General features: G+C 48.5%; 2 protein-coding genes across 6 annotated transcripts in view; one reads left to right on the top strand and one right to left on the bottom strand.

Moving 5' to 3' along the window:
• KEAP1 (kelch like ECH associated protein 1) overlaps window positions 1–1,220 on the top strand; it is a 5,864-nt gene extending 4,644 nt beyond the window's left edge. The window contains exons 5-6 of one of the 2 annotated variants that reach the window (XM_036734720.1): window positions 1–27; window positions 481–1,220. The exon at window positions 1–27 is cut by the window's left edge and continues 150 nt beyond it. In XM_036734720.1, coding sequence (XP_036590615.1) covers window positions 1–27; window positions 481–647 — 194 coding nt within the window. In that variant the 3' untranslated portion in view covers window positions 648–1,220. The remainder of the gene's footprint in view (window positions 28–480) is intronic. The other variant, XM_036734710.1, reaches the window with a different exon arrangement.
• A 17,762-nt stretch (window positions 1,221–18,982) lies between these two features.
• On the bottom strand, window positions 18,983–40,729 carry PDE4A (phosphodiesterase 4A). 4 transcript variants are annotated; one of them, XM_036763976.1, is made up of 15 exons: window positions 40,437–40,729; window positions 33,547–33,738; window positions 33,246–33,279; window positions 32,985–33,058; window positions 32,857–32,906; window positions 32,333–32,445; window positions 27,523–27,616; window positions 26,377–26,567; window positions 25,232–25,330; window positions 24,875–25,039; window positions 23,839–23,938; window positions 23,242–23,396; window positions 20,938–21,060; window positions 20,204–20,386; window positions 18,983–19,836 (listed from the first exon to the last, which is right to left on the bottom strand). In XM_036763976.1, exons 1-15 carry the CDS (start codon window positions 40,676–40,678, stop codon window positions 19,258–19,260), a joined length of 2,394 nt encoding a protein of 797 aa, XP_036619871.1. In that variant the 5' UTR covers window positions 40,679–40,729; the 3' UTR covers window positions 18,983–19,257. The 4 variants fall into 4 exon arrangements, with proteins under 4 accessions (XP_036619871.1, XP_036619885.1, XP_036619879.1 ...); XM_036763996.1 differs by lacking the exon at window positions 40,437–40,729 and adding an exon at window positions 38,748–38,865 and having other exon boundaries at window positions 19,148–19,836; XM_036763990.1 differs by lacking the exons at window positions 33,246–33,279; window positions 33,547–33,738; window positions 40,437–40,729 and having other exon boundaries at window positions 32,857–32,902; window positions 32,985–33,052.
• Window positions 40,730–70,734: the final 30,005 nt, after the last annotated feature.

Genomic DNA, 70,734 nt, shown 5'->3' on the forward strand with positions numbered 1-70,734 from the left:
TGCATCAGGGAAAAATCTATGTCCTTGGTAAAGTGGCTGGATTCTTAACCCTGAGGGGAGAGATACCTCACATATCTGATATACATAGTCCCCTAAGAGTCATTAGGGAATAGCACAGCCTTTCCTTCCTGTGAAGACCCCTCCCCATCTGCTTTTTTTTTTCTTCTCTTCCTTTTTTTTTTTTTTTGCAGGGGGGAAGGCAGGGCAATTGGGATTAAGTAACTTGCCCAAGGTCACACAACTAGTAAGTGTGTCAAGTGTCTAAGGCCAGACCTAACTCCAGGACCAGTGCTCTACTCACTGTGCCACCTAACTGCCCCCTTCTGCTTCTTTTTAACTTGTAGCTCAGTAGGACTGGGCAGGGAGGGAGGATTGGGGGGAAGAGAAAGAAAGCAAAAAGGTGATTTAATATGCCAGTCCCTCTCCCTCCCCCTTCCCTAGCTTGATGTGTAGATATGTGCTATATTGTCCCCTTTGCAGGTGGTTATGATGGACACACATTTCTGGACAGTGTGGAATGCTATGACCCAGCCACAGACACATGGAGTGAGGTGACACACATGACCTCTGGCCGCAGTGGGGTGGGGGTAGCTGTAACTATGGAGCCTTGTCGAAAGCAGATTGACCAACAGAACTGCACCTGTTAAAAGATTTTTATCTCTTTGGCAAAATTGTCAGGTTGGGTTTTTTGTATGAAAATGAAAAACAAAGCAAAAAATTCATTTCCAAGACCACAGGCTAGAATAACAAGTCAGTGTTAAAATAACAAAGCAGAAGAAGCCATCACAGGAACCTTTGATTTTGCCACTTTTGGCCCTGAAAACATTAGAAAAATGTGTTGCCAGGGCCCACTGGCTTAGGAGGAGTTTGGCAAGGGGAGGATTCTTAGGAGTGGGGCACTGGCATCCAGTGCACCTATAAGAGGGCCTGCCTGCTGAAGGGAACTGCTTCTAGGAGGGAGGCCAGCATCAGCTATTACTCCCCCTTGGAGGTGGGAGTAGGACCCAGACCACAGCCACAGAATCCAGCTCTTCATTCCTGAAGCTCCTGTGCTGAGCAAGAAGGGTTTGGTACCAGGATGCTGGCATGAACACTGGGGGTGGGTGGGCTTGTACACAGAAGTCCTGGGCTAGATTTTCTCCAGGCTCTCTACAGTTATTATGGTAAGTTCCCTTGTAATGTTCAAACTGAAATAAAGATGAGACTAACTAGTGTTTTCAGGGAAGTTCCCCTGCTCTTCGGAAGTGGGTCTGGGACCTAGAAATAACCCCATGTCAGAAGCATGACCATTAGAATAAAAATCTGAGGTTCTTAAGTCATTCCTGCTTCCCCTTCTCCCCACATTTCTAATTACTTGGAAGCTTAGCAACCAGGCTAACTCCCATTAAGATGCCATCGCTTGATCCCCCATTTCACTATCAAAGGGCAAAGAGATTATGGTTAAATGCAGAGGGAAATGATTTTAGTCAAAGGGCCCAAGTCTCTGGCCTGTTTCCTGCTTATGCTTAGGGCAGTTATTTAGAAGGTCTTGCTCTTTCTGGCCAGGATGAAGCACTTCACTGGGAGTACATTTAGCACTAGGGTTCCTGTCCCTGCCAATTAACACTCCAAAGATTTATTGAATGCCTACTCTGTTCATCCCTATACTTAGCACTGTGGGAAACACAGGGGAAGAATATGTTTCTGCTACAAGCTGTAGTAGAGGATTCTTTGGTAAGGGAGCCAGATTGAGTCCTGTTTATGGAGCTAATTCAGAGCTAACACAGTTGGTGGATTCAGTGTAGCAGAAGCTCCCCCTGCCCCAATTCTTGGGAAGCAGAATGCCACAAAATGCCTTGGGTGGGTCTCCTGAAGGAACTGGTGAAGATAAAGTCAGCCACTAGGCTAGAAGATGTCTTCACAAGGAACAGTGCCTGGGTAAGTCAAGGAGAGCAGCAGCATGGGACGTAACTCCAGAAAGGGGTGTCTCCCCACATATGTGGGTGGGGCAAATGCCTACCCACAAAAGATCAAAGTGCATGAACTCCAAAATGAAGCCACTGGAAAGTATTTGTTGGTGGATCAATACCAAAGGGGTGGAGTTAAGGTAACTCAGGAGTCAAGATGATACAGCACCTTCAAAACCATTTCCTCTAATTGCCCCAGCCTGGTCCAATACAGCAGCAACTGCTTCCCAGGAAGGCAACAGGGACCCAGCCCCTGGGCTTCATTTAAACCTTCCTGGAATGGAGATCCCAGGTTTAAGTTCCAACAAGAACCACACAGGGCAACCAGCACACTTGTAAAACACAAGGTGTATTATATGTAACTGTAATGTGGGCCTTGGCTTTTAGGTATAGACTCAGGAAAAGGAACATAGTAAAGATAGATAAATTGTGCTTGTTCTCTTTGAAATCAGCAGCAGCAGCAGCAGCAAGCACTTATTAAACATTTACTATGTGCTTGGCACAGTTAAGCTAAGGATACAAAGACAAAAACATGGTCCTTTGCCCTGAAGGAGATCTTATTCTAAGGGGCAGATAGCATGTAAATATCTAAGTACATACAAGATACAGAGGAGATAGATGTAACCTCAGAGGCATGGCACTAGCAAATCTCTTGCACAAAGTGCAGTTTGAACTTAAGGAAGCCAAAGCACAGAGGGGGAGAGGAAGAGTATTGCAAAAATGGGAGAAATCTAGTAAAAAGCCAAGATGTATCAAGTTAGAAAAAGCAATTATGCCAGTGCAGAAGGACTTTAATGTGGAAAGGGGTGATTTTATATTTGGTGGAAAAAGGTATTTTTATATTTGATTCTAGAGATAAGGAGCCACTGGAGTTTATTGAATGGGTGCATGTGAGAGAGACAGAGATAAAAACTTTAACTTAAGGAAAATCACTATGGCATTTGAGTGCAGGATGGACTATATTGGGGACTAGTGTGGCAGAGAGACCAACCAGTAGTCTTACTAGCCCAGGTAGTGAGATGATGAGGGCCTGTAATAGGGTAGAGGCTGTGTGCATAGTGAGAAGGGGATACATAGGAGAAATGTTGTGGAGGTAGAAAGGATAAGACTTGGCAATAGATTTAAAAAGTAAGTAAAAAATGTAGAGTCAAGGATGAATCCTAGGTTGTAAGCCCGGGTGATTAAGAGGTTGTTGAACAGTAAGTAATAAGGAAGTTGAAAAGGCGGGAATGTTGGGGCAGAGGGGAATGATGAGTTCAATTTTGGACATGTTGAATTTCAGATGTCTTTTTTAGAAGACAGTTGGGGTTAAGTGACTTGTCCAGGGTTACACAGCTAGTAAATTGTGTGAGTTTGGATTTGAACTCAGGTCTTCTTCCCGGGCTGGTACTCCATCCACTGCACCACCTAGCTGCCACTGAGTTTAAGATGTCTAGAAAACATCCAGTTTAAGGTGTCTTAAAGGAAGTGGGTAATGAGAGAGACTGATGGTCAGGAGAAAGGTTAGAGCTGAATAAATTTGAGAGTCATCTGTGTGGAGATAATAATTGAGTCCATGGGGGCTGACAAGATCACAAGATGAAATATGCCTATACGGAGGGAAAAGGGAATAGCTAAGGACAGACCCTTGGGGACACCCATGGTTACTGGGCATGACCTGGAAGAAGATCCAATAGCAGAAACTGAAAAGTAGACATCTGAAGGGTTGGAGGAGAATCAGGAGAGAGGAGTATCACAAAAATCCAGAGAGGAGAAAGTATCCAAGAGAAGAGGATGTAGAGCAGTGTCAAATGCTACAGAGGTCAAGAAGAATAAGGCCTGAGAAAAGGTAAGAGATCATTGGTAACTGTCATATAAAACAATTATAATTGAATGATAAGGTTAAAACCCAGACCTCAGAGCTTAGAAGAGAATTTGAGGAGAGGAATACAGAGATCAACTAACCGTACATGGCTTTCTTAAGAAGTTTAGCTACAGCAGGAAGGAGGGATGGAGAAATGATAACAGGGGAATTGGGATCAACTAAGTTTTTTTTTTTTAAAGGACAGGACATGTTTGTAGGTAACAGAGAAGGAGCCTATAGATAGAGTGGGGATGATGAAGGGGGCAATCTGAGAGGGAAGGCTCACAGGCGCTTGGAAATAGGTTTGCCTTGGCAAGAAGGACCATCTCTTCATGTGAAACAGGTGAGGGAGGAGACATCAGGGGCATGTGAAATGAGGGGAAGAGAGGGGGATCTCATCAAAAGCCTTGATTTCTTCAGTAAAGTGTAAGGCAAGGCCTTCAGCTTGGAAGGTTGGGGGAGAGATTGCATGGAAGACCTGAGGAAGGATGGAAAACTTATAAGAGCCACTGTGGTAAGGGAGACTGAATTGATTAGGGATGTGTAAGCAGCTTCTTTATTGCAATGAGGGCCCACTTCAGATTATATAATGCTAATCTATAGTCATGATTTTCTCCAGCTTCATTCAGGGAGTGAATAGGAACAAAAGCAGCAGAAGGTGAGAGTGATCCAAGGTTGGAGCTTGATCCATCAATGTAGAAGACAGTGTAGAACTAAGCTGATTTCACTAATCAGCTGAGAAGGAAGGAAGGAGATAAGCTAGAGCAGGAGTGATGGCCTGGGAAAGATGAGGGATTGGAAGTTCGGGTGAAGGACAAGGCCAAATGAAATAACATTTGTAAATTGCTTAACACAGTGCCTGGCAGGTAGTAGGCACTATCTAAATCCTTATTCCCTTTCCCCATAGGGGTTATCAGGCAAAGAGAAAGATGATAAAAAAGGAAAAGAATGACAAAAGATTATGATCACGTAACAACTTTGTAGTTCATGAACATGGAAGTAGAACATTTGTGAGTGATGACAAGATTAAGGATGTGACCATCTGTGTTTAGCTGAGGTGGAGTGAAGTGGGTTATGGGAAGTAAGCTGAGGAACTGGAAGGTTAGGATATTTGAAAAAGTTGTCCATATGTATGTGGAAGTCTGCTAGTGTGATGGCAGGAGTCGGGGTGGGAAGACTGAGCCAGGTGCTGAACCCATTAAGAAAGGAAGAAGAGTATCCCAGGGATTGGTAGATAATAGCTACCAGAATCTTGAACGGGTAATACATTTTAACTGAATTAACCTTACTGAGTAATTGTGGTAGAGCCTAGAAATGGTAATGAAGTGCAAGGGGTATTTGGATGCCCCCACCACAACCAGTGAGTAGAGGAGCATTAGTACGCATGCAAGTAGTGCAGGAAGGAGTGGCCAGGGATGTAGTGTTCTCAGGAGGGAGATGAATTCTGGCCTCACCTGAATCACGTACATTGAAGGGTTGGATCAAACACCAGCCAGATGAGTGGGACAACAATGCAGCTCACACTTTAAGTTAAATTCAAGACATTTATTAAGGCTTAACAAGACAGAAAATAAAATGAATTCTCTCCATGCTTAGGGTTCCGTCTTGAGGAGGAAGGGTGGTATGGTGGACTGAATGCTGGACTTTGAATAGGGGATACTTGGGTTCAAATCCAGCTTGTGAGAGTTATTAGCTATGTAACTGTAGGTAAATGAATGGGGGTCTCAGCTTCAGGTTCCTTACCTCACAGGGTTATAAGGCTCAGATGAAATATGTAAAGTGCTTTGTGAACCTTAGAGTGCTACAAAAATGCCAACTGTTGGAATTCAGAATCCAGTCAGAGGATATGACTCACAAAATAATTCACACTATGCCTAGTGCAAGGTCAAAGGGGAACTGTTTCTCTTTGGAACTGCAACCCTGAGGGTCTTCCCCTCTCAGCTTGATTTTTTTTTCTTTCTCATTAAAGGGGCCATCCCTTGACTCACTTCTTAAAGAGGCCTGTTCACTGAATAGGCATTACCTCACTCCAAGTGAGTACATGAAAAGGCCTGAGCCTGTAAGGGCCAGTGTCTCCCAATGCATCCTGGGCCATCTCCAGTAGCCCTGGTGAATATCAGGCTATTGGACCCAGATGGCTCTGGAGGAGAAGGTGAAGCTGGTGACCTTGCACAGCCCTCCCCCACTCAAATCAAAGTCAATTGCAAGTCATATCATCACTTCCCTGATGTCATAGCCCTCTTCGAGAATGAAGGACAAACACAACACTGAGGATAGGGAAGGCATTGCCTCCTAGGTACTTGATGCCAGCGTTTGCTCATGAAGTCTTTACAGGAAGCGGTACGGCGGACCACACTTTCAAAGTCACAAGTATCAGAGATGCTGTAATGCATGCAAGATTTCACTGAGTTTTTTGTTGATTATAAAAATGCCCTGGACTTCACAGAACAAAACCTAGGCTTACAGGCTTTTATCCCCGAAACAAAAGTGTGAGATTCTTTGCTGCAACCACAGACATTATGTTCTTTATTGATTGTCTGAGTATCAGTATCGGGGAAGGCACAAAATGAAGATGTATAATTGCCAAAGGTACATGCCAGGGAGGGAACCCAGTATAAAGACCAAACCAGTTATTCTCCAGATGCTCCTGTTAGAGGTGTCATTATGCTAACTCTATTGAAGCCTGGGAACTGATGTCCCCTTGATTAGATTCATGGTCACCAAAATTAATCTAGCCACACAGGAAAATCATGTACAATAAAACATATCGCCCAGACTATTGATATGCCGTTAGATGGGCAGTCCATTGATAGCAGGTGACAGACTGCTGGGCCTAGAGTCAGGAAGACCTGAGTTCAAATCGAGCCTCAGATACACTTAATAGTTGTTAGACCCTCTGCAAGTAACTTAACCTCAGACTGCCTCAGTTTCTTTGTCTGTAAAATGGGAATTATAATAGTACCTACTTCCCAGGGTCACTGTGATGAGAATGAGCTTGTAAAGCATTTTGTAAACTGTAAAGTACCATAGAAATGCTATTATTGAATTTATAGATTAGTATGTACATCTTGGACAGATATTGCAGATGAACAGCCAACTAGACCCAGAACTGAAGAGGTAAGTGGAGTGGATCAGATTTAGGAGATAAATACTTTCAGTGATTCCAAACGGCTCCTTTTACCAAAGACCATGTTTTCACACCAGTATTCTGGCAATATGTTATAGCTGCAAATTATGGAAAACTGCAGTCTTAGAAGAATAGAAATTGTAGGTCACCCAAAAGGCAAAGAAAAGACAAACAGTGGGAACACATCATATTGTTAATAATGATTTATGAGCCAGAAATGAGACATTGAGGACATATATTATCAGAAAAGGGGATAAGCTAATCATTTAGTAAGGACAAGGGATAATAGATGGATACCGATAACATAAGGTATAACAAACAAACAAACTTAGAGGAGGCTTCTCTAGCATGTTGAATGGATCCCCTAAGGATGGGGATTGAGGACATGGATTTGCATCCCAGCTCTGGCACTTCCCACCTATATGACCCTGTAACATGTGAAGGAGGTTGGACTAGACCTCTAAGATACCCATGATTTATGGAAGGACATGAGAACAACTTCTTAGCAAAAGGAACTGATGCTTGCATCAGTGAGATTATAGATAGATATACTGAAGTATATTTTCCATACCTAGGGTGGTTAAGAACCATGAGGCGCTACCACCTCCACATACCCACCCACCCTTTCTGTGCAAGTGACAACAGAGGGCATAAATGTCTATTCAACACCACTAGTTGGGAGATGGACAACAGGGAGAACAGGAACCTCTGCCAGGCCTGTTCTCCTGCTAGAAAGCATAACGTTCAGAACACAAACCATCACTCAGTAACCATACTGCCTTTGAGGTTTTGTTGTTCAGTCTTGTTGAACTCTGATCCCGTGGACCATTCTGTCCATGGAGTCTTCTTGGCAAACATACTGGAGTGGTTTGCTATTTCCTTCTCAAGTGAATTAAGGCAAACAGAAATTAAGTGACTTGCCCAGGGTCACACAGCTAATATGTGTCTGAGGTCGAATTTGAACTCAGGTCTTTGTAACTCCAGGCCCAGCGCTCTATCCACTGAGCCATCTGCCCTTTGAGAGCAATATCCATATCTACCATATCTACCACCCATATATCAAAATTCTGGTAGCTATTGTCTACCAACTATAGGACCCTCCCCTTCTCTCCTCAGTGATCACAATCTATTGTCATTCCACCTTTCCCTCTACCTTATAACACCAAACCCAGTTCTTTATTCTTATAGTGATCTCCAATCACTGGATCCTTTAATTCTTCAGTAAGCACATGCAACATTCTCCTCCCTTCCTCATCTGGATCCCTTGGTCAGACAGTTCATCACTACAATGTCCTCTTCTCTTGAGGTCCTCGCCCCCTTATTCTCAACCTTGGATTATCAGCTGTCTTCACTCCTTGGCTCTTATTTGACACTGAACAAAGCTAGAGAATATCGTGAAATGGTGCTGGATCCACTATAAATTTATGTTAAGCAATGTCAACTAGGTCTTCACTGCAACAAGATGAATTTTTTCACATCTCCCTAACTGATCCACTATTCCACTTTTCCAAACACTTTCATCCTTCCTCAAAATCTCCCATAGTTCCCCTCTCCCACCCTCTCAGCTAAAAGCCTCGCTTCATTTCCCTGAAAGAACTGAGGTCACTTGATGAAATCTTCCTCTTCTCATCTCACATCACTCACAAGCCTTTTGCCACTATCTCTGCCTTCATCCCCTAACTCATGAAGTTGGGGCCCCTTTTCTGGCCAAGGCTCACCCCTCTACATGTGAAAATGATCCCATTCCATTATCCCCATTCTCTCATCCTCAATCTCTCCCTGTACACTGACTGCTTTCCTACTACTTACAAACATTCCCATGTCTCCCCCATGCACAAAACTCTCATTTGATCCATTCATCCCCAATAGCTATCATCCCACATCTCCTTTTTTGTGGCTAAACTCCTTGAAAAGATCATCTAAAATTAATGCCTTCATTTCTTTTCCTCTCACTCTCTTCTTAATTCTGTACAGTCTGGCTTCTGACCAATTGAAACTGCTCTTTCCAGAATTACCATTAATTTCTTTTTCGCAAAATCTAAAGCTTTTTCATTAAACCTCATCCTTCTTGACCTCTGTGACATTGCCAATCATCATCTCCTTAACATTCCTTTTTTTTCTAGTTTTTTTGTAAAGCTTCTCTCTTCTGTTCTCCTCCTACCAATCTGACTGCTACTTCTAAGTTTCCTTTGTTGGATCTTCCTCCAAGTCATGGCATTAATCAAAGATAACTCCCAAGGGTGTGTCCTCTTCTCCCTCTATACTATTTCATTTGGTGATTCTAATCAGCTTCCATAGGCTCAGTTTTCCTCTCTATGTAGATGATTTTCTAATTTACTTATTTAGCCCTAACCTGTCTGCTGACCTACTGTCTAGAATCTCCAACTGTCTATTGAATATCTAGAAATGGATGTCTTGTAGACGTCTTAAGCTCTACATGTCCAAAATTGAACTCATTATCTTCTCCCAAACCCTCCCCTTTTCCTAATTTCCCTATTGTCAAAGGTACCACCATCCTTCTAGTCACCTAGGCCCAAAATTTAGATGTCATTCTGGATGCCTCATTCTCTTTCATCCCTCACACCCAATTTGTTGCCAAGATCTGAAAATGATTTTTACCTTTTTAACATCTCTCCTATATGCACCCTTCTCCCCTCTGACACTGCCACCAATTCAAACCCTTCTCTCTTCCTAACTTTCCTATTATCATCAAGGATACCAACATCCTCCCAGTCACCCAGGTTCAAAACTTAGATATCACCCTGGTTGCCTCATTCTCTTTCATCCCCCTATTCAATCCTGCTGCCAGGACCTGTAAATAAATTTACCTTTCTAACATTTCTTATATATGCACCCTTCTCTCCTCTGACACTGCCACCGTCCTGGTGGCAAACCATCACCACTTGGACTATTGAAAACAGACTGCTGGTTGACCCCCCTGCCACAAGTCTCTCCTCACTACAGTCCCTCTTCCACTCAGCTGTCAAACTGATCTTCCCAAAGACCATGACCATGTCATGCCCCTATTCATTCAACTCCATTGGCACCCTATTGTCCTCAGGATCAACTACAAAATCCTCTGAAGGGCATCCAAAGCCCTTCATAATCTGCCTCCCTCCATCTTGTCAGTCCTCTAACTCCGCTCCATGTACTCTGACCCAGTAACTACAACTCTATTCTCTATCCATCTCCAGACTAAGGGCATCTTCACTGACCATCCCCTGGAATTCTTTTCCTCCTCATCTCCACCTCCTGGCTTCCCTGGCTTCCTTCAAGCCCCAGCCAAAACCTCACCTTTTCCAATCCCTCTTAATGCTAGTATTTTCCCTCTGAGATTATCTCCATTTTATCCTGTATATAACTTGTTCACACATAGTTGGTTTCATGTTGTCTCCCCTATTAGACTGTGAGCTCCTTGAGAGTAGGGACTGTTTTGGTTTTTTTTTTTTGCCTCTCTTTGTATCCCCAGTGCTTGGCACATAGTAGGCAGTTAATAAATGTTTATTGACTGAATGACAATTAGATGTTAATATGATTAAATGTTTCTTCCAGTCATCCTTCCTCCCCTGATAGTGGGGTGCAGATTAAAATATAAATGTGAGTAAGGATGCTTTAGAAGGTAACAGTTTGGCATGAAGAGTACAGATGCCACTGTGCTTCCAGGAAGATAAATGATGTCAGACCCAAAAGGCTGCCTCAGATTCCCAATGAGGATGGGGAACTGGGAGCAAGGAAGTATGGCAAAAATGAGAGATATTGCAGACAGATGGAAGAAAAGCCATGTTAGGCTGAAATGCTTAAGAGAGGGAGAGAGCTGGCCAGATAAAAAGGACAGTATAAAAGAAAGTACTGGAAACTGGATAAATGCTGATAAAAGTTCACATTTCCTCCCCAATTCTTTAGTGGTCTGTGGAAAATAAGTTCCTTCATTTTATTCATGCATATGAAGATTCTGTAGGTGGAGAAAAGAGCCCTGAGGTCAAGATGCTGGAAAAAGGACCATCTCCCCAGACAAATGCTCACAACCAAAAGTTCTAAGATTTAACCAGAGCTGCAATATAGAAATGGGAAGAGCACCCTCTAGTGGCCCTCTGGGAGGTAACAAGAACCTCAATTTATCAGAGTATAACATCAAAGAGCCCTAAGATATGATAGATTTGGGAATTCCAACTCTTTGAAAACTGGTGTTCTTCAACAGCTGTGCTCAAACGCTATAAATCAAATTAGACAGTAGCTGTGTTGAGAAATCTCACTATTTGAAATTGCCCTGGGAGCACAGCCTTTGGTAATGTGAATAATTTCTCCATTACGTGCCCCCCTCCCTTTTACTGGTTTTGTAAATCTGAATTTTCATAAAGGGGAGTTTACTTTAAGAACTCCTTAGGTTTTGTTACATGCTATTTTAGGGCAGCAAATTAGCCAATTCTCTTAGGTCCCTGGCCAACTGAGACCTCCATTACGAGTCAAATGGAGTGACTCCAAGGATACTCTGGTTCTCAGTAGCAGGCCTTCTTTCTCTGCCTGAGCAGAAGAGGTCCTGGGCCCACAAACAATCTAACTTAAAGCCCTTACATTCAAGAGGCATCCTTACCTGGACTGTTCCTTCCGGCTGCTCCCTTCCCTCTGAAATGGCTCCTCTTTTTGTTAAGTTATTAAGGGTCTTTGCCAGGCTCCTTTGTTTATCAATTCAATCCAAACCTTTATTAAGCATCTACAAAATGCAAGGCCTCTTGAAAGAGAGTGCAGCAGGACTGGGTGTTCCGAACAAAGCAGGAAAGGGAGTAGTTACACATTCTGGGGAAAAGAATGCACATGGGAAGGTAGTCAGAGATGGACAAGCAGGGTGCAAGGCTGAGAATGGGTAGCAGTTCAGATAAGGGAAAGCTAAATTATGTGAGGGGTGGGCAAGTCACAGGGATCGTAGGCAATAGGGGAAGCAGAGGGGGAAATGGGCAGTTAGGAAAGGGAAAAGAGGGTGCAAGAGCCGATGGTAGAGAAGGAGGCGACAAGCGCCGGGCCTGTCTGGGGAAGAAGGAGACAAGCCGGCCGTGTCTAGAGGACAAACGGGACATGGGTGGGGTGGAGATGGGGAGGGGGAGGCGACAAGCGGAGCCCCGTGAGGGACGGAAGGCACAACAGGGTCTGAGTCTGGAGGCGAAGCCCGAGACAAGCGGGCCGCGTCTAGAGGAGGGGGGGAGGAGAGGTGACGGGGGCGAGGGGGGTGACAAATGGGGGCAGGTGCGGGGCACAAGAGGGGCTGAGTCTGGAGAGGTAGCCGGAGACTAGCGAGCCGTGTCTAGAGGACAAGGGAGACCGAAGAGCAGACCACAAGCAGAGTTGGGTCAGGGGAAAGGGACAAACAGGGGCGGGGAGAGGGGGGCATAAGAAGGGCCGAGTCTGGGGAAGAAGCAGGAGACCAGCAGGCAAGATCTAGAGGACAAGCAGAACTGGGTGGGGAAGGATGGGAGGTGACAAGATGGGAGGTTCAGGGAAGAGGTGACAATCGGTGTCGGGTCTGGGGGGAGGAAAAGGCGACAAGCGGGCGCCGTTAGGACAAGAAAGCCACAAGCTGAGCGGGGGAGGAGGGACAATAAAAAGGCAACAAGCAGGGCTGGGGTGGTGGGGACGACCACAAAGAGGTGATGACAAGCGGGGCCAGGTTTCCCCTCTGCAAGGCCGGGGTCCACAAGTGTAGAGGGAGCACCTCGGAGCTCCAGCGGCTTGTCAGCCAATCCGCTGAAAGGTCTCCGCCCCTTTCCGGACGAAAGAGCTGGGAAGTCCTCCCTATTGGCCACACCCCTGCCCGATCGACAGCAGCTCCGACCAATAGAAGTGTGCTATTTTTTCTCCTTTAATCTAGCAGCTTCACTTCTCATATTGCGCATGTCCGGCTCGATTGAGCGCAGAGATTCCTTCCCAACCCCCCTTCCCCTCCACCCCTCTTCCCTTGCAACCCCCACGCTCGCGTGCGTCATTCTCTGCCAAGGCGCTGCGGTTCCTAAGTGGATTTCTAGAAAGAAGGCTAATGTTTTGGCTATCTCTTTTGTCTCGTGGGTCCCCTTGAAAGCAAAACAAACAAAAAAATTGGTTGTCCGGTTAGCAAGCTTTGGGTGAAGCCAAGACCACTGCCAAGATAGAGGTCTCTTGGGTGAGCTTTGATGCGTCCCCCTTCTTTATCCCCAAATCCAGTTTCTCAGCAAGTCCTGGAACGAGGTCGCAGCCGGGAGATGCTTAAAGACACCCTAATTCAACTTCATTTTTCAAAGGAGGAAACAGACCCAGAGTTACAACTGCAGTCATCACTGACTGAGAGGGCACTGAACCCAAGCCGACTGCCGTTCCTGGCAACCTTTATTACGGTAATTTCTAGATATACTCCCCACTCCTCCCCCTGTGAGCTTTTCCCTCAAACCGTTAAACACTTGTAACAAAGGAAAGCAGCTAGTGAAAATCAAATGATGTAGCTACAGGTCTGACAGGATGCGTAACATTTAGTAAGTATAGCACTCCATCCTGTTAATGAAAGAAGGGAGACCAGCTTTGGTCATTACAATTTATATTGTGTTTGGCTTCATTCTCATGTTCTTTTCTTTAACGCTAGGGGATCTTAACTCTGTGTGTGTGTGTGTGTGTGTGTGTGTATGGAAGCATTTTTAAAACCTTTTCAAGTTATAATAAATAATGGTTGTTTTTGTTTTACCCAGTCTAAAACACTTTCCAGAGTCTTCTCTTTCGGAAAGTATATAGTACAAAAGTACAAAAATAGGGAAGGGGAGCAGGGCAGTCATTAAACATTGGACTAATAACCAGGGTCATGTTGTAGACCACAAAGTTTAAAGGGACCATATAGGATCATAGGATTTAGAGAAGGAGGGAGACTTGGAAGATCAGGTAATCCATCTACCCTCCCCATCCACCCCCCTAACTTACAGATGAGGAAACTGAGGCCCAGCGTGCCAAAGTGACTTGCCTAGGATCATACAGCTGGTGAATTGCAGAGCCAACATCCAAACTCAGATTTTCTACCCCACCCAGATCTAAGGTAGGGTCACTACCTAGATTCCCACCACACCACACCAATGCTGGGAGGAATTCAGAGAGAGAGAGAGTTCTACACCTAGATGAGGAAATAAGAGGTCATCTGAGTCAAGGCAAACAAAGGCCTGGAGCAGAGTAAATAAATTCACACCAGTCAGAGAGGTCTGTTAAGGCCTCACTTTAATTGGAGACACCACTGACAGCCCAGTGGACAAAACACCAAAGGATTGCAGAGCTCTCATGACCACCACCACCAAAAACCACCCCCCTCTATCATCCCTCCAAGGCTGAGGGGATGGTCAGAGCCCATGGTGTGGTGGGGGTGGGGAGGGGAAGGATGCTGGGGTTCACCCTTCTCTACCCCCTACCCAGCTGCTCCAGGGCCTTTGGTGAGAGTTGGCTAGGCATGGGGACAATGGCCAAGAACCCCTTTCCTTTCTTAGGGAAATGAATTAAGGGTGTTAAGTAAAATCATTGTCTTCCCACTCCTCTAAAGTGACTGGGTTATTGAGTCACCTGAGGTCAGTCTCCTCTTTTCTCTTCCCCTGAATGATTTGACTATGATTTGACTATATGATCAACCCTTTGTGGTCTAGAAAGAGAAGGTCCCTTTGCTTACTCCAGGATCAAGAAGTGGTCCAGGAGGGAATGGACTGGTAACTTTGGTACTTAATTTGTAATGTTAACACCACATTATTTTAACTTATCTTTTCCTTGTTCTAGATTCCTACCTATATCATCTCAACTCATCTGGCTGTAGAGAAAGACATAGGAGAGCACAGGGGAGCTATGCCAATTTGGACATATCTTTAAGCCAGGAATGGCTTGGATATTAATGTTAAATTAAATTGTTTCTGGCCGACTCATGCCTAAACACAGAGTACAGTATTAATGTTTTCTTTGGCAGATGAAACCTCTGGGACCCTTCTCAGAATAATATTTTTAAATGCGTAAAATATATAGGATTATGAAGGAAACCAATTATATAGAAATGCAGTTTTCAGAATATTAAAAAACAGTTCACAGACCCCAGATTAAGAACCCTCATTTTACATTTTATAGACATTTCCCTATTTTTCTTCACTCTGTTGAACAGTCCTCCCATTACACGTTGATTCTTCCATGTGCAGGACATTGTGTTCTTCCTTTGTGATGCCTCTTATATCTGTCCTTTCCATTCCAGGGGCTGCTGTTCTGGCCCAGGCCTTCATGGCTTCACCCCCAGAACAACAGCCTCCTGCCCATTTTTAGTCCACTCTGCTCCTGCCTACCACCAGATTCCCCTTTCTCAGTCCCAGCTTTCATTAATATCCGTATAATCACAGTTCCTATTTGCCTGGTGTGCTAGTTTAAAAAAAAAAAAAAAGCTTTTCTCACAAGGGAGTAAGGGGGTCAGTGGAGATATTATGTTGGCTTGGAGTCAGGAAAACCTAGTTCAAATCCTGCCTCAGACATATGATCAGCTCCATGACTGATCGAGTCACTTAGCTTCTTTTACCCTCAGTTTCCTCATCTGTAAGTTGGGGACAATCATAGCACCCATCTCACTGAATTGTTGTGACCAAATGAGACAATATGAAACATTTTACCAAATTTTAAAGTTTTACATAAATGCTAGCTGTATCTGTAACATCGTCATCATCATCACTTTTAAGATGAGGAAACAGTCTCAAAGAGATTAACACTCAGAGAGCTAATAAGTATTGGAGCAGAGTCTTGAACCTAGGTCTTTTGGCTCCAAATATGGGTGCTGGTTTGTTTGTTCGCTGTTCTTCTTTTTCTTTGTATTCCTTCTGTGTATCCTATGCGCACAGTGCCTGGTACACACTAAGTCCTTAATGTTTATTGGCTGTTAATTCTTTCCAATCCACCTGGCCTCTCATGGTGTCACTCTTGCTTAGAAGCCATCTTAGAGTCCCAGTTACCTCTCCAGAATCCAGTTAGCATCCTGGTTCACATCCATAGTCCAGCCCCAAGATCTTTTCTCCCTCTCTGGTCTTGCCTTCCCTCATCCCTACATAAACTCTCTGCTCCAGCCTGACCTGTCTCTTCCCCTCTCCAATAGATACCATTGGGCCATCTTGTCTCAAAATCTGACCCATACTTCAACATACAAGCTTGAATCTCTTCTCTTTGCTGAATCTCTCCCTGGCTACCCCAAGGTCTATGCTGGACACTGTTGTAATCTCTCTGGTCTTTGAACCCCTACTGAACATGCAGTCAGCACCTCACACTTCTATCCTATGTTACTGTTGAATTCCTGGAGAGTGGAGAGATATCACTGGTCTCTCCTATAGACCTAGCTCAGTGATTTACCCAAGGAATAGGGAAGGGGAGCAGGGCAGTCTTAAACATGGGCTAATAACCAGGGTCATGTTGTAGATCATGGAGTTTAAAGGGACCATATGAGATCATAGGATTTAGAGAAGGAAGGAGACTTTGAAGATCAAGTAATCCAGCTACTCTCCCCATCCACCCCCCTATTTTACAGAAGAGGAAACTGAGGCTCATAATGCCAGAGGATCATACAGCTGGTGAATTGCAGAGCCAACATTCAAACTCAGATTTTCTACCCCACCCAGATCTAGGGTAGGGTCACTACCTAGGTTCCTACCACACCACACCAATGCTGGGAGGAATTCAGAGAGAGAGAGAGTTCTACACCTAGATGAGGAAATAAGAGGTCATCTGAGTAGGTCAAGGTCAAGGCAAACAAAGGCCTGGAGCAGAGTAAATAAATTCACACCAGCCAGATAGGTCTGTTAAGGCCTCACTTTAATTGGAGACACCACTGACAGCCCAGTGGACAAAACACCAGAGGATTGCAGAGCCCTCATAACCACCATCACCAAAAACCACCCCCCTCCATCATCCCTCCAAGGTTGGGGGGTGGTCAGAGCCCATGGTGTGGTGGGGGTGGGGTGGGGAAGGATGCTGGGGTTCACCCTTCTCTACTCCCTACCCAGCTGTTCCAGGGCCTTTAGTGAGAGTTGGCTGGGCATGGGGACAATGGCCAAGAGCCCCTTTCCTTTACCCAATTGCTGGCTGTATCCCCCTATCCCTCTAAGGAAGGAAGGGACAAGATATGCCTCCCCTCCTCCCACGACACATCTCATAAGAATAATAATTATAATCATAATAACAACTCTACATTCTCCCACTTGTCTATATTACACAGTATAAATACACTGGGGGCTGCCTCACCAGGAGGCTACCCTGCCCTGCCCTCCCTCCCCAGGCCCCCCTCTCTCCCAGTGGCCAGAGGGGAGGATAGGACAGAATGGGACAGGACTGAGGCTGGGAGGGGGATGATTTGGAGGGGGGAGGGGGGCTAGTTTCCCTTTGTTCTGCTGGAGAATAATTTACAATCCATCCTTACAGTATATACAGAAGGTGGGGGCACAGCCCCCAACCTTACCAGCTGGACAGAAACCACTTTCTTTACAAAAACAAACCCTGTACAAGAGCCCAGGGGAGGGGAAGGAGGTGTGAGGAAAGGCATGGGACCCACTGAGGCAGAAGGATCAGCAGACAGAAAAAAGGAGGGAGGGAGGGAGAAAGAGAGTGACCATCATAACTCCCATTTATATAGAGGGCTTCAAGGTTTACAAAGCAGTTTCCTCACAACAACCTTGTGAGCTAGGAAGTGTGATTATCATCTCTGTATTAGAGAGGAGGAAACCGAGCCTTGCCCAAGGTCACACAGCCAGTGCCAGAACCAGGATTTGAACCTGGCTCTTTCTGAGCATTCCAAGGTCTGTGCTCTTTCATCAAATGGAAATGACTAATGATGGATAAAGGAAAGTAGGGAGGGAGAGATGGAGAGCCAGAGAAATGGATGGAAGGACAGAAACGGACCACAGAGGGATGAAGGAACAAAAGAAAGGGCTAGTTGTTGCTACAGTACTGTGTATGATCAGAATTGGCAAGAAGGAGAGGTGCAGCAAAGGAAAATATCACTGCCCCTTTTCAACCTCCACAGCCTGGGGGGTTGTGGTTCCCTCCAGAGTGGACCCTGCCCCCCTCCTTCCCTGCCTGGGCACTTCTAGATGGAAAGGAAGAGCCCTATCTTTCTGACCTGTGACCCAAGAGCCCCTCAGCTCCCAGTGGTGGGGCACCTGGCAGAGGCCAGAGGGAAAATACGGACATTGGTCGGCAGGAAAAGAGGCAGTTTTGGTTCCTAAAGGAGCAGGAGTCGGGGCTGCCAGAGGAGGGGAGAAGGGGAGGAGTTGGGTTGGGAGTTCGGGTCAGGTGGGATTTATTGCTTGGAGCTCCCCCCCATGGGGGGCCAGCTGGAGAGGGGAAGGAGGGGCTTGAGGGGGAACTGCAGTCTCCTGAGCATGGACCCTCTGCTCCCCAGCTCCCCTCACTGTCCCCCCCAAGGCCACAGGGAGGGGTTAAGGCAGAAACAAGGAGAGCAAACAGCAGCTAGGTGAGAGGGAAGCAAAACATCCCCCTCCACCCCATTACAGAGGCCAAGAAAACTCATCACACCCTCCAAAGGCAAAAGTGAGGCCTAAGGAGAGGTTGGGGTCCAGGGAGGGGGAGAGGCAGCCCTTCCTGCCCTTTCTGTCCCACCCAACCCACCCCCACACACACATACACACACACACACATACACACACACATCCGAGTTTTTGGCAAAATTAAAAGAGCAAAGAAAGCGGCTCAGGGTGCTGACCACACTGCCCAGCCCCCCAACACACACACCCTTCACCCCAGCCCTGCTCCCCACCGTATTGCCAATCGCTGTGCAAAATAAAGAGGAAGACTTCCTGGAGGTGGTAGCCTGGGGTGAGTGTTGGCTAGGAGATGGGGTCCCCTTTTGCAAAGTGACCCCTTGCTCCCCCTAGGATGGCTATGCCCAGCAGGGGGCACCCCGAGGCCTACTCACTGCAGGACAAGATAGAAGTTAGTACTTGGGCACAGACTATGCAGAGGAAGACTGAGCCCTAGAGGCTAGGATAGGGAAGGGCATCTACAGTTGTTGTGTTTCATTCCCTTTTTTCTTTTTCTTTTTTTTTTTTTCTAAAAACTTCATTGTTAAAAACGGAAAAAATATCCCCCCCTTTCCCCCTGCCCCCCCTCCCCTTCCCTCCCATCCCCCTCCCCTACCCCTAACCCCACCACCAAAAAACCCAGCAGGGAAAAAAAAGAAAAAGGGGGAAAATATTTTTCTTTTTTCTTTTTTTTCGAAACTGCAAGTTTTTGCTGCTGCTCCCAGAAAAAGGTCGAGGTGGTTGGTGGAGGCGGAGGTGGAGGAGTCCAGGGCTGGGGAAGAACTAGGAATGGGGAGATGTTGCTCAGGATGGACATCCAGGGTCCCCTAGGCTGGCTAAGGCTTGGACCTCCTCCAGTGTTTCTTCCTCGTCTTGCTGGGAGGCTTCCGCTTCTGTTACTTCCTCGTCTTTCTCCAGCTCCTGAGGCGACACTAGCGATGGTTGCTGCGCCTCTTTGGCTGCTGTAGATGCCTTTGGTTGCTGTTCCTCTTCCACTGTGTCTGGTCTTTGATAGCTCTGTTGAATGACTGAAGCTCTGGTTGGACTTAGGGGCCTTGTGGAAGGTGGGGCGGGCAGGCTGCCCTTCTTGGGGCCATGGCTTGGACCTACCCGCCCCACCTCGGGGGCTGGCTCGTCCTCTTCCTCCAATTGCATGACTGTCTTTGTGGCTGCTGTGTCCTCCTCACAGATCAATTCAAATTGGAACTTGTCCTGGCCCTGGCCAGGTGGCTCTTCAGGGGGTGGTGAGGGGCTCTGTGGGATAGCACTATGGTACCAGTCCCGATTATCCTCCAGCATGTCCAGAATCTCCTGAGCGTCAGGGTGAACGAGGTCTGCCCATGTCTCCCACAGTGGATGCACGATGTAGTCAATGAAGCCCACCTGGGGTCAGAGAGGGAGAGGAGAATCCCCTGTGACCCTTATCACCAGATAATGTGGTATGTGACCACCAAGTTTCCCTGAAGTAGTGAAGGGTTACTCAAGAATACTGGTGAGGAGGAGACTAAAAACTTCATTGTTAAAATGCCATTCAGAGGCCCTTTGGGGCAATGTCTTGTGCCAGTAATGAGGTAAGGCAGAAATTCCCAAGGGGCCACAGAAGGGGAGGGGATATGATAATGTCCCATGGAAAACATGGAGGATCCCTTGGGAATAATGGAATCCCATTTATCCCTAGAGGGGTTAGGGAGTCTCCTAGACATGGGGGGCAGTGCCCAAGATTTCCAGGGCATAGGGAGGGGGCTGGTACCTGTGATTTCTCCACAGATGCCGTGTGCTTGTCACACATAGGGCTAATCTCCATGCCTCTCTCCCGCTCTTTGTCTCCCTGGCGGAAGAACTCTTCCATGATGCGGTCAGTCCATTGCCTGTACAGTGCCAGTGGCTTTGTCGGGTTGCTGAGGTCAGCACAATGCACCATGTTCCGAAGGACCTGCGGCATAGACAGGAAGGCTCCTTCAGCTCTCCTTGATCAGAGGGCTGGGGACTAGAAGTCCTGGGTTCCAGTTCTCCTTTTGTCCCATGGGATTCTTAGGTATCCCCCAGAATCCTAGCATTGTAAGGCATTTAAATAGAAGGTAATTTATTATAATCCTACCCCAGGCAGGAATCCTCTCCCACCTGCCTGACAAATAATCGTCATCTAGAGTCAGCTTCTAGACCCCCAGTGGTGGGGAGCTCACTCCCATATAAGGCAGCTCATTCCATGTGAGGACAGATCTCTAGTTGCTAGAGTTTCTTCCCTTGCCTGGACCTCAGTTTCTCCATCTGCATAATGGGAAGGACAATCTGTTTGCCTCAGCTCAGTCTCATTGGCAGCCAGGGCTGATATATGGAAAAGGTGAAATGAGAGCATGAAGAAGGTTCTGGTGAACTGTCCCAGGTAGGGGGCTTAGCATAGAAGTTTCTCAGCCAGAGATCTTCTCATCTCCAGAGTCCTCACTGAATGGGTGAAGAGTGAGGCCCCTCGGATTTACTCCTTACCTGGATCCGGTCCGTATAATTGTCCAACAGCAGGACCCCTGAGCTTGTCACTTTCTTGGTTTCCACCATGGTCTTGAGGTCAGCCAGAAGGCTCATGTGTTTGGACATATCTGTGGCCAGCACCTATGGGTGAGAGTGTGTTCACTCACAGGGTCAGGAAACCCTGTTTCCTCAAAACTCTAGCCCTCCAACCTCTAGTCTTTCCCTGCTTCCAGCTTCTGCCTACTCCTGCTCCCAACTGCCAGCCTCTACTTGATCCCAGTTCCTGACTGCAGCCTTCCCCCTCACCAAAGTTATAACTATTCCTAGGGTAAATTTAATTTGAGTGTGCTAAGGAGGGGAAAGATACAGACAGCAACCTTGGGATATCCCCAGACTATCCTGTGTGATCCTGGGCAGGTGCCCATGCTGCGTAGCCAGTAGGTAGTCTGCCCAGCACGTGCAATTGAATTGGTGGAGTGACAGGTCCCAGGATGGGGCTCTGGGAGAGTGGCATCAGCTAAGGAAAACTTGAGTGGTGTCAGCCTGGGACTGGACCAGCAAGGGCCCCCTTTTCACATTCTCCCTCAGGGTATCAGCATAGAGAGGTGGAGGGGCAGTGGGTATGCCTCCTTTCTGGGATATTTCACACGCACATAGGTCAAGGTGCTGATTACAGCTCCATCAAATCCCTGATCCAGACTCTGCCCACCCAACTATTATGTCAATTACCCTCCCTACCTTCCATGTTAATGACCTCCCAATAATCCTTCTCCCCATTCCTTGTACCACATCAATGATCACCCCCAGGGCCTTAACTAGGCATTATAGTTCTGGATTGGGGGTGGGCAATAGAATACTGTACCCCATTGAATGTAGTCATTCTGGACCTAGGAGAGGCAGAAACCTACTTATAACCCCAAGGTGCCAAAACCCCAAACCCTAGGAGGAGGTGGAGGTAGCAGAGGGGTCCTACCCCACTCTTCCCCATGTTAAGAGAGAACCCAAAGCAATAGGACTCTAAGGACTGAACGAGAGAGGTTGCATTTCAAGGTACGAGGCTGGCAGCCAGGGTTATCTCAGAAGAGAGGAGTTGGACTATACCTCCCAGACATCAGACACCCTCAGGACCCTGGGGTAAATGTCCAGCAGATCGGTCCTAAGTACACCTCTGCCTCCTACCACTAATGATCACCCCAGCGTCCTCTAGCATTTCAATCACCATCACCCTCAGCTCCCCCTCTCCACCATATCAAAGACCATCCCTCAGCCCCATCTCCATCATATCAGTGACCATCCCCCAGCCCCTCTTCATCATGTCAATGACCATCCCCCCCAGCCCCTCTTCAGCACGTCAATGACCATCCCCCACAGCCCTTCTTTACCATGTCAATGACCATCCCCCCCAGCCCTTCTTCACCATGTCAATGACCATCCCCTAGCCCCTCTTCATCATGTCAATGACCATCCCCCCCAGCCCTTCTTCACCACGTCAGTGACCATCCCCCAGCCCTTCTTCACCATGTCAATGACCATCCCCCCAGACCTTCTTCACCATGTCAATGACCATCCCCTAGCCCCTCTTCATCATGTCAATGACCATCCCCCCCAGCCCTTCTTCACCACATCAATGACCAACCATACCCCCCAGCCCTCCTTCACCATGTCAATGACCATCCCCCACAGCCCCTCTTCACCATGTCAGTGACCATCCCCCCAAGCCCCTCTTCATCATGTCAATGACCATCCCCCCAGCCCCTCTTCTCCATGTCAATGACCATCCCCCCAGACCTTCTTCACCAAGTCAATGACCATCCCCCCAGACCTTCTTCACCACATCAATGACCAACCATACCCCCCAGCCCTCCTTCACCATGTCAATGACCATCCCCTAGCCCCTCTTCATCATGTCAATGACCATCCCCCCCAGCCCTTCTTCACCACGTCAGTGACCATCCCCCAGCCCTTCTTCACCATGTCAATGACCATCCCCTAGCCCCTCTTCATCATGTCAATGACCATCCCCCCCAGCCCTTCTTCACCACATCAATGACCAACCATACCCCCCAGCCCTCCTTCACCATGTCAATGACCATCCCCCACAGCCCCTCTTCACCATGTCAGTGACCATCCCCCCAAGCCCCTCTTCATCCTGTCAATGACCATCCCCCCCCAGCCCTTCTTCACCACGTCAATGACCATCCCCCACAGCCCCTCTTCACCATGTCAGTGACCATCCCCCCAAGCCCCTCTTCACCATGTCAATGACCATCCCCCCAGCCCTTCTTCACCATGTCAATTACCATCCCCCCAGCCCTTCTTCACCATGTCAATGACCATCCTTCGAAGACTCTGCCTCTGCCTCTTGTTGAGGTTCTGGAAGATGTCACAATTCTCCTCCTGCAACAGCTTGAAGCCCACGGCCAGGTGGTGATTCTCCAGCACAGACTCATCATTGTACATCAGAGCTAGTTCTGAGTCTGGGGATAAGGCACTTCAAGTCAGACACAGGGCAGAGTGCCTCAGCCTAGCCTCTCCTTCCACTCCCCACACCAAAGGTTCTTCTTCACGCTACTCCTCCTCCCCAGGAAGCCCTCCTCACTTTCCTCTCCCAGGATCCCTCTCCTGTAAATCCTCCCCACCCTTTGTCCAAGGTCTTTCCCCAAGGACCCTTCAACACTCCAGAGACTCCTCCTGACTTCAACCCACTGTCCCCAAACTCTAGTTACTAGAGTTACTATCCCTAGTTACAAGCACTAGGGATAGGGGTGTAGGGGCTTAAAGACTTGAGGTGTCTCTGGGGGTTGAGTGATTTAGAACCAGAAGGAGACCTTCCTGGGTCCAAACCTTTCATTTGGGAAGGAGGGAAACTAGAGGCAAAGAGGATAAAAGCCTTGCTGAAGACAGGAGAGAAGGTCTTACTGGTATTGATGAGGAACTGGTTGGAGACCCCTGGGTGGTCTACATCATGGATGGCGGCAGCGAACAAAGCAGCTAGGATTTCCAGGTCTGTGAACACAGCCTAGGGGCACAGGGTACAATGGGGCAAATATAAATATAAGTATCAATATAAATATATAAATATAAATAAATAAATAAAGCATCACCTCCCCAGCAGAGTAAGTGAGAAACAGGGGCCCAGGGACACAGAGGGCCATGTTCCAACGGAAAGGATGGGGATGAGGCAGCAAGCAATGAACCAAAGGGAAGGGACTTTGTGTGATTTCTACATGTGATTATGGACTGTCTCTCCTTCAGTGATTCCTCATGGCCCGCTGGCTAAAGTAAAGGAGCCATCGAGGCACAGTGGAAAGGTTCGTAGCTTCTGTTGTTCTCAGCTGCATCTGACTCTTCATGACCTCATTTGGGGTTTTCTTGGCAGAGATACTGGAGTGGTTGGCCATTTCCTTCTCTAGCTCATTTTACAAATGAGGAAACCAAGGCAAACAGATGAGTCTTCCTGACTCCAGGCCACCTAGCTGCCCTAAGTGGAGAGATTACTAGCCTTATATTCAGAGGAGCTGGGTTCATATCCCACCTTTGGTGCTTATTACTTATGGGTGACCTTCCAAAAGTCACTTAGTATCAATCAACAGATATCTATTATGTGCTGGCTACGTGCTAGGTTCTGAGCTAAGCGCTGGAATCTCATTAGGTTCTTTCATGTGTAAAATGAGAGCTTTGACCTACATAACCTCTAGGGACCTTTCCATCTACCTATCTAGGGACTAGATAGACAATCCTCTAAATTCTTGAGTCTGACATTCAAGGCCTTCCATAATTTATATTACTAATCCCCTTCCCATATGATTAGACTGTAAGTGCCTAAGAGCAGACCTTATGCCCTAGCTGACTCTGTATGCCCAGCACTGAAGGAATAGCTTTGAACAGAATAATTAATAAGTATTTCTTGAATTGAATTGGGCTTGAGGGATTCTGGGGAGGCAGCTGGCCTTACGTCGAGTGCTGGTGTGGCCAGAAGTACATGGGTGGACTGCAGAACGTCAGCAGCATGCAGGCTGTTGTGATAGGCCACATCAGCATGGTAGTGGTCCTCCAGAGTCAGCATGTAGGTCACCAGTGTATCCACTGGGATCTTGAAGGTCTTCAGCAAGTCCCTCTCCTAGGAAAGAACAAGGGAAGTAGTTGCTATCTCCTCTCTTCCTTCATTGACATACCCCCTGAGCCCCCAGGAGAAAGTGATCTTGGCTTTGTTGAGTTTCTCAAAGCCCTCCACCTGGATGCCTCATTTGCCCCTCTCCCATTCCACCCCACCCCCACCTCAGCCATCCCATGAGAACCCATTCCCTCACACCTGGAATATGGTATACATAATACATCCTAGTGATCGGCCATTGGAGAACTCAGCTACTTGGAAGATGTTAAGGCCCCACTTGTTCAGGTTTTCCAGCTCCTGGGAAGATGGTAGGAAGAAGCTGAGACCTGGGGTCAGAGGCCTGCAGCTTCCCCCCAATCTCAATATGGTCCCAGAAGGCCTGTGAGGGACCTCAGCCCGATGCTCCATTCTTACAGGGGGAGACTGGGGTGCTAGAAGACTGCTGTGCCCTGTGCCTAAACTGAGCTAGCTACACACGTATCACCTCACCTGTGGGATATATGAGAAGCACTAGGAAGGTTCCCTTTACACCCTAAAATATCTCCCCAGCCAGCCTGTCACAGGGGCTGAAATTTTACCTTCAAGTCTTCCTCTAGGTTAAGCCAGGGGTGGGGAACCTGCGGCCTTCTAGGTCCTCAAGTGCAGCCTTTGGACTGTGGCCTGAAGGCCCAAGGTTCCCCACCCCTGGGTTAAGCCATTGACTAGCTATGAAAATGAGACACACCCCTAACAGAGACAAAATATTGCATGTGACCTTGTACTTCCCTGCTTCAGTTTCTATAACAAGGAAGTTGGACTAGCTGGCTTCTGAGGGGTCCTTCCAGCTCTAGGTCTATGGTCTTATGATCCTAAGTCCCTTTCCCCCTTTCTACATTTCAGTTTCCTTCTCTGAAAAGGAAGATGATTAGATAAAAAGCAAAGGTTCTTGACCTCTCAGATGTCACAGACCCCTCTGGCAGTATGATGAAGTATATGGACCCTTCCTCAGAATAATGCGTATTGCTTACATACGCAATTGAAAGAAATGCTAAGCTCCAGTTCGAGGTTAATGAAAATAAAGATACATTTTTTTTTCATCCAAGGTCATAGATACCCCTCCTTGCCCCCTTCCCCCCGCTAAAATCACTCAGGATCCTTAGAGTCCAGGTTAAGAATCTCTGTATGGTCTCATAGCCCCTTTCTGCTCTTAAAACAAAGCCTCACATTGAAAGGTTATCATTGATTAATGTGAATCACTCAATCATATTCTCCCCAAGGGAATGGGGAGCTGGAGGGGGTCAGATTCAGAGTCCAAGAGGAATTGGTAGATGAGTTCCCCCATAGACGTGTCCACAAAAACGCACCTTGCCCAACAGCTCCTCCTGGTCAGTCTTGACCCCAAATCGGGGGATACCAGAGTTGCTGAGACTGGAACTATGTGTGAGCTTTTTGACCCCACTGATCTGGGACATGGGTTGCCTCTGCGGCCGTTGCTGAAGCTGCTTCTCCTGCTCCTTGGGTGTAGGGGATGGTATCTCTACATCAGCCTGCTTGTCTATAGAGGATGGGGGAAAGAGAGATCCATAGGGCATAAGCATGCTTAGCTATGGCCCCTGTTTGCCACCAAGATACCCCACAGCTCCTCCAGGGATAGGGGGAACCCTTTCAAGGACTAATCCCTCCCTAGGGTCTAGTGATCCTTGCTGCACAGCAGTAGATGAGGGTTTTGGTAAGCTCACACATGTGAAGGCTGTCACGGAACCATTCATCTCGATGGCTATTCAATGGCTGGAAACCACAGAAGACACAGGGAGCTCTCCGTGAGGTTGTGGGTCTGGGTAGGGCCAGATGACCAGGGTTGGGGTTGGTGTTTAGGTTGGGGGCTTGGATAGAGGCTGGGCCAAGGGGCCTGGAGACCTGGTAGTTGGTAGTCAGAAAGGGCAGGAATTGGGATGGGGACAACAGAGTAAGGCGCTGAAGGCCACAGTTGGACTGGGAGGCTTCATGGCCTGGCAGGAAGTTGTAGTAGTGGCTTGAGTTAATCCGGGCGCTGGAAGGTGGAGGCAGCAGAGGAGGGAGGGGGATGGGTGTTGGGGCCTTGGGCTCCATGGCCCCCCCAGCACCATCGAGGGGGGCGGGGAGGGGGCGCAGGGCACCCTCTCCCAGGGGCTTCCTGCACCCACCCCCCCTCACTACACCAAGATCTGCATTATGATCTCAGGTGGCCACTAGCCAATAGCTCGGGACTACCTGGAATGTATTTGCATACCAGACTCCCATTGGTGAGAACCTTCAGAACTAACCCCTGAGCCCAGAGAAGGACTGCTTCAAAGTTCCAGGGGGTTGGTTCTCTATTACTAAATCCTCTTTTTCTTGGGGGACATCTCTGCCCTGATCATTGTCCACAGTTAAAGATTTTTCTTCCTCAGTGGCCCTGAGGTTGAGAGTCAGGGCTTAAGTGTATAGTGCTCCAGCTGGGCTGGAGCCCAACAGGCTCCCCACTCACTCACCCAGGAAGGTGGTGGAGATGTATTCCGAGACCTGGTTCCCAGACCGGCTCATTTCCGATAGGTGTGTCAGCTCACGGTTCAACATCCTCTTGAACTATGGAGCCCAGTGTCATGGAGGGTAAAAGGAGAAATGGGAAACATGGTGAGGAGGAGAAGGAAGGGGCTGGCTAATCCAGGCCTCTCTGAAGGGGGCTCCCCCAATTTAGAATTCCAAACCTCAGGGCTGGAAGGAAGCTTAGCACACATCCCTCATTTAATACAGGAAGGCCAAAGGAAGTGAGGTATCATCGATTCTTGAGCCACTCAGTAAACATTTATTAAGTGCCTACTGTGTGCCAGGCACTGCTCAATCCCCCCATCTTAAAGATGGCCTTCCATGCTTAAAGCTCTTTATGCTTCCCCTAGCACCTCTCTTTCTTTTGTATAATCCTTGGGGGCTACCAGGACTAGAAAGATACCAGAAGGAATCCTCCCTTCTCATGCCATGGGGCTGAGCTCTGGCCAAGGGAATCTTTGAGGGAGTACACTCTTTAACCCTCCCCCTTCTTTGTAGGAGAGAGGGGTCCATGTTTGGAGGTAGGACTCTAGGGTCCAATGGCCCTAGGGGAGGGGGCACCCCGCCACTGTCAGGGAGGGAGCTGGAGGAAGGGGAGGGGCTCCTGCCTCCCTGGTGGAGCCAATGGAGTGGAAAGAGAGCTCAGTCTCCATGGTGATAGGAGTCTCCTCAGCAACTGCCCCTCCAACCAGCAGCTCTGGCTGCCGGAGATGGGGGGTGTATGCAGCCAAGGGCACCTTAACCCCCAGCTTTTCAAGACCCCAAGTCAGAAACTCTTGGGAGTTGTGAGGGCACTTTGTTCCTGGGTACTCTGGAAAGTGGAAGCAACCAGGAATGTTGCTCCCACTCCATTCTGGTACTTGTCCCTGGGTAGTTCCAGGCATCCTGGCACTTAGCCACCCCCAAATCTAGAATGTCCTTGGGTGGGGTGAGGGTCCAGGTTTACCCCACTCTCAGAACGAAATAGGAGTATGAAGCCTCAGAGTGAATATGGGAACTTCCTAATGCAAGGGAATTGAGAGTAAGCCTTTTCTTCCACATATTGTCCTCCTGGGCCTCAACTCACAATTTATACACACACACACACACACACACACACACACTCAGGAAAGTAAGGTGGACAAAGGAGATAGCAGCCTAATCAGAGAGCCCGGGTGGGTGGGTAGGGGTGCTTCCTGTGCCTGCTTGTCCCATCTCCAGAATACATAGGAGACACACACAGGCATAAGCATGCCAGGCTTGTGACATTGTAATTGAAGGAGGAAGGACACAGCTCTTAGATATCTGGGGCTCTCTCTGGTGGCCCCCACAGTTATTACTGTGACTTTTAAGGTTGGGGAAATTTCCCTTTCCAACCTCAGGGAGCCCCCCTGAACCCCTAGATAACATGTAGCCTAGAGTAGAAAGCAGGGAATGAAGGTTTACTTTAGTACTGTAGTCTGACTTCCATAGTTTAGGGGTGTCTGTCCTAGTAATATTGATGAGAAGGGAGGATAAGTCAAGTGGTCATCACAGCAGCTGGGGCTTCCCAAGTGCTGGCCCAGGACCCTGGGGGTCCACACACTCATACTCAGAGAATCATATATAGTCACTGGCAGACAGGTTCCCAAAGAGAGTCACAGTCATAGACACACACACAGAGGCACAAACACACATGGTCAGAGTCACATAGGCTCATAGACAAACACAGAAGCACTCTCATACAGTGACAGTCACTGGCATGCATAATGTCACTTACAGGGCATAGTCACAGACCTACCCACAGGTACAGATACATGCACAGAGACACAGAAGTGCATAGCCACAGACACAATCTCAGACACAGAGAGTCACAGACACATGCAGGACACAGTCACAGACAGACAGAGACACACAGAAACAGTCACAGAAGCCTAATTCTGGTCATGGAAGCACATAGGTATAGGCATAGACAGTCTTAGTTAAGGGCCCATAGAGTTGCAGGGAACCAAAGAAACAAACACATAAAGAATCATGGACACACATAGGGTAACACATGCATAGATACAGTCACAGGCACTACAAGTTGCAGACACACAGCCTTAGGCAGAAACACATATATACAAAATCACAAAAACAGAGATTTCGGATATATGAAGAAACAGACAGGCACAGACAAACATGGTTACAAGTTACTTACACACACAATTCATACATAAGAGTAACAGACCATAATCACATACAGACAGTCAAGACGGACAGATCCAGGATCAGAGATACACACAGTCATACACACACACTTATACACACACATACACACACACACACACACACCCCTCCACAGGTCACAGACCTATACAAATACCCAGGGACACAGATAACACATGGTCATACACGCAGGGTCACAGACACTTAGATCACAGTCACATTACAGATAATCAGGGTCACAGGTATACACAGTCACACACACAGGGTGACAGACACTCAGATCACAGTCATATTACAGACAAACAATCAGGGTCACAGGTACACACAGTTACACACACAGGGTGATAGACACTCAGATCACAGTCATATAAAGACAGATAACCAGGGTCACAGATACACGGTCACATACAGGCACACAGACATGCAGACCAGAGTCATAGATAGATACTCAGGGTCATAGATACACACAGTCACACACAAGGGCATAGACTCTCAGATGATAATCATACACACACACATACTGACTGACATCTAGGGTCATACATACACACAGTCACACACACAGGGTTTCAGACATTCAGATAATAATCACAGACAGTCACCCAGGGTCACAGATTCACACAGTCATACACATGGAGCCACAAACTACACAGATCACAGTCACACACAGTCCTGTGACAGATACACATACACTGAGTTGCAAACACATAGGGTCACAGACACAGAGATTTAGAGGTGGCAGCAGCAGCATCCATGAGAGCTAAAACTAGAGTGTCCCCTCCCTGTTCCCCAGCCCTGGCCCTGCTGGGCTCCCTACCTGGTCCCACCAGCCCACCAGCCATGGTTTGGAGCAGGTCTCACAGAAGAAATCCACCAGTGGCATCTTCTATCCTCAGCCCCCAGCCTGGGGCAGGGGGGAGGCCAGATGCAGATGGTGGAGCGGGACAGGGTGGTGTCCCCAAGGGAGGGGGCAGTGGGCCGCTGGGTTGGGGAGGGGGTCCTCTCCCCCTTTGGTGGGGGGCCAGGGACACAGGCAAACAGAAATTAAGAGGACCCTGTTGTTTGGGCCCCAGCCTGGGTACAGAGATGGCTTCTAGGATCCTGGGGGGAGATTCGAGCAGCCTGGTTTGGGTAGGGGGGGGCCGGGGGCTCTCTCCTCTAAGGCTGCAGCCCCCTCCCTGCTCCCAGCTCCCCGGCCCAGCCTGGCCAAGCCTATTACATCCTCCGGGTGCCCCCAGGCCAGCCCTGGGAGGCCCCCCAAGCTCTCTCTGGCACTTGCAGTCCAGAGGTCCCCCTGACAGCAGCAGTAGCAGCGGCAGCAGCGGCGGCGGTAGCAGCAACGGCAGCAGCAGGGTCAGAGGGAGGGGAGGGACATCTTCCCATGGAGACGGAGGGGGAAAGTAAGAGGCTGGGCTTCCTGAGGTGGGGGAGGGGAGCGAAGGGGGATCAGTCAGGGTTCAGGCCCCTGTGGAGTTGCTCCCCACTGGGCCTCAGCAGCGGAGCCGCAGGCAGGATCCTGGGTGTTTGTGCGCCTGTGTGTGCGTGTGTGTGTGTGTGTGTGTGTGTGTGTGTGTGTGTGTGTGTGTGTGCATGTCCCAGCCCCTCACTGCAGCACTGGCGGAACAGACTGGGATGTGATGTCAGGTGGTGCTGGGGAGGAGGGGGGGAGCTGAGGGGAGGAGGAGGAGGAGGAGCTGTTAAAGGGGCAAAGAAAGCAAGAGGAACCTCAGTGCAGGGATGCAGGGACGGACACACAAAGATGTGTCTGCATATACACTGTCTGTCTGTGTCCTCGTGGATACAAAGACACAGATGTAGAAATACATTGATGTAAAGAATAGTGCATCATGGGCATGGGTGTATATGTATACACACATAGACCCACAGAAAGACACATCGGGCACAGACACACAAGACACACACACACTCTAGTCACACATACACACCACACCACCAGAGACACAGAGTACAGGAGAGGTAGGAGAGTTCTGTCTGTCTGGCTGGCTGACTGGCTGGCTTTGTCTCTGTCTCTCCCTCCTTTTGTGTCTCTCTCTGCCTGTATCTCTCTCTCCCTCCCTACCTCTCTCCTCCTTGTCTACATCTCTTTCTCTGTCTCTCTTGTACATACACACACACACACACACACACACACACAGAGCTGGGCCACCCCCTAAGGCTGATGTGTTAACTTTAAGAAATATTTTGCATCTGGAAACTTTGCTCCTTCTTCTTCTATGCGCCCATCCCCCTACCCCTGGAAGCGGAGGCCCCTCTGGGTCCAGGGTTACTCCCAACTGGTACTGGGGTATCTCATTTTGACCGTACCCTAGGATCAGATAGGATGCAGGACCCCCAATGCCAGCCCCCTCTCCCAGGTTGCCGAGTTCAGTGATTTAGAGAAGGACAAGAGTTCGTTCTTAGGATCCTAGAAATCATCTCTGTCCTCAAACTGGAGAAAAGTACATGAAACCCAGAATCCTGGTCACATGCGTGAGTCTTGGAGCCCAACACACTAGCTCTGAGACCCTGGCAGTGCCAAGGAGCCCTCTGATTCATTTACTCATGGGGGCCAAGTACCCACAGGCTTACCTTGTGGGAGGCCATCTCGCTTACTGACCGGTATGTCTGCATTGTCTCTAACTGGTCCAGACACCAGTCCAGCTCCTCCAGGGTCTCCCGGGCCAGCTGCTGGTACGTCTCCTCTGGGGAGTGGAGGGGCATGGAATGACAAGGGGACCAAAGGGCTAGGGTAGCAAGATCAATGCTCTTCCTGGGGGAGAGAGTTAGGCTCCATCCTTGCTTAGGGAAAGAGGACAAGACTTGGCCTGAGCCCCTGAATGCTCACTGTCCAGGGGCCAACGTTCATTCTTTCATCGAACATTTAAGTACTTGTTAATTGCAAGGCCCTATGCTAGGAGACACAACGTTCAGAAAAGCTATAGCCCCTTGTGGAGTTCACTGTCTAATAGGGGATAATGCAGGTATAGAAAAGGACAACAGGCAAAATTTTAAAGTGCATTAGATTAGTGCAAAGTGTTATAGCAGGAAGGGTCCACCTCAGGCAGGGCCCCTCATCACCCACTCCTTCCTCTTCCCATGTCAAGGGCTGTTACCTGAGAGTGTGGCCTTGCATACTGCTGGCTGATTGCCCATTGGGGACTTCCTGGGGAAAAACAGATGTGGCATGAGCCCTCACACAGAGGGTCCCTGAGCACCAGAGCCCCCCAAACTAGGCACTCACTTGTTGCCAACAGTGGCTGGAACATTGGCCAGAAGCGAGAAGTTGCTTCGGACACTTCTTAAACTTGCCAGCACCTGGGATGGCATAAGAAGGGTGGTCAGTGAAACTCCTGGACACTTGGCCAGGCCCTGGCATTGAGGAAGAGTCCAGAGTATATGGGACCTCCTGATGGCCATGCACGAATCTCTAAATCATCTTCATGAGTAGTTCGACCCACGCCACCACCACCACTCCCTTCAATGTTTTCCTCTTCAAACTGACCTGAGCGAAGGGTGTCACAATCAAGTCTTCATGTCTGCAACAAACAATAGTTGGGAGTGGGTGTCAGAAACTAAAGGTCAGAGTTTAGAGACTTGGGGAGCTAGGTCTCCCACACCCCCAAACTGTTCCAATGGGGAGGCCATCTGGGATGGGAAAGGTGGGCACTGGTATTAGGGGCCAGAATGGGTACACAGCCTTGGAGAGTTACAAACAAGAAGGTTTTATCATGCTTGGGGCATAGGGGAAGGGGGGGTGTTGCGTCTAGATGATCCTGGGGAGGGTTAGAAGGAGGTATGCTCACACTTCACTGGCAATGGAAGAGTTTCGGGACATGGTCTTGGGTGACATGTCATAGTCACTGTCGGAACGGTACAGGAAAGACTCACGGCGCTGGCTCTGGGGGGCGCTGGGGGGCAGCACCAGCCCTGGGCTCGCCTGCGAGTCCAAAGGGCTGCGTCCTGGGGATGGTGAAGGCCCATTCTCCACCTCAAAGCTGCAACAAGGAGAGAAGGAGAAAGGCAGAGGGAGAAGATGGGGAGAAAAACAATGAGAGACAAAGAAGCAGAGAGAGATGGGTGGAGAGAAATAGACAGATGAAGAAAGAAATAGACAGACCACCAGAGAGAGAGAGGTGGGGACAATGGTATAGATAGGAACTAAGGGAGAGACAATGGGAAATGCCAGAGAGACATTGAGAGACAAAGAGACAGGAGAAATGGGGACAGAGACTGGGGGAGAGACAATTAGCAGGAGACGTGGACAGACAGAAGGTAAGCAGGGGCCCTCTTCCAGCCACAGAGCCAAAATTTTCACCTCCTACCCATCCCACTGACAAAGCTGGGCTCCCCTTGAACCTGGAGGTGGTGCAGTGGTACCATGGAAAGTGTTGGACTCAGAGTCAGGAAGTCCTAGGTTTAAATCCAGCCTCAGACACTTGACAGCTGTGTGACCCTGGGCAAGTCACTTAACCTGCCTCAGTTTCCAAATCTGTGTAAAATGAGGTTCAAATGAGATATTTATAAAGTATTTGCAAAGTGTTATATAAATGGTAGCTATTATTATTATGGAGTTTTGTGCATGGAAAAGCAAGTATTAGAGCAGGAATGGTTGTAGCTTCGGGTCTCTGAGATTAAATCAATCAGTGAGAATGTTTGGAAGAAGTCTGGAGATGAGGGTTTGAATCCTAGTTCTGGCACCAGGCTTTGCATGCAGTTGATATTTCATAAATCTCTTCAAATTGAATTGGCTTGGTCCTGACTTTGCCATTCTTATGGACCTCCCCAAGTCACTTCCTTGGTGTGGGCTTTTATTTCTCACTTGAATAATCAGGGAACTGAATGAAATGCTCTCTGATGTCTTTGAATCTCGGATACGCTCTGTCTCTAAGACTCTCCTGACTCCCAGAGCCTAGGGATGAGAGAAAGGATGTGACCAGGGAACTAGCCCCTCCTCCCAAGTCACTGAGGAACATGGGTACTATTTATCTATGCTCCATCCTGGCTTTTCCCAGAGGAAAACTGCAGGGAGTGAGTGTGAGATTTATAGTTTTAGGGGATAGTCTGAAAGAGAAGGGTACAAGACTAGGGATATAGAGTCAGAGTCTCTCTCTCTCTCTCTCTCTCTCTCTCTCTCTCTCTCACACACACACACACACACACACACACACACACACACACACACACACACACCTGACATAGAGACACATACAGGGAAACTGACAAAGACTGGACAGAAATGGACAGACCAAAAAGCCACAGGAAAAGACAAGCACAAAACTAGAGGGACAGTTTCTGACTGTATGAGAGGCAGAAACAAAGAGAGACTCGAGAAGAGTCTGAGAGAGAAGTACTAGACAAAGGAAGAGACAGATATTCAGACAGACAGACATAGACTATTCCTGAAGAAGGGGGGAGGGCTGGCCCTTGACTGACAGAGAAAAGGAATCGACAGCTCAGTTCTGGCCTTGGCACCTGGCCCAGCTCAGTCCTGGCATGGCGCCTGCCCCACCCTCCCCTGGGGGCCCACGTCTGTGCACTCCAGAGCCCTGGGACTGGGTACAGGTGTATGGGGGGGGGAAGGTCTCATGAGCCCCCTGTTTGTGCTTCCAGGAGCTCAACCTCCTCTTAACCCTGTCCTTGCCACACAACAAGGAGCCAGCCCAGCCTGGGGGAGAGAAAGGTAAATTGTAATCAGGTTAGATTTGAGAAAGGCCTGATCCCAGGAGAAGGATTAGTAACTTCCCTGCCAGGGGATGGAGGTTTAGAATGTGTGGACTTGCCCCATGGCAGGAATGAGGGGAGCACAGACATTCCCAAGTGGGGGGATAGAGATGTTCTAAACCACCATCACCCAATCTCCCCCCATTATAATCTGAGATTCCAAACTCTCTCTGTAAGATTCCCCTAAATCCAGCAAATTCATCCTACAATGTAGCCCCCAGTGGAGAGATCAGCACACATAGAGGCTGTTCATGGGAGCTCTTCTGTCTACCTACTTTGGTAGTCCACTCTCTTCATTCAGCCTACCTAGGTCCCCAGTAATGTTATCTCAACAAAGAGGTAAGGAAGGGAACGAAGCCATCCCATTTATTCCAAGTGCACATTTTGGGCAGTATCTGGCATTTTGGTCCAAAGGCTCTGCTCCTCGATCTTTTTTCTTTTTCATACACTCTCTTCTGGCAATGACATTCACTCCTTCCAGGGCTTCCACTTCTACCTTCCTGAAGCTGACTCCTAAATCTTCAGCTCCAGTCCTGACCAGTGCTCTGAGCTCTCAACCTACTCCTCTGCCTCCTGTAGCTGTCCCCCCTAGGCCTTAGATTCAATGTGTCCAAAACCAAGCTCATTATCTTTGCCCCCAAACCTGTTTCTTCTGTTGACTTCACCATATTTCTGTCTTCAGCACCATCATTGACCATTAAGTTTCCCATATTTTACCCTTGGGTTTTCTTTGTCTTTTTCCTTACATCACTTGACAAAACCTTCAATTCCAAAACACAGACACACACACATACATACAGACACACACACACACACACACACACACACATGCCTTTCTACTTCCAATGCCGCTACGCTAGTATAAGCCAACTATCACTACCCTGAATTATTACAATAATCTTGGAAGTCTTCCTGATTACTCTACCTCTCCTTCCCAATCCATCTTTCATGCTGTTGTCAGACTCATCTTTGCTTTTCAAGTAAAACTCAGATTCATCTGGCTGGTTTTCAAGGCCTTTCACAGTCTGGCCTAAACCTATTTGTATCTCCTATGCTGTACATTTTGCTTCATGTCCTGTATGCTACTACTTCTGTGCCTTTGCTCAAGCTGTTCCTTATACCAAACTCCTCCCCTTCTTCTTTTCTGAACATGTATGCGTGTATTCATGTATGTATATTAGCCCAACTTAAATTCCACCTCCAAAATGGCTTGCCTGATCTTCCCCTTCTCACTTGTAATTCATATAGCACCTAGTTTGCTCTTAGAGGCAGCTGGTGGTACAGTGGTTAGAGCGTTGGTAATGGAGTAAGGAAGACCTGAGTTAAAAATCTAGTCTCAGACACTTTAATAGCTGAGTGACTCTGGACAAGTTCATGAACCTCTGTTTTCTCAAATGTAAAATAGGAATGATAATAGTACCTACTTTGCAGGGTTGTTGTGAGGATGCAATGAAATAATATTTGTAAAAGCATGTCTTCAGTATAGTACCCAGCACATAGTAGGTGCTATGTAAATATCTAATCTCCCTAATTCATTTTACATTTGTATATTGTGCATTTGTAACTGGAATATTGTATATTTTGGTTACCCATGTTTGTGCTTTATCTCTCCACTGGACTTTAAGCTGAATGAATGTAGGGAGTGTATTTTATCTAAATTTTGTATTTTCCCCTAGAACTAAGCACAGGGCACAGGTGATAACTATCTGATCGGCTGGATTGAATTTGACCAGCAAACCACCCCGTTTTCTTCTTCCCCCCACCTTGAGCACAGATAACTGAGTCGCTTGTGGTTTCTGACATCTCCCCTCTGCCCTCTCAAAATTCCTGAATTCCTGGTTCCTTCAGCCTCTGACATACAGGTTCCATGCGATCTTCTCCCTCCACCCAGTAGGTAAAATTTTGCTGGGGTGGGGGTAGAAATTTGTGGGTACCTGGTACACTGCTTCAACTGTCCAAACTGGCCCCTTCTTCCCTTTCCCCACCCACTGCAACGGCCCCTCCCTCCTCAGGTTTCTGGGTCTGACTTGGCCCCAAGGAAGTTCCCAGTGTAGTGACTACAAAACAAATATATTGGGGGGGGGGAGAGAGAATCTCAGTGACTGAATGTATGTTTGTGTCCCCTAGACTGTGTGTATGGCTGCCGTGTGTCTTCAAGACTGCAGTCTGAGTGTGTAGCTGTCTGTTCTGAGTATGTATGACTTTCTGTCACTGCTCTGAGTTTGTATTCAATGTGTCTGTGTGTGATAAAGTCTGTTTTTGAGACTACTGTTGTGTGTCTGTCTGTCCTCATGTGCATCTAAGACTGCTGTGTGATTGCAGTGTGCTCAAGCTGCTGGGCCTCTGTGTTTGTGCAGTGTGTCCTATGAGACTGCTGCTGCCTGTCAGCTGGGTAGTTCTTAATGTGACTGGACTGTTGTTCCTGGGTTGGGGAAAACTTAAAGTTAGCATGGTAGATCTAGACAGACCCAGCCCTAGAACCTGTGAAGTCAACTCCCCTCCAGTGTGGTTCCACTGGAAGCCTGGTACAGGGTCTCCTTACAATGGGAAGGTGACTAGGGCAAAAGGATTAAAGACTTAAACTTGCGTAGAACCTGAGAGGCCACTCCAGTCCAAACCGTCACTTTGCAGATAAGGAAACTGAGGCCCAGGAAGGCTCAATGACTCACTCAAGGTCACATCTGGTAAAGGCCAAAGATGGGATTTGATCTCCCCTCCTCTGATTCCAGTGATTCTGCTGTCTTTCCACAAGGAGCAGTCTCCTGAATCCTAGTACTCTTCCTCTAAGTCTCCCAGTCCCTGCTCCCCCCACCTCCAACTCTTAAGCTTCTCAGTCCCTCCCTGCCTTGCTCCTCAAAGTCCTCTCAGCTCTCTAGTTCCCTCAGCTCTTGTCTCCCCCATTAAGCCCTTCTCAGGCCCCTCCAAGTCCCCAGTGGCCCCTACAAAACAAGCCCTCTCTTCTCCTCCATTCCCCCAAGCCTCCCTCTCTCGGACTCTAAATATACTCAGAGAGAGACACAGGAATCTTCCCCTCTCTGGTTTCCCCAGCACCTCAGCCGGGACAAGCTTGGGTTTCAAGGCCAGGGCTCTAGCTTGGGCACTGTGAGAAGTGGGGTGTGGGGAGAGATTGAGAAGCCTAGGACATGGGGAAACAAAACCTGGGCTTGGTAGTTCTCGGCTGGCTGAAAAAGGGCTCAGGCCTTCCCTCCCCCAAGCAGGGCAAGCAAAGTCTGGGCCTGTCAGGGCCCGGGTCTGGGTCCAGGCCACGAGGCTGGACACCCACCTGACAGACTTGGTGAGTCGGTGCTGGCGAATGTCCTCTTCGCTGAAGGAGAAGTGTGTAGCGGGCTCAGACCCGGCACCCAGGAAAGCCAGGGGCCGAGCTAGGGGCAGCGCCAGGGCCAGGCCCGGGGGCCGAGGCTGGGCCGGGGGCGCCCCCGCCTCCCCCGGGGAGCCGGGTGGGCAAGAGCCAGAGAACATGGGAGCGGCGCATGGAGAAGCTGGGTACTACAGCGGGAGCAGGCTGGGGCTGGGCTTGGCGCCGGGACACCAGCGCGGGTCCCGCTCCTCGCAGCCCCAAAGCAGAAGGTGGCAGTGGAACCGCAAGTCTGCGATCGGGAGCGGCCCTGAGGGCGGAGGGGACGCATCAGAGTCTGGGGCCTGTGGCCCCGCCTTTGGCAGGAGGGGCCAGGAGAACAGCCCAGGGTCACCCCCAAGGGACGGGACAAGACCCAGGAGTCCTGGAACTCGAAGCATAGCGCAGCGCTCCGAGGGAGGCGGGGCCGGCAGGAGCCCGAGCCTCAGGAAGCTTCTCTCAGAGGCGCAAACTTTCCACTGAGTGACCGCACTCCCCTCCCTAATGACCCACCCAGAGCGGATTTAGGGGTGGGGAAGGGGGCTGCTCTTGCTGGGGGAGTTTGCTTCGGTAGGGTGTCCCTCGGGTGAGAAGTGACTTGAACTCCCTCCCCGGAGCTGCGATGCCATGCTCCCCTTCCTGTCCTAACTCCCCGTAGACACCCTCGGCTCCCTCAACCCCTGGCCCCAGAGGGGCCATCACCGCAGGTTATTATAACCCTTTCCCCAAGTGGCGGCCAGAGTCTCCGCCCTCCCCCACCCTCCAACCTCCCGGTGACGCCCGAGCTCCGCTGTGCTCTAAGGCAATGAATGCCAAAGGGACTTGGGCTGGGTCCCCACCTCATCGCCTCTTGCTGCTCAGCAGGTCCTCTCCCCGCTGGGGGAAGAAAAGATCCCAGGCCAGCCGGAGAGCTAGGAGACTGTCTCCACTTGGACGTGCCCCCCTCCCGTAAACTATAGCAAGAAATTCAACTGGAAGCCTAGACAGGGAGACAAATACCCAGATGCAGACTACTGAAAGACATAGACCCAGAGACAGCGGGGCTTGGGACGCGCGCCCCACGCGGCTTTCGATTCTCCCGGAGTTTCGGTCCCTTGTCTAGGGGAGGGAAGGGAATCGTCTTGGTCCAGCTCAGTCGCCAAAGACCCCACCTGCAGGTCGGTTTTGTCCCTCCGCAACTCGTACCTGCGCTGCAGCAATTCGAGCCAGCAGTGCCTAGTACCGGGCAGGTGCACTAAGAAGGAGGGGCTACAAGTGCGCCCAGAGTTCTGAGGTATGGGGAAGACAATCCAAGTGTCTGGGTTTCCAGCTCCAGGTGACCTCCAATCTCGGAGGGATGAAAAGTAGGGTGAACGAAACACTTTCAGCACAGACCTCTGCTATTCTGGCCTCACCGAAGGGCCAGGGCTGGTCTCGCCCTTTCCACCCGAGGGTGCCTCCCCTCCTCCCCAATTCTCTCCCGGGCAGCAGAAAGAGGGCGGGCAGTAGTTTTCCCGCCGCTTCCGAGAAGAGCTTACCCCAGGCAGGTACCCCACCCGAGACCAGACTGGGCTTTGGGCCGCTGTCGGGTAAGGCTAGGGCTGGGTTGGGGGGGGCGCGCGGGCCGGCCGCACTTACCGCACCCGGGTCTGGCGGTGAGAGTCTCGGGGCCTCTGACTAGGCTGCAGCCGCTTTCGGAAGGTCGGGGAATTAGTAGAGAAAAAGACAGGCGAGTGGGGCGGCGTGGGCCGAAGGCGCGGGGGCCTGCCCGGGGATGACTCCGGCAGGAAAGCCTCGTCCTCTGTCTCGGACTCCTGCCGGAGCACCGGGCCTGACAGCAGTAGTTTCGGGATCCGGCCCAGGTTGGGCCCCCGGGCCATGGCCGGGCACGGGTCCGGGGCCCCGTGTCCTCGGAACAGCCACGTGGGGCCCAGGAGAGATGGCTGGAGGCCTGGCTGTGGGCCCGGGCCACCTCCCTGCCTCCGCTGGGGCCTCCCCTCTAGAGCCAGCGGCTTGCGGAACGGGGGGCGGGGGGAGTGGGGAGGACAAGGAGAGGAGGTCTGATCCCGCGGCCCCGCCTAGCCCAGGCTGGGGCCGTCCGACTGTGCTGTTCCGCCCCATCCCCTGCCCAGTGCTCCGGGCTCCAGCCCTTCCGGCTTTTCTGGAGGGGCAGACTAGGAGTGGGGTCGAGGAAAAGAGCTGCTCAAAGCAGGAAGCCCCCAGAAGCGCCAGTTCTTAGTCTGAGATACTGTCCCGGGACTACTAACCCTAGACACGGCCTCAGGATTCCCAAGTCCTCTGTACTCCGTCAGGATTCTGTGTGCCCCTTGAATACAGTATAGCAGCTTTAGGGGCAGCCTGTACCCAGCCAGCCTCCTTCCTCCTCAGACCGTATATTTGGAAAAGCGGAAGGCTAGTCTGCTAGGACTGGAATAGAAGGAGGGGGCCCAACGAGACCAAAGCCCCTGGACAGACAGAAAGGACCCCACTGAGATAGTCTCGTTACAGGGGCGCCTGATACAAGCTGGACTTTGTGAAGCCTCAGTTGCAGTGAGGTGCTGTCAGGGTGGGCTCTGAGATGGCTTCGGATTTAGAAGCGGTACTTCAGGCCCTGAGCTCGGCCAGAGTAGCTCCCCGAGAACGGTTCTGTGCTTGTGCCCCTGACTCCCCCTTCAGGCCAGGGGCTCCAAGCTCCACCTAACTCTGCTCAGACCAGGGTCTTCCTAGCTGCATCTGCGTGCAGCCTTTATTGCAATTAAGTGTTGGATTTGCGGTTTTTGTTCCTCTATCAGCGCAGATCGCAACCCCTCTATAATTTAATCTTCAAGTCAACAAGCACGATCTGCAACCATCCTGGAAATCTGATTCTCTAGATTTACCTAGGCTGCCTCAGAGGATGGACAAGCAGTCCTTCCCTTTGGCCTTCCCTAGTCAAAGCCTTTCCATCTTGGTATAACCTGTCCAGGTGTGTCCTTGGCTGGCACAGTCTCAGAAACCCCCGAGTGACCTCCCCACGGACATCTAAGAGATCTTTAGTGCAGTTAGGGCCCAAAGTTAGAGCCCCACCAAGGTCAGTTAGCTCTCCTTCATTCCTGAGTCCTAGACTGAGCCCTTAATCCAGTTTAAGTGTGATCTAACTACATTCCCAGCCCAGCCACAGAATGACCTATGTAAATCACACTGACCCAACCACACACTGACCTCTGACTTCAAACTCAGGCTAATGATAATAATAGCTAGTACTTATGTAAGACTTTAAGGTTTGCAAAATACATATGTTATTTCAGTTGATCCTCACAACATCGCTGTGAAGAGGGAGATTATCTCCATTTTACAGATGAGGAAACTGAGACTAAGATATTAAGTGACTTGTCCAGGAAGACACATCTAGTAAGTATCTAAGGAAGTCTTAAAACTCCAATCTTGCTGACCCTAAGCCCAATGCAAAGTTCATAAAACTACCCTTCTGCCTTACTGATCCTGTAACTCAGAGTCCTCCACCCCACGTATAATCCAGATTCAAACCCAAAGTCCTAGGATCTGTATCCCAACTCCATTAAGGTCTGTCCTTATCGCAGGGTCCCTATGTCCTCTCATTATTAAATTTCATCTCAGTGTTGGGTTTCCCTTTTGTTCTGTCATTTCATTTTCATTCCACTCTTAATGGTCCAATTTGGGGTTTTCTTGGCAAAGATACTGGAATAGTTTGCCATTTTCTCCAGCACATTTTTTACAGATGAGGAACTGAGACAAATGACTTGCTCAGGATCACACAATGTCTGAGGCCAGATTTGAACTCAGGAAGGTGAGTATTCCTGATTCCCAGTCCAGTGTTCTGTTCATTTCGACACCTATCTGTTTTGGGCTCCCCTGGGGATACCCGTTATAACTCCTCCTAGGGGTATATGCATTGTAAGTAGGACACCCTTTGTTAGGCTAAACCCCAGAGAGGCAGGGATCTGTTTAACATCATAACACCTCTGACAGTCTCAGCTCACCAATCTGCTGTGAGGTCTATGAAGTTCTCCCATAGAGGTTAACAAGAAAAATTAACTCAATTCTCTACTATTTCAAAGTCTGTAAAGCTGTGAGAGAGACAGTGTGCATATCCTTACTCCCATCTCACAGGTCAGGAAATTGAGGTTCAGAGAGGGTAAAAGGACTTATTGATCTATCTTCACATAGCTAGTCAAGTGAAAACTCAGGCCAGATGTGAACCTAATTCTTTCCTGCCTGGGATCTTCCCACACACATACTTTGACTGAATCTTGAATGGTAGATTTTCAGGCTCAGGGACAAAAGAGTAGGAGGAGAGACTTGGGGTACCCATCTTTCCATGGCCCAGAGCCTAGGAATTGGCTGGCACAGGAAGCTGTTTGGGGCCCTGCTAAGATTAAACATCTCCAATGTGGATGGCTATTTATAACCCAAGATGGGGGGCACCTTCCCCCACAGACTGCCTCCTTCCTCTCAGGGCTGGAGAGGAAAGGAGGCTGTCATTTTAAGTAAGGGGAGAAAGGTTTCCAGTGAAATAATTGGGGACGCAGGATAGAATCTGACCTTGTCAATTAGAATCTGTGTGATACCGGCTAAGTTATTTATTCTCCTTCTAAGTCTCAGTGCTTTTCTTTGTTAAAAAAAATTAATTCTTTGGGCTACATAAGCCCAAGATCCAAGTTCTGAAATTCTATGATTTTCAGAATTTCAGCCACTCAGGGGTTCAGCTCCCTTCCTCCACCAGCTACTCCACTGATTCTCACAAAGCCCTAGTCCTCTCCAACTAAGGCTTTCACATCTCAAACCCTAGCCAAGTGGATCTCACAGTCTAATGGAGGGGGAGGGGGCGCTCTCCAGACTGGCTCCAGGTGGGGCTCCAGGATGCCTTGCTCTCTATTCCAAAATCACTAGTTACTGACTCCAGCCATAAAGCATTCCTTCTCAAGGCCGAAGCTTCTGGGGCTGAGAGAGGGTTAGGTGGGGGTCTACGGGGCTTACCTAGGGTTGAGGGGAAAGAGCAGGGAGCAAGGGGACTCGCTGAGTCGAGCCGACTGAAAGCCTTTGTCCTGTTGCCAGTGGCCACGAGGGGGCGCCGGAAATCTAGGGACGACGGGGCCAAATAAGGGATAGAAAAGTAGCGTTCTCTGGACCCAAGTCGACAACAGAGTTCGGGAGGATAGAGGAAAGACACTTGCAGGGTTTGAGGGAGGGGAGCAGCAGAAACAGAGACACAGTGAGGTAGAGGCAGGACTCAAGGTCTCAAGCTTGATGCGACCCAAGGTACCTGCAAAGTCTATAAAGTCTAGCCTTCCCAAAGCGCTTCCCTTCCTTCTCCAGAGGCCGCCCCGCCCTTTCCCCACAGACTTGCGCCTATGCGAAGGCGGTAGAGACTTTGTCTACCTGTCTCAGAGCCTCTTGCTCCAAGGGCCGGGGCCCTGCTTTGGGAATCTTCCTGTTCCTTGGGGTTACACCTGTCTCTGAGCCTAGTGCTAAGGCGGGGCTCCCCAGATCTCCATCTGTGTCTTTCTCGCTCGCTATCTTTGTGTCTTTGTCTTTCACGTCTTCAGGTCCTGAGCAGGGGGTCACGTTCCCCAACCCTCCCTGTGCAGTTCTCTCGAGCTCCATCTGCCTCCTGACTGGAATGTCAGCCCGTGACTCAGCCCCGCTAGGGGGCGGGCGGGGGTGGGGACTCGGTGTCTCCGTCTCATATCCCCGCTAGTGTGCCAGTGTGTATGGGGACCACTGGGGGAGGGGGCTCGCAAGACTCCTTGCAGTTTCTAGACGAGGGCTAAATCCTTTCATCTCCCTAACGCGCTATTAGCAAGAGGACTTCGGCTCGCCGTCACTCCCAGAGCACACCGGTCCCCTGCTCCCCTCCTCACCAAAAACAATCAGGGTAAGCTTAAGTATAGTAGAAAGGAGATTGATTCTCCTTCCAGGCAGTCCCCTGAGACCAGCACCTATTTGCCTGCCACCAACTGTGAGCACAAACGTCCTGGGATGAGAGGGAGTGAGAGGGAGGAGACAAAGACATATTTGGGCAAGGTGAGGCAGACAGAAATACAGAAATATACAGATATAGAAGAAAGAGAAATAGAGGGAAATCGAGATAGATATAGAGATGGACAGAGATAGGCAGAGAAACAGAAGACAGTCAGACAGAGAAACTCCAACTGGCACACTCCCTGGTCTGGGAAGAGATGTCTCTATTTTTCTCATCTCCACTTTCGGCCAGAATTTTGTCCATCCCCCCTCCCCTCTCCCTTTGCGGTGTTTCCCCTGTCTCAGCCATAGTGAACTATATATTGAAGCCCTAGGTCTAAGCTACGCACCCCCAATGTCTACAGGATCCGTCAGATCCAGCCGCCCACTCACCCCACCCCCCGAAGTAGGGAAGGAGGCTCAGCGCCTCCTGGTTGAAACAGTCTCCACAGGAACTCTTAGTTCACTGCAGCCACAATAACACAACGGGCATGAAATTCCCGAACTCCTGCAGGGGAGGTGGCTGTGCTATGACAGCCTCAGAGAAGCCAGCATCCCCTCCTCAGCTCTGCCCTCCTTTCTTACTGTCCAGTCCCGAGTTCTCCCCTCACCCCACCCCCACCACACACCCTGCAGGCAGTCTGAGACAAAACTGAGACACAAAGCTCTGCCCACGAACCGGTCCAGGGGCAGAACCCAGGGACCCAAGCACCCAACCCCGAGGAGCACCCATACTGAGTACGTTTGCCTTAGGAAAGGTGCCCCAAGGAACCGATTTCTATCCATTAAGTTCTTTCCATATCTCCTCGCCGGCTTCTTTTCCTGCTGCTACTGCTTACTGCCCAGACGACCAGAGGCGGCTGTTTGTCCAGTCTGGCCAATTACAGGGTATCTATCCTTAACGGCTGTTACTTCTTTCAGCCAGAATACAGACATCCTTCAGCCAGCACATCCCCAGTCCCTGAAACTTACCGACCCTCCCCCTAAGCCCCAGAATCCAAACCTCAAACCTTATCCTAGAGCCCCCTGAGACCCCAGAGCAACGCTCACAGACCACAACACAGGAACCTGAAATCGTACATCACGGCGCCCTAGTACCCCAATATAGCCTCTGGAGGGCTCAGAGCAGTGACCCCAGAGCCCAATTTAGCGCCCTCTAGGGCCCTCAAACAGTGACTGCAGATACTAACATAGTTCGATGAGATTCTGAGCTGTGCACCAGTTCCCAATATAACATCTTTGGTACCCCATCGCCATGATCTGGAACCCCAAGTTAGAGCTAGCACAGACCACAGTGAAGTGGTCCTAATTTCAATTAAGCGGTTTTATTTTTTTTTTTGAGACCCCAATAGATCGCTAAAACCCTGAACAGCTTCCTTGATGCCAGGCATCTAGCGCCCCCTAGCGCCCTGGCCGAGTTCCCCCTTCACCAGCAAAGCGGCACCCCTGCTCTAGCCTTCTCTCTTACCGTTTGCCGCCGCTGCCACTGGCCGAGGTCCCATGGAAAGAAGAGGGCCAGGACATGCGGGACTTGCGCAGGCCAGGCCGGTCACTCGTGTCCATAGCATCAGCACGTTCTATGGGCCGGTGAGGGGCCCGCTCCCGCTCAGAGTCCCCGCGATCTGGTTCCCCGCGCGCCCCCCGCGCTCCGTGCTCTCGGTCTGTGTTGTCAGAGTAGCCACGCTGCTGGATCCGGATCGGGGTCCGTGGCTGGCGCCACAGGTGCTGGGGTGGCCTCAGCGTGGCCTGGCCATCCCGAGCCCCCGGTAGCGACAGGGACAGGCTCTTCTTAGAGCAGGGTGGCGGCTCCATTCCGCCTGTCCAGCCCGCCCCGATTCCCTCTCGGACCCCGGCTTTCAGTGGTGCGCAGCCCCCTGTTCCCAGGCCAGAGTCCTTGTGCCCTGCCTTGCCCGAGCCATCTCGCCCCTGAACCAACAAGGGCTGGAGGGGGCCAGCTCAGGGGCTCCGGACACAAAGTCCAGGGGTAGCGGGAAGAGCGGAGTAGGGGGACAGAGACACGGGTTGCTGAGGGGACCGGCAGCCGGGAGGGCTCCTGGGCGCTGAGAGGTATTGGGCTTGGACGAGATTCGCTGGGGCCCCAGGGCTTTCGGCAACGAAGCCCTGAACCGCGGAGCTTGGAGCCCGCAGGGGCTAGCCGGGAAAGGCACTCTTTGCCTTCTTCCCTCCTCCCTGGGGCTCGGGGGTCCCAAAGGGCGCCCCGCGCCCCACAGCCCGAAACAGCCCAGCTGCCGCCGCGGCACCGCCACCTCACTGAGTCCGCGGCTCCGCGCTCTGCTCCGCGCCCGCCCCGCGCTCCCGCCCCGCCCCCGCTGCCGCCATAGCTGCCACCGCCGGCTGTCAGCGCCGCCCCCAGCCCCCAAGCTTTAACTTGGGGATGGGGGCGGGGAGGTTGGCCCTCTGGGGGTTAGACGAAGACGGGTCTCTCCCTCCACCGCCTAGGTCTCAATTGGACGCACGCGATTCTCCCCACCCCGCCCGCTTGAGTGGGAGGGGGCCCAGTGCCCTCCCTTTCTGCAACACCGCCCAGGCAAGTACAGGCACTAAGGAGTTAACTCGGTAAACCGACGCGGGGAAAGCTCAACTTCCGTCTATCAGTCCTCGGTCTGTCAGTCAAAGGGGGCGGAGTCAACGGCCGAAGGTCTTAACGGGACTGTGTGTGTCCATCTGTGAGTATGTGACTGTCTTTGAACGTATGTCCGTGCGGATGGGAATGTGATTGTGAAGGAGTGTGTCCGCGTGTGTGCCTGTGCATGTGTGTGCACCTTGTATGTTTTTGTTGATGTGTGCTTGTGACTGTAAGTAGTATGTGTGTGTCTGTGTGACTGGATGTGTGTGTGTGTGTGCATGAGCCCATGCGTGGGTGTGGGTGTGTGTCTGAGCGTGCATGTTGTCTAGAGTGGGTAGAGGAGGAAGCAGACTGGAGGAAATACTTCAGCTCGTTGAACACTAATTGATCGGTCCCTGAGGGGACTCCCTAACTTGCAGAGGGGAAACTGAGGTACTATCTCTGATATTCCGGAGGAAAAAAAAGAAAGAAAGAAAAATTCCTCCCCTACGGGGCTGTTGGGCTCTGGGGATCATTTCTTAGCTCCTAGGGTGCGTAGACTGGACTCTATTGGTCTACTGGGAAGAGGAAAAGGAGCCTTCAGGCTCGGGGAAAAAAGCAGGACCTTTTCTGAGAAGTAAAAGAGGAGCTCACCCCCCCTCCCCTCCGAGGCTACCGAATCTCCCCACCCCCACTCTACCCCCTGCAGCGCCTAATTCTGGAGAGGCCGTGACTCACTCCCCGCCGCCCCCTGCGCCCTGCGGAGCCGAGCCAAGTCAAGCGGAGCCGAGAAGGGTTGCAGCCATGGTCTTTGAGTCCTCAGCCCCCAGCCCAGGACCACCTATCAGCCCTACAGCGATTTGCGGACCTACGGTATCTACACTAGTTCCACCCACCCACCCAGTCCAATCTCTACTGCGCGTACCTCCCTCCCTCCCTCTGGAAGCAGTGGAATAGTCTGTACCATCCCCCCCACCCCGTACTCCCGCCTCCCCCCTCCCTCCAGCGCTTTTATAAAAAGAGCTGCCAATCTTGCTGCTGCCGGAGACCGATTTCATCCCCCACAAAGCTCTTCTAGTTCCCACCCCTTCCCTTCCTATCTTCTCCCCCCTTTACTCCCCTCCAAATAAGGCCTGCGCTCCCACTGACAAGAAGGGATGGAGGTGATGGGCTCTCAAGCCAGTGAAGAAAGGACCAAGATGTGGGGACAGCAAGGCAGAGGCTGAATCTGTTCCCAATCTCGACTCCTCCCATAGTCTAAAGAGGGCAGAGTCCTCACACAGGGAACACCCCTCCAAAAAGCACAGACCTCCACAGGGGGATAGAGTCTCCCCCCACCAGAGGACAAAAGAAGGGGTAACAAGATGTCCTGAAGCTGAGGCTTCATAACTCATATCCCTGCCCCATAGAGTCGTCTGGATTTTAGCGTCTGGGGTTAAGGAAGGCCTTAGTAGTATCAGTAAAGGAGGCAACGAGTAGAAAAGAGAGTGCCCCCTTTCTGGACCTATTGGTGGCAGGGAGGGGGAAAAACGGATCCTGGGGTTTGCAGAGGGACTGGGAGGTCCTTACAGGTCGGACATAGAGATCAAGGTTCAGAAATGCCTTTCCCCCACTCCTCCCCTCCAGCAAACTTCCCCTTTTTGGGGAAGTAATCTACCTGAGTACCAAGGGGGGGGGGAACGACTGAGGCTCCAAGATGGAGGTAGGGTGGGTGGGAAGAGTCACTCAAAGCCATATAAAAGGCTAGAGCCATCCTCCCTGTACGTATCTCTCCTCCCCATCACCCCCACCTCCCATCACATCAGAGAGGTGGGAAGATCAGCAAAGATTGGTTGTATTCCTGGACAATGAATGGCAATGAGTCTGTGGGGTACAGCAGGTGAATACTAAAAATGCACCTCTTCTGCCTGGCTGGTCGATTTCTCCTTTCTCAAGACTATAGTCCAGGAGCCTAGGCCGGTTCTACAGGTATTGTTCCCATGTTCAGTCTCAGTCCCCCATAGTACATAAGGAATCCTGTATGATGCTCCACCTTTGGGCCATGGTCTTTGCTCTTTCCTCACATATCCCTTGGTTTGTACCCCTCTAATGTAGTTATCACATAGTACATATAAGGCTGTGACCCAAACTATATTACTTCCAGTACCTAGTATGCTTCAGACATTTAAGGTTTATAGAATGTTTGACTATCTTATCTCTCCACTAGGCTGAGGACCATAAAAGTAGAGATAAAGTCTTAATTAGCATCTGCCCCTAAACCAGCACAATGTCAGGCACACTTAGTATGTTTTTTGCTGACTGGACAAATCATATAACTTACACTTTCTAATTTAAAAAAAAGCAATAGAGGTCAGACACCGGAGTTGTACTATCACACAGTAGTGTTGTTAGGAAAGCACTTTGTAAAATGAAAAATTGTTTAGAAATGTGAGACAAATGTAATTATCCTTTTTATCCAAAGGAAGTTGCAGGAGAAAGATACTGAATTAGAAACCAGAAGACCACTCAGATCTTCTAAGTCTGGTTCTGGTACTAACTTGCATTGTGACTTTGACACCCTTCAGAAATCTGGGCCTCAGTTTCCGCATCTGTAATAGGACCTGATTTGACAAGTTCCTTCAACTTTATGAGTCTGATTTCCCTAGTATAAGACAGATCCTGAAAGGGTCCAGCCTAGATCTGACTCCTGCAGCTCCTGAACATACCAGGATAGCTTTGGTGGTGACTTCGAAGGGAGGACCCTATGTACCCTGGCAGAAGAAAAGCCAGTGGGTTGAAAAACAGGGGGATCCGAATATGAGCAGTCCCATGTTCAGGGAACAGAACAGAGCTGGTCTGGTTCTTAATGGTATGGCTGCTTCACACACGCCCCCCACCCCAACCAACACACCTTGGCTTCTCTTATTTCTTACCCTCCACCATGTCCATGGACTCCCCTGTGTCAGGGAAGGAGACAAAGTCAGTCGTCAGTGGTGTGATGGAGGAAAAAAAAAAAGCAGTGTGTTTGGAGTTAACAATTGGAGGGCTGGCTCTGCTAACTTACTACCTGTGTGACTTTGAGCTAGTTCCTTCATCTCTCTTGGCCTCAGTTACCTTCTTTGTAAAGCAGGGTTCGGCTAGATTTCTAAGGTCCCTTCTAGCTTGGAGTCTCCCAGGAGATAGTCCCTCCCCTCCCCCTTGTCCCTCACCCTCCTCCCTACCTGTCAGGCTCTGCCCTGGTGACTGAGATGAGGGGCGGTATCAGCAGCGCCAGCGTGTTGGGCCGAGGCCGTGGGGCTACATCAACGGTTTCCTGGTCCACCCAGCCTGGACCGTAGGGACCGGAGGAAAGGCGGCGGAGGCGGAGACGAGGACGCAGCTCAGCGCCCAGAGTGCTGCCCCCTGCGTGGGAGAGTCTACAGCGGCTTGACTCCCCAGCCTCCCTTGGCCTCTGCAGAGGGCAGGATGGAAATTGGGGATTGAGCCGTATCCTAGCCCGTGTTTCCCCCTCGTCCTCTTTCCCTCCTCCTCAAGGAATGCCCGTGTTTCCTTCTGAATCCAAACTCGTGGAATGGCACATTTCGGAAGGATATAAATCCAATTTAAATCAGTACACTACTCAACTGAGAGATAGTCACTGATCGCATCTTGGGGCCCTAGCTGCTTCGAGCTCCGCCCCTAGACCGGCCTTAAAAGTAGGGGAATAGCTGGTCTCAAGTATGCCCACTCCCTGTCTTGTTAGACTCCAGAAAGATCAGCAGGGACAATGTTGGGGGCTCCATACGTAAGCTTGAGGCAGGGGGAGTGTTAATCCCTGCAGGGAGGAGGCCGCGATCTGAGCCCCTTTAGCGTGGGAAAGCCTACCCAGGCATCCTAGCCCAGACTTGTTCTGTTTGCCTGAAGCTCGAGTGGCACAGGCTAGGATCTCAGATTCCAAGACAGGGGCTGTAGGCATGGGGAGGCTCTTAAATGGAGTGGCCAACAGAGGGCGCACTAATAGACCCTCTGTAAACTTGTGCCCAAGCTCCTACCTGTGCCCGGCCCCGGGACCCCATGCGCCCTCTCACCCGAGCGAGGTAGCGCACCTCGTCTCCGCTCACAGCCACGGCCAAGAAACTGCGACTTCTCCTCATCCTGCGGTCCCTAAGAAGTAGCGGCCATGGAGCCCCCAGAACAAAAGCCTGGAGGGAGTGAGGAAGTTCCTAGGAAAGAAAGATGGAGAAAAAGAAAAAAAAAAGGAAGGAAAAAAAGACGAGGAGGAAGGAAAGAAGGAAGAGTGGGGCTATGATTAGAATACCTTGTCCTCTCCTATTCAAGTACCCTTTCCACTGACAGGAGGTTCAGAGCCCTCCTGCTCCCTCATCACCAGGCCTTGAACTCACTCCAAATTCCCTCCCACGCAGGTAAGTGTGTCCTATTCCCCCAGCCCCAAATAGGCCATGTCCCCCTCCAACGTGGGAATCCCACATCTTCCAAGCTTCATCCCCTTTCTACTAGCCTCTTACCATTCTGAGGCCATGTCTCCCTCCAAAGTGGAATGCTCTTGACTCGGGCCGTGTCCTGACCCCTCCCTTCCCCCATTCCCAAGCTGCTCCCTGTTTCTCGGGCGCCCCCTGCCAGCCAGTCCCCTCTTGTCCCAAAGCGAGAAGTCAGAGGAATCCCTATGTCCTCTGGCCCTGATGTCATTTCCCCGAAGCGTGACGCCCCACTGCCCGGAGCTGATGAGGCCCCTACTGGGGGAGGGGGAGGAGTATGCTGTGACGTTGCCTGTGGTTGCCGCGGGAACGGATGACGCAGAATGTGCTGGGTGGCGTCAATGCTGCATCTCTTCCCCGCGGGGCTCTCCCAGTCTAGAACATCCCAAGGAATGACTGGTAGACCCCCTCCCCATCAATGCCCCTCCCGGGTGGTCCCCACAGTCGGTGCTACAAAGTGGGCTGGGCTGGGAGGGAACCTAGATGGTTCTATTTCCAACCTCGTGATGGTTTAGGCGGTGGATCGGGCAAGCCAGGTTGTGGGGGGTGGGAGAAAGGGGAAGGTGGAGGAGGAGAAGGAGAGTGACTGTGGATAGAGAATGCTGGGCGCTGGGGAGAGCAAGAGACAGAAAAGCGGACAGAAAGAGACAAAGAGAGATAGAGAAAGAAATGCCAGAAAGGAGAGATATCGAGATAGAAAGGGAGAGAGGGAGAGATGCGAAGGGAGGAGAAATGCACGAAGGGAGAGAGACAGAGACCGAGAAAAACAAAGAAAGAGAGACCTAGAAGGGATAATGATGGTACAATGATGCAGAGATAAACAGAGATGTACACAGAGATCCAACACTCACTGAAATGTATGGGCCGAAATCCCCATCTCACCCCCTCTCTCCAGTGTGCTCAGGGACAGAACGCAGGGAGATAGAAGGGAAAGGAGGGAGGCAGTCACTGTCCCAGCACCTGCAAGAGTATGAGGCTCCCCAAAGCGACAGAAGGGAGGAGAGTGCCGGAGAGTTCCCGACACCGCACCTCCTAGCCCAACCGCTCCACTCCTCCCTTCCAGACTTGCTCCTCACAGTCCCCCTCCCAAGCCGGATGTCACCGCTGGGGTCCGGGGATGACGCGGGGTAGGCCACTGGAGGGCACAGATGGCTGGGCAAAAGGGAGGCGGGGTTGAGGGGGTTGGCATCAGGATGGACTCGGGTATGAGGGCCGGTCAGAACTTAACTCTTTCCCGGCTGGACTTGCTGATCTAAGCTTTTAAGGCTGGGTGGGATAGGCTGAAGGGAATGAAAGGTTCTAAAGGGGCTGAGGGGACTGGAGTGAGGACTATTGGGGGACCCCTTACTGTTGAGGAAAAAAAGGATAGGTAAAGGAATTGGAAGGACTGAAGGAGTTGAAGGGATGAGTTGATCTTTAGGGGGAACTACCTCAAAGATCTTTGCAGTCTTTGGGAGGGGCAGCCTTCTCCCCTCCTTGAAGCATGCATCTCTTCAGACCTTATAAAGTCAAGACACTGGGTCTGGGAAGAGAAGGTGCTGGCTAGGGGATCAGGGGTACTTTAAGAGAAGAAACAGGTGCTGGATCCCTGTGCCCAGAGGAGTTGGAATAAAGCAGGGAAAGCCCTGGATAAGAATGCCGATCCCCATCCCCAGCAGCTTGTGATAGGTGTCTGTGTTTGTCAAATGTTGAAGAGTATGCCCCATTATGTCTGAGTAGTGTACATGTTCAGGAGTGAATGTGGAAGACTGTCTCTGTTGGACAGTGTGTTCAGTGGCAAACAGGTTGCCCAGATGATTAGGGTTGGACCAGTCTTCCCAGACCCTCTAGAAAGAATGCCTGAAACTAGGGATGGAACCAATGGGAGGAAGGTGCCCCAAAGGATGCTTTTAAGGGCTCAGACACGCACTGCCTAGCCTATAACTTGCAGTTGCAGGGTGGGTGTCTCCTCCCAGACTCCTCTCAGACTGACACACATTATCCTGAGTCCAAGCCCCTTTAGATGGGTGCAGAACATGGGACTGATGGAGAGTTCGACATCCCCCTCAGTGCCTTTCCCTCTAGATTATCACTCCACATGTGCCTCAGAGCCTCCCTTCTAATTACCTCAAAGTCTCTTCCAGATTTTCCCAGAGTCACCCATCTCAGAGCCTCTTTCCTTTAGTCCACCACAGCCATTGCAGTCCTGTCTCCTCAAGCCTCCCTACCCCTACTCTCTGGTCTCCTCCGATTCTCCCTGAGCCTTTCCTGCAAGTCCTCTCCAAGTGTACCTCACCCCACCTCCACCCCCATCCCCACGCCACACACACACCCACCAAGTTCATTCCGAGCTTTGCCCCCACTTCTCATCCCCCTTTTCCTTCCCTCCCCCCTCCCCCCCCCCCCCCCCCCCCGCCACAGCGGGAGGGAAACTGTGACTAGTGGAGGGACTGGGCTCCCTGTTCCACACAAGCAGACCAGATCCTGACATCCCCAGGGTAGCAGGGTTGGAGGACAAGTCAGAGCTTCCGCAGCGGCCTCTTACCTCGGGTTGGGCCCAGCGGCTCTGTTCCCCCCACGGCCCCGGGGCCCGCCCCGCGTCTGTCCCTGCGGAGCGTGAGCGTGAGTGTGTAAAATGTGTATGTTTAGTGTGCGTGCCCGTGTGTGTGTGTCCGCACAGCGCTGCCTCTAGCGGGGACTGACAGCTAGATGGGGAGGGGGAAGAAGATTCTTGCTCTCCCTCCCTTCCCACCTCCCAGCACCCCGCCCCCGCAAACCCCCCGAGTATGAATGGAGCCCGCCGGAGCAGCCGCCGGGGGCGGGGTGGGGGAGGGGCGCCAACAGCTTTTGTCTGGACCAGGAATCTCCCTCCCGCCCCCTCCTTCCTCTCCCTTCTTCCTTCTCTCTCGGTCTCCCTCAGCTTCTTTTCCGCAGTCCCTCCCCCTGGCCACCGGGGGCTCCCCTAGGGAATCCTTCCCCCCCTTCTTCGCCACTCTAAGGGTGCAGAGTGTGTGCCCAGAGCAGGGGGTTAGCCAGAGCCAGCCCGGGGAAGGGAAGGCTTTCCAGGTGGGAAGAGAAGCTGCTGCAGCAGCCACAATTGCTGGGCTCCCGGCACTGTGGCAGTCCTCTTATCCCAGGTCCCGGAACTCCCTATAATCCAGGATAATCCCCGCGCTGGCCTGGACAGAGCTCTCTCTATAGTTCCGGATAAAAGAAGGGGCCAAGGCAGGGACCAAGGCTTTGGGGACGTAGGGTTGGGCGGTGGGCGGTTCTAGAGGACAAGCGAATTGAAACCCCGCGAGTTCTCCTCGAGGCACTGAATATAACCCGGCATCCTCGCCTCTGGGTACCGATCCTGGCCTTAGGCTCCATTTCAGAGGCCCAGCGTCCGCACTTCGCCCTCGGGACCCCTATCCCTCCAAACGCCTCCCACTCCAGCCCTGACTCCCGAAGTCTGGTCCCTTACTCAAGACCTTCTGCCCTAAATGGCAACAGCAGGTCTTAATCATCTCTCCCCTCTCCGCCAAATCTCTACTGGCAACGATCCCGTCCCGCTCCTTGCTTCCGAGCGCCCCTCGGCAGCTGCGATCTGACTCGCCCCGCCTTTCTCCACCTGCATTCGAAAACCGGAGAATGGGGGACCCAGTGTTCCGGGGCACTACAGATGATTCCTGCCCCTCCTGTGTCAGCCTCCATCATCTGCCTAAGGGTCCTTTGCCCTTTTTGTTCAAACTTTGGACCCTCAGCGGGCCCTCGAGATGGGCAGGGAGTCCCAGCCTCTCCCTCCTGGCCTTGTTAAATTCAGTGGAATTCCAGTCAATAGTTTTTAAGTGCTTGCTTTTTTTGGTAGAGACCGGCTTCCAGCTCCGCAATGCTGCCCATGCAAAGAGACGTAAAAGACAATCCTGTCTCTCAGGAGCTTACAACATTCTAACTGTGGCGCGTGTGAGGGAAGAAATGCTCCATCAACAGTAACTTTAGCCTATGGTCCCCTCTGCTTTCTCTCTCTGCCACCACCCTAATTCGTGTTCGTATCATCCATCACCTGGACACCTCTCATTGACTCCCCTCTCTCACTCCTTTCCCCCACCCCCAGTACATACTTCCCCAAACTGCCAACATAATCTTCCTAATGCATAGATGTGATCTTGTCGAAGGGAGGTAGGTTGTGTAGTGGTTAGAGCACCGGGCCTGGAGTCAGAATGGACCTGAGTTCAAATCTAGCTTCAGACACTTACTAAAGCTGGGTGACCCTAAGCAAATCACTTAACCTCTGGCTGCCTTACTTTTCTCAACTGGAAAGTTGGAAATAACAGTACCTACCTCCCGGGGTGGTTATAAGGGTCAAATGAGATAATATTTGTAGGGGCTATAAAATGCTATCTATTATTATTACTCAACAACTTTCAGCAACTCCCTATTATCTATAGAATTAAATTTAAACTCCTGAGCCTGACATTCAGGGTGCTTTACCATATGATTGCAATACCTGTCCAACTATATTACATTACTCCTTTTTTTTTGAGGGGGGAAGGCAGGGCAATTGGGGTTAAGTGACTTGCCCAAGGTCACACAGCTAGTAAACTGTGTCAGGTGTCTGAGGCCGGATTTGAACTCAAGTCCTCCTGACTCCAGGGCAGGTGCTCTACTCACTGCACCACCTAGCTGCCCTACATGACTCCTTTTGCAATACTTTTGAGTTGCAGCTAAATCGGATCTGTTCTCATCCATGTTTATCCTGTTCTCTCTAAGAGTCATGACTTTAATTCTAATGCCTGGATTCAATCTTCCCTCCTCTCATCTCCGTTTGTGAAAGTGTTTTATTTCCTTTAAGGCCTCAGTTCAATTGTTACCTTCTCCATAAAACCTTTCCTAACACTTCCCCCAGGTGAAAGTTATCTTTCCTGCCTCTGAATTCTCATTCTATTTGACCCCTCAGATGTGTTGGGCGGGATCACCTTTATCTGGGTGCTTATTGCCTCAATTAGACCATAAACTCATTGAGGGCAGGGACTGTAAGATTATCTTTCTAGCCCTTTGGGGAGCACAGGGGCTTGAGGGTAGTCACTTAATATCTGTTAAATGGAATAAGGCACAAAGGAGAGATCCTGGCACAAATTCTGTAAGACATCTGAGAAAAAAAGAGATTACTTTTACCTGGTGGGGTTCAAAGAAGGTGGCATAGAGAAGGTGCCTTAAAAGAAAAGGACTTTTTGATGCACTTTTTCTCACCAACTGTTTGCTGGACTTTAACAAAAAGATGGTTTTCACTCTAAAATTGATATTTTCTTTGCATCTATTGTAAAAGTATAAGGACAAAAAAGTGACTCAAGGCAATCCAGGGCCTAAGGAGAGAACTCCTCTTGGGTCTAAGTGTTCTCCCATACACAGAACAGTCTTCTCTAAGGATCTTTGGACTCTTTATAACCTACTCCATTCCACTCCTGGATATCCCATTGCCACTTCAAACTACACTCAACATGTCCAAAGTGGAACTTGATGCTTTCTTTCCTGAAACCCGCCCCTCTTCTAAACTTTCTTGTTTCTGTGGAGTACAAGTCACCCAAGCTTATGACATCTGAGTTATCTTAGACTCTTCCATTTTCCTAAGTCTACTGTGGTAGCTACACCATTTACTAGGTTCCCTACCACATACACTGGGTTAATTTTCCCCTAAAAGGCAGGGAAGCAGTCCCCAAGACTATATTGGTCCAGGACAGAGGTATCCACATGGGGCTCACAACCCTCACCATTGTGGCAGACCAGACTAAAATGTAATTGGAAAATATTTAATAAAATAAGCAAAAATACAATAAAAACATAGATAATAATGTGGTGTTCTAAGTCAATATGTGATCTACAGGGATCCTTGTGAGTGAATTAGTGGCCCCTGTTTCTTTTTAAGTTTGATATCAGACCCTAAGTTTGGCTCCCTTTGTCCAGGACGTCCCTCCCTCCCCTCCTCCTCTCCCCATTCCGCCCCTCCCCCTTCCCCACCATTGATCTGTTCAGATTAGTTTAGGTGCAAAAGGAGGTTGACTTAGAAGTTGAGATAGCATTAGTTTGAGCATTTCCTGTCTATTTTTAATGGTCTTGGAAAAGCTAGATCACCAGTATAAGAGAAATGAAAACAAACTGTCTGCATTCAGTCACTAGAGAAAGAGTTTTGGGTTTTTATAGATTCTGCCTTGAAGGCAGGCTTACTCATGGACTTATTAGTAATAGTACAAGGGAAAGGGATGATGCTAATGGGGATGTGGACTGGCAGACTGCTGGAGGGAAGTATGGTACCAGACCCAGAATTCCCCTAGAAAAAGTGTTGCATACTGCTGAGATCAGGGTTCTGAGGGAAGACAGTGACAATGACGTTGAGAACGATGTCAATGGGAACTGCTATCCAGTAGTAAGAGGGAAGCAGGATCACCCTATTATCACCCCCTGGAGAGTGATTTCCTCAATAGGGGGATTAGAGGGTAATGGACTTTTTTTTTTTTTGGAAGGCTGCAGGAGAAATTTAAATAACAATGACGATGAGTCACTGGCTGCTGGAGCTTAGTCCAATGCATAACTCTCTCTGGCCACAGAGTTCCATCTGCTCAGGAAACTCTCGGAAGTATACTTTGCAAGGACCGTTGAATTAGTTAGAAATACGGGATGGGGATAATCCATCGTCCTTTTTCAGGAGATTAAGATGGTGAGTTGTTTACATGTCAAGTTGAATTCTCTTTGCAGCCATTTCTCTGACTGGGAGACAGCAATGGAAGAGATGAAATTCCTAACAGATGGGTTTGGTAGACTGGATCTATGCCACCACACCATGATTCCCTTATGCTTTATAGGGGTGAGGAACCTTCAGCCTCGAGGCCACATGCGGCCCTCTAGGTCCTCAAGTGTGGCCCTTTGACTGAATCCAAACTTTGTTCTGTGAAGTTTGGATTCGGTCAAAGGGCCACACTTGAGGACCTAGAGCAAGCCTGCACAACCTTTGGCATGCCAAAGGATTTCAGGTGGCCCAAGAAAAATGTAGAGGAAAACATCCCTTGTATGTACAGGAAATCCTTCGGCATGCCGAAAGCATCTCGAAGGTTGTGCAGGCCTAACCTAGAGAGCCACAAGTGGCCTTGAGGCCACCGGTTCCCCACCCCTCTTAGGACCAGTCAGATTTAGCAGTAATTAGGTTCAACTTTCCAGAAGCATCACCTTAGTGGAATGAGGTGTTAGCTATGGTTATAACTACACCCATGCTTGTATGGGAGGATCATTGGTGAAATCTGCTAGTGTTGTGGAGGGGACACTTTCCCAAAAGAGCCCTGGGAGTCACTCTTCCTAAGGGTTGATAAGGAGGCTATTCATGGGGAGCTCATGGGGGCATGTTAGTTAAACTTATCATTGCTGTTATTCATTGGGAGCAATAAGGACCCTTCGGTCAAACCAAAGCCTAAAAGTATCCCCCGAAGTCCCTGACCCTCTTGGACAAAAAGGGATTGCTGTACACCAGCTTCCAGGTTACTATCATCCTAGGGGACCCCCAACAGGTCCATTTCTGATTTTGCATCTAAAGGCCTTTCTATTTACATTTCAATGTAAAAACCCCTTCTGACCTTTCAGCTATACTGAAGTCTCATGGGAACACCCCCTGTTCCATATATAGAAAATCTTTGCAAACCTTAGAAAGGTGTTAAGTGTTAGTTATTATGAAAGTGAGAGAGAATCCTTGTCCAGTCCCAGAGAAAAGAGGGCAGCTCCTCATCAGGGGCCTCTAAAGGGGCAAAAATTTGGTGTCACTTCCTCTCTATAGAGATCTCAGGGAGGGGGAAGTTCTTGTATCCCTAGCACTTTGGTTAGCATGAGGCATTCGGTGAAACATGGCAAGTCTCCATATTGACCTTTTCTCTGAGATGGGCTGTATGTATGAGGGGAGTGACCTCTTTTCTACCTCACTATAGAGAAGCCTGTCCATGATAAGGATTGCCTATTATCCCAGAAACCCCAACATCTGCCCGGTAGAGGCCATATTGCTGGGGCTAATCCTGCTCTTTGAAACCACTTGGGAGATCCATTGTGAATTGCCATCAACATGAAAGATGTGGGATTCAATCCTTCTGAATGTGATTTCCTGGGATTTCTAAACTTTGTGCTCCTACCTATTAGGTAACCATTGCACTACACTTTCTCCAGGGACTGTCATTTTGCTTTTTTGATTTTGTTCTGATTTTGCTGTCTTTCTGGGTTTTTTTATTATTATTATTTTACTTACATTAAGCTCTTCCTCTAGTACTGTCTGTGACAAGACTCTTTGCATACCCAAGGTCAAAGTTCTGTAGTAATGTTTCTTTCTATTTTCTCTCCATTTTCCAGCAGCAGCTCAGCTTGGTTTCAACTCCAAGGAACATCCTGCCTTCCCCAGGATAAGCTGATCACCTGAAATCTCGATTGACTCAATTTTTGATACTCAACACCTTCTTCACTCCCTCAATTTCCTTTCCCCTCTGATTGGAGGACAAGAGGGTGGAGCAATAAATTCCTTCCAAAGCCTGCTTTTATAGAGGGCTCAGAATTTTCCAGGTAACTCTCCCTTTTCCATCAGCAGCTCTGTTTGATTTCAACTCCATGGAACATCATATCCCTATGCTGGGTATGGTGGGGTCCCTCCTATTTTTAAGCTTGTTGTCTTCTTCCATTAAACTGTAAACTCCTTGAGGGCAGGAACTATCTTTCTTTTCTTTATTTGTATCCTCAGAACTTAGCACTATGCCTGGTTGAAAGTAGGTGCTTAATAAATGCTTATTGAATTCAATTGGTTCTAAAGCCATGTAAGTTATGGAAGGTCCTCTAGAAGACCTTTGGGACCTTGCCCACATAGGTATGGTAGAAACATTACCACCTAGGATCCCTGCTTCATAGGCTTCGGTAGTTTTCTCCCAAAAGGCAGGGAAGCTGTCCCTGAAACTTGACTGATACACCAGACTAGGACTCAATTGATGTGACTTCCGAGAGAATAAAAGGGGCTGAACTTCAGACTTGGTGGGTGTTCCACCGAAGTTCATGTCAATGAATTCTTCTGACCCAATGAATTTCTATATAGGAACAAGGAAAGCTGTATCCTCAGTTATTGTTAGGAAAATTTCTTTTTGTTAAGTGTTGGATATGCTTTAACTGTCTCATTTCATTCCAATCTAAAGTCTGAAAAAACTTGACCAGCCTGAGTCAGGTCTAGTTCACAAGACTCCTGTATCCAATGTGTTACTAAGTCTTATTGATTCTAAATCTTTATCTCTCATATCCATCTCTTTGTCTCTACTCACATGGCCACCACTCTAGTTAAGGCTAAACTCACCTCTAGACTTCACTACTGTAATAGATTCCTTATTGGTCTCCATTCTTTGCCTCCCCCCCCCACCATTCCATTCTCCACATGGTCATCAAAATTATTTTCTGAAAGTTCACATCTGGCCATGTCACTATCCTGCTCAAGAAATTCCAGTGGAGGGGCAGCTAGGTGGCACAGTGAGTAGAGCACCGGCCCTGGAGTCAGGAGGACCTGAGTTCAAATCTGGCTTCAGACACTTGACACACCTACTAACTGTGTGACCTTGGGCAAGTCACTTAACCCCAATTGCCCTGCCTTCCCCCCTTGAAAACAAACAAAAAAATTCCAATGGATTCCTATTGCTTCTAGGATAAAACATGAACTCTTTAGCCTCGTTTTAACTTGTGAGTGGCCTTCACAATCTGGTTCCATCCTGCCTTTACAGGCTTATTCTAAGTTAGCTCTTTGGTGTGTTCTACAATCCAGCCAAACTGCTTATTTTCTGTTCCTCCTATGTAGCACTCCCATCTCCCCATTCTGTATTTTTTCATTAGCTGTCCCCCATGCTTTGGATGTGTTCCTTCCTTGGCTTTACCTCCTGGAATCCCCAGTTGACTTCAAAGCTCAGTATTTTCTATATTAAACATTTCCTGAACCCCCCAGCTACTAATTCCTTCCCTCACAAAATTATCTTGTATTTATTTGAGATTATACTTAAGTAGCATAGACTCTGCAATTATCCCCTCAACACCCCCTCCCACCCCATTCAAATTGGCAGACTGGGTCCCCAGAGTAAGGCTGGCCACTTCTCCTTTCAGGATTCCCTAGTCCATAATGGACCGGAAGGTGTCATTCTTTCTTCTTTTCCTCCTTCCTTCCTTCCCTCCCTCTTTCTCTTTCCCCCTCTCTCTTTCCTTCTTTCTTTCTTCCTTACCAATCAGAGTTAAGTAACTTGCTCAGCGTCACACAGTTAGTAAGTATCTGAGGTCACGTTTGAATTCAGGTCCTCCTGACTCCAGGGCTGGTGCTCTATCCAGCTGCCCCAGAAAGTGTCTTTCTAATGCTATAGCTGATAAGCCCCTGCCAGTGTACTTCCCCCTCCAGGATTATCTGTTGTTATCAATTAATCAGCCAAACTTAATTAGTTTTTAGAAAAAGGACATTTACCAAGGTAAAGTAAGAACATTTGGTACAAAAATTCCCCCTCCAAAAAAATCCATGACACACTCTTTTAAGGCACATACAAAAGTCCAGGGGACAGTGGGCTCAAGCTTAGAATACAGCTGATTGGGGAGGGGGGATTCACAGCTACTGGAAGTCTTTTTGCTGGAGTCCTCAAGATGTCCCCTTGAGGAATGGTGTTAAATATAGTACACATTTTCTGCTGGGCTCCTTGTGGAATCCTTGAAGTAGCTTTTCACGAGAGTGTCTCATTTGTCCTCAATCCTTGATTCAGAAACTGCCACAAGCCACTGCTATTTCAGAGACTCTGCTAGGATAACCAATTCCTCTCTTTGAAATTCATGAGGTCCTACTCTGGTCAAGGGGTAGAGAGAAGGTGATGAAGGCTTGATTCCTCTGCCTGCCAAGCAATTACCTCATTGGTCCTCGACTAGAACTGTCCTCTCCAGCTTGGCTTTAGAATCCTTGGGGTTCCAAACTGGTCCACTTTTTTATACAGAGCCCAGAAGACATAATTGAGCTCCTTCAGTCAATCTAACACACTTCATGTTGTACCTAGCTGAAACAACTTCAATTAATTAATTGATTCAATAGAGGTGTCCTCAGCTAATTACTTTAAATGAAATGAGTTGACTGATAGCCTCAAACAATACCTCCCACCTACCTTTACACTTATATGTGTGCATGTTGTTTCTCCAAACAGAATATCAATTTGAGAGTAGAGTCTGTTTCATTGTTGCCTTGGTATTCACAGTACCTAGCACATAGTAGGCACTTAACAATTATTTTTTGAATACTTAATTGATGTACAGAAAAGACAAAACAGCCCTTCAGCTTCCCCTGTAATGGAGCTAATAACTAAATTTAGAATTGTTGGGGCAACCCTTTGACGTTGTGGTAAGTTCCTTTTTCCCATGAAATACTACACAGTCTCTACAAGACTTGAAAAATCACCCCATGGTTTATACTTCCTCTAGAAGCTACACGTCCTTTGGGGTCTACAAAATAAGCAGTCTTCTTTCTATCAGACCTGCACTTCTCAGGTAACCTATGATAACAGTGGGAGGTAGCAAGGTCCAGATCTCTTGCTTCTCCCACGCCCACGACATGGCTTTAGTCCTTTAGCTACAAGAATTACATCGGCAATTCTTCTCCTTCTGTAATAAGCAAGCTACTGAGGAAATCTTCTCCCTCTGGAAGTCTGGCATCTGAATCTTAGAATTTTTCAAATATGGGAATTTATAAACTTTCAGTTTCCCACTAAGCAATCCCCAACACTGGAGTTATCCAGTAGACCTCTCTCTGACTATGAGGCTAATTTCATGATAACACTATGTAGGGAATTCAAAATCCCTCCTCTTCTGCCCAGTAGGTCGAAGTCCAAGAACTATCCTTTCAGGCCGTGTATAAGCATATGTCTACGTCTGCTGAGTGCTTCTGACACAAGTCACCGTCAACTGCTTCTGGGAAGGGAGGAGGGAACCAGTGCATGGCCACAGGTCTCCCCCATCCCCCATCCACACACATGCCCCAGAACACAAGTTTCTTGAAGGAACCAAAGGATTTTAAAAAGAGAAACTGAGCTATTCTGTCAGCTCCTTTAACAAAAGTCCTTCTTCCTGACTCTCAGCCAGCTAATTATATTGAAGGTCCCAGCATGCTCTCAGCAAAGCCTCAGTGGGCTTTCTTGTACTTCATGCCTCAAATGCCTTCAGACAAAGGCCCATATTCTAACATCTCATTATGGTAATTGGGGACCTCATTATATTGATCAAGTAGTCTCCTGATCGATCTTCTTTACATAGGCTGTTATTGTATCACATTCTTTCTTTATTTTTGATAATTTTCCAAAGACATGATGTGGACACAACCAAATTCATGTAATCACAAATCATGTTATAACGATCTTTTACTGTGTTTCTTCAAATAAGCGTAACATATAGATTTTTAAAAAAGCTTCAGTGACTTCTTGTTGTCACGAGGACAAAATATGTACTACCTGGTCGCAGCAGTCCTTTTGTAGATGGCTCTGGGTTTTCCCCATTTTTCATTTTCTCTTACAGAAGAAAAAATAGAAGTGGAGAAGGGAAAAACCCAGTTAATAACGCCAAGGGAATCTGCTCGGGTCATGGTAAGTTGCAGGCTCCTAAGGGACTCTTGAAAGGATGATAAAACATTTTGACTTTTGTTTTCCCTCTCCTCCCTTCCATTTTCTCCTCCTCCCCCACTATGAGGAGCGATTCTTACCCTCAGGTATTTCTGGCTTGGAGCTGCCTCTATGACCCCGGCAGCCTGGCTGGCAGACACCCTGATTCTGCTGTGGGAAGATATGTGAGATGATGTCGTGGGAGTTGAGGGAGACAGGGAGTCAAAGACAGACTTTCTTTAACTCTCAATTCCATTCAGTAAATGTATTCTAGCCTATATATAAGTAATCTTTTTGGGTCCCAAGAAGACAAAAGGAGATAAAAATGTCAATGGGGTATATGTGAACACAAGTCAAAAAAATGTATGAATTACTGTTGAAAATATATTCATTCCCTCAGACTAGATTCAAGCGAGGCTAAAGCATTCACTGGATGTCTGGGAGCCATGGATACTGGCAAGTCTAATCCTAAAAGTTCCATCTTTGCACACATAGAGGGAGAGAAGGGGAATCGGGAGAGTGAGTGCCTAGTTCTGCAAGCCTTTCCCACCCCCTCTTAATTCTAGTGCCTCTATTGATTATTTCCTATTTGTTCTATATGTAGCTAGTTTATAAATAGCTGTTTGTTGGTTGTCTCTGCCACGAGACTGTGAACTCATCGAGGGTAGGAACTATCTTTTGCCTTTTTTTGGTATGCCCAGTGCTTAGCACAATTGCCTGGCACGTAGTAGGTGTTTAATAAATATCAATTGATATCAATTGATAGGTTCTGGTTGAACCTGCATAGAGAAGAAAGCCAGATCGGCTTGAGGTTGGAACGCCATCTGGTGGCATATAAGGAACTTGCAGGCTGAATTGCTATTCTGGCCCCTCAGTGTCAATGTCAGTAGGTGCTCTGGTGGGTGGAACTTACCCTCCTGCCTCATCCAACCTCCTTTACAACTACAAACTTAGTAGGATATAATATTCTTTTTTTTGGAGGGGGGAAGCCGGAGCAATTGGGGTTAAGTGACTTGCCCAAGGTCTCACAGCTAGTAAGTGTGTCAGGTGTCTGAGGCCGCATTTGAACTCAGGTCCTCCTGACTCCAGGGCCAGTGCTCTACTCACTAATGCCACCTAGCTGTCTCAGAATATAATATTCTTGAGATCAGGGAATATCTTTCTCTTGCTTTTGTGCCCCCAATGCCTCCTTCACAAAGGCCCATTTTTTTTTAACACCAATATTCTTCCCCTAATATTATATGGTTGTTTGACCCATGGCCCAAGGCTCTTAGCTCTGGATTTACATCAATTATGTCCCATCTTGGGAAACTATCTGCATCTCTTTGGCTCATTTCATCATTCAACTGTTCTTTCCAGAGTTACCAATAATCTCTCTTTAAAACAGACAAACATGTTTTTTGTTTTAATCAGCCAAAATTGGCTTTTTCACCCTCCCACCCAGGCTCCTCTTCCCAATTAAGAACACAAAAACCCCCAAACCTATTATGAACATTTATAGTCAGAACAGATTTCCACACTGGCCATGTTAAAAAAAAATTTTTTTGTCTTATTCTGCATTCCAAGTCCTTTGCCTCTCTATCAAATGGTGAGTAGCATGTTTCATTATTAGTCCTCTGGAATCTTGGTTGGTCATATACTGATAAGAGTTCAGCAGAGTGGCATTCCATCGCATTTATATATCATAATTTGTCCATCCATTCCCCAATTCATGGACACCAACCTCAGATTCCATTCTTTACCACAACAAAAAAGAGCTATAAATATTTTTGTACATCCTTAGGGTTTGTTATGCTTAGGACTAATCTCTCCCTTAATCTACCGTCCTTCTAATTCCCCCTTTTCCTTTCTCCCTTTTCCATATTATTTCTCTATTGAGTGAAATGTATTTCTAGGCCCAATTCTCAGTGTGTGTATACATTCTTCCTTCTTTTGGACAATTCAGATGAGAGTGAGGTTCAAGTGTCAGTCATTTCCCCTGCATCCTCTTCCTTATTTATGTAGATTTCTACTTGTATACCCTAATCATATGAGATAATTTCCCCTAATCTTCCTTTCCCTTCCCTCTCAGTATATTCCTCTTCCCCTTTATTTCCATTGTTTTTAAAGATCATCAAGATGTAACAGAACTGAGTGGTTCTGTTTAATTGTACTCCCTCTATGAACCATGATGATAGTTTTCAGTTATTGGAATGTAAGTAGTTTATGCTTGTTTAGTCCTTTATCATTGCTCAGCATCTTTACCCTTCTATGTTTCTCTTAACTCCTACGGTTAAACTTCAAAGTTTCTCTGTAACTCTGGTCTTTTCATCAGGAATGCTTGGAAGTCCTCTGTTTCATTAAAGATCCATTTTCCCCCTGGAGTACTATATTCAGTTTTCTGGGTAAGTTATTCTTGGTCATAAGCCCATATTCTTTGCCTTCTGGAATATCATATTCCAAAATTTCCACTGTTTTATAGAGGTGGCTGCTAAACTGTGTGTAAATGGCTATGAATTCTTGGTACTTGAATTATTTTATTTATTTATTTTTCTGGACAATTGCATTACTCCTTCTTTGATCTGGAAGCTCTGGATTTTGACTATGATGTTCCTGGGAGTCTCCATTTTGAGGTTTCTTTCAGGATGTGACCAATCAACTCTTTCTGTTTGTGCTTTACCCTGTGGTTCTAAGAGAACTGAACAGTTCTCTTTTTAAAATTTCTTGGAATGTGATGTCTAGGTCCTTTTTTTTTTTTTTGAGGCAATTAGGGTTAAATGACTTGCTCAGAGTCACATGGCTAGTAAGCGTCTGAGGCTGGAGTTGAACTTAGGTCCTCCTGACTCCAGGGCCAATGCCCTATCCCATGCTACCTCATTGCCCCAAGTCCAATGATTCTTAAACTTTTTCTCCTCAATCTGTTTTCCAGGTCAGTTGTTTTTGCTATGAGATGTCTTATATTTTTCCTATTTTTTTTTAGCCCTTTGACTTTGATTTGGTGTTTCTTGTTGCTTCATGAAGTCATTGACTTCTAATTGATCCATTCTAATTTTCAGAGAGTTTGTTGCTTGGGTAAGGGTTTGTCCTTCTACAAAAAGCTATTAATTCTCTTACCAGTTCTTTCTTCCATAGATCTCATTTCTTTCTCAATTTTTTCTTTGAGCTCTCATTCCATTTGTAAAAATATTTTAAATTTCTTCTAAATTCTCACTTCATCTGTTCCAGAAATTCTAGTTGAGTTTGTGTCCAAGCTGTGCTTTTCTCTGAGTTATTGCTTGTAGATGTTTGGAGTCATTCTCTTTTTCTGTATTTGTGTCTTGAGAATCTCTGCCGCCATAATAGGTTATCATGGTAGGGTTCTTTGCCCATTTTTCTAGTCTACTTCCTGATTTTGAACTTGATGTTAGGGTTGGGCTCTGCCACACTTTTGGAGGAAAGAGGAAGATCAGGGCTTGCCCTGTTTCTGCTTTTTTGGGGTATTGGGAATTGTGTTATTCCAGGATCTCAAGGACGGGCAGCGGACCTGCAAGTTTTTAGCGCTCCTAGAGTGGTCTTTAGGACAAAATCTCTTTGCTGTAGAAACACACACACACACACACACACACACACACACACACACACACACTCCCCCTAGCTCTGAAAGTTTCTGGCCTGGATTTAGGTCTGTGCAAGAATAGATTGCTGCTGGACTTTACCTCATTAGCCATTTGGAAAAGTTCTGATGGTTGAAAGTGGCAGAATCTTAGGCTCTCCTTCAGTGTGTGATTCCTGCCTTGGTTATTCCTCTATAGGCTGGGCTAGATCCTGGACATTAGACCCTGCTCTGAGCTTGGGGTCTGGGTCATACCACTGCTATTACTGACTTTTGAACTTTCTCCATTCTTCATACATAGCCCAGGGCCTCCCTATCTGAGGGACAACATCTCCCTGCATAGGCACCCTTCTTGGTCTGCTCTGGATCTGTAACCAAGAACTGGGAAGTGGGCAGCAAAGATGCTAATTTATACCCGCCCTCATCGCAGTGCCCCATATGGGCCTGGGCGTGTCTCAGTATGGGTCTGGGACCTCCTCTCACCCTGGTGCATAGCCTGTGCCTGAGCCCTGGAGTTCTTTGCACAGTGGACTCCTTGCCTGTCCTGTCCCCAATGTCTGAACCTCCCTATATGTCTCCCTACACCAAGCTGAGCTGGACAAATGACTCACTGTGACTTTTTTTTCCTGGATTTCCCATCAGAATTCAGTCTGGTGCATTTTCTAAATCTGTTTGGAGGAATTTGTGCATTGGAGCTCAGCCTCATTGCTTCCTACTATTCCATCTTGGAGGCACCTCCCAATAATCTCTTAATGGCCAAATCTAATGTCTTTTTCTCAAATCTCATCCTTCTTGACCTCTCTGCTGCCTTTAACACTATCAATCTCTCCTCTCTGGTTTTTGTGACATTCCTCTCTCTTGGTTCTCCTCCTATCTATCTGACTGCTCCTCAGTCTTCTTTGCTGGATCTTCCTCTGGGTAATATCCACTAACTGAGTTGGGTTTTTTGTTTGTTTTAGTTTTTAGGGTTTTTTTTTAAATTCAATTTTATTTTTAGGTCTCTGTTTTCTCCATCCCCACTCCCAATGAGAAAGCAAGAAAAACAAAACCCATTACAAATATAGATAGTCAAGTAAAACAGATTTGCATATTGGCCATTAAAAATGGTCTTATTCTGCACTCTGAGTCTATTACCTTTTTATCAGGAAATGGATTTCATATTTCATCATGAGTCCTCCGGAACTGTAGTTGGTCATGCTGATGAGAGTTTCTAAATGCTTCCAAGTTGTTTGTTATAATATTATTGTCACTGTATAAATTATTTCTCCTGGTTCTGCTCACTTTAGTCTATATCACTTCATACAAATCTTTTCAGATTTCTTTTAAACCATCTCCTTCACCATTTCTTACAGCACAATAGTATTCCATCAGATTTATATACCATAACTTGTTCAATCATTCCCCAATTTAAAAAAAATTTTCTCCCAGTTACAAGCAAAGATAATTTTTGACATTCATTTTTTTAAATTTTGAGTTCCGAATTTTCTCTCTCCTTCCCTCCCCTCTCCCTTTCTTGAGACAGTAAGCAATTTGATATAGTTTATACATGTTCAATCAAGTCATTCCCCAATTGATTGATGTGGGTAACAGGATCCCCAGCTCCTAAATAAACACTCAAGGTAACATCATACTTATCAGTTATGGGATAGTCTTTATTCTACTCCACAGAAAATACAAAAGGTTCATAGAATCACATAAATAAGTGCAAAAAACACACAAAGGATTAACTACCCACAAATACTCAGTACAATTCACCTCCCTTTTTGGTGAGTCCTACTCCTTACCAGGGATCTCTTGCTGTCCTATGTTTTGGCATTAGTCCCTTGGCATTGCTCATCCTAGGACCAAAGACCATAACTCTCCTCTCTTATCAGGAGACACTCTGCTCAGGAAATTTCCAATCTCTCACTAGAAGGCTAGGTCTCTAAATTCTTGAACTTAGGGATCACCTATAGTACAAAGACTCCTAGAAAATTTTGGTCTGTCCTGTGTAGAAAGGGATACTTGAAAATTTTTGTCCAGATCCTAAATGGCCAGGTTTATACATGGAGGGAATCATGGAAGAGTCTTTACTGAGGAAAATTTCTCCTCTGAAAGAAGAGTGATGATGCCTAGTTGATATCAGGTTCTTAATCCCTGCTGAGAAAGCTCCATATGGTTTGACCAGGTGTGGACCAGGTTTCCATCTCAGAAAAGAAGCCAATTTTCTTTGCCTTTGGTTTTTCTTTTGCTTATGGATTGAGAAAGGCCATTCAAGCACCAAGTAAGGCATGTGGTGAGTACTAAGCAGGCAATTAATATTTGTTAAACTTTGTGAAATGTTCTTTGTTCAATCTGCAAAATTTTGTTTTGGGGGATAATTGTGATTTTTGGTGCATCTATAAACTTGTATGGGGCAGTTAGTACAGCGGATAGAGTGCCAGGCCTAGAGTCAGGGAGATGAGTTCAAATCTAGTCTCAGACATTTACTAGCTGTGTGACCCTGGGCAAGTTACTTAGCTGCTATTTGCCTCAGTTTCCTCAACTGTAAAATAGGGAGAATAATAGCACTTATTTCCCAGGGTTGTTTTGAAGATCAAATGAGATATTTGTAATGCATTTAGCAAATGAGATAATATTTATAAAGTACTTGGCACATAGTAGATGCTACTTAAAAAGTTATTATTATTACTAATTATACTGCTCATGCTCATAAGGGCTGGGCTCGTGACCATTATACATGTTGGTTTTTTCTTAATCTTAGGCAAAG

The sequence above is a fragment of the Trichosurus vulpecula genome, chromosome 1, assembly GCF_011100635.1.
Source record: "Trichosurus vulpecula isolate mTriVul1 chromosome 1, mTriVul1.pri, whole genome shotgun sequence".
Lineage (NCBI taxonomy): Eukaryota > Metazoa > Chordata > Mammalia > Diprotodontia > Phalangeridae > Trichosurus > Trichosurus vulpecula.

Bases quoted from the DNA above. Each gene is read 5' to 3' on its own strand.
- PDE4A (XM_036763976.1), bottom strand. From the start codon at position 40,678: ATGGCCCGGGGGCCCAACCTGGGCCGGATCCCGAAACTACTGCTGTCA. The intron at 25,331-26,376 runs GTGCGTTTTTGT...CCATCTTCCCAG, and splicing joins AGGAGGAGCTGTTGGGCAAG to GAGCTGGAAAACCTGAACAA. The intron at 23,397-23,838 runs GTAAGACCTTCT...CCTTATCCCCAG, and splicing joins CCAGTTCCTCATCAATACCA to ACTCAGAACTAGCTCTGATG.